Source organism: Dendrobates tinctorius, unplaced genomic scaffold, assembly GCF_039654945.1.
Source record: "Dendrobates tinctorius isolate UK_male_01 unplaced genomic scaffold, ASM3965494v1 ptg000030l, whole genome shotgun sequence".
Taxonomy (NCBI): domain Eukaryota; kingdom Metazoa; phylum Chordata; class Amphibia; order Anura; family Dendrobatidae; genus Dendrobates; species Dendrobates tinctorius.
In genome coordinates, this window is record NW_027361698.1 from 10570684 (window position 1) to 10642772 (window position 72089).

At 44.0% G+C, this 72089-nt stretch overlaps 1 long non-coding RNA gene across 1 annotated transcript; it reads left to right on the forward strand.

Annotated features, from left to right (window-relative positions):
• Positions 1–17567: 17567 nt before the first annotated feature.
• On the forward strand, positions 17568–41623 carry LOC141086120 (uncharacterized). The gene is made up of 2 exons (XR_012231512.1): positions 17568–17977; positions 40883–41623. It is a non-coding gene; the product is annotated as an uncharacterized lncRNA (long non-coding RNA).
• The last annotated feature ends 30466 nt before the right edge of the window (positions 41624–72089 follow it).

The following is a 72089-nucleotide window of genomic DNA, read 5'->3' on the forward strand; positions in this document are numbered from 1 at the left end:
ACATTAATCACGGCTGCTGGTTATCACTATATGTACATTAATCACGGCTGCTGGGTATCGCTATATGTACATTAATCACGGCTGCTGATTATCACTATATGTACAGTAATCACGGCTGCTGATTATCACTATATGTACATTAATCACGACTGCTGATTATCACTATATATACATTAATCACGGCTGCTGGTTATCACTATATGTACAGTAATCATGGCTGTTGATTATCACTATATGTACAGGAATCATGGCTGCTGATTATCACTATATGTACATTAATCACGGCTGCTGGTTATCACTATATGTACATTAATCACGGCTGCTGGTTATCGCTATATGTACATTAATCACGGCTGCTAATTATCACTATATGTACTGTAATCACGGCTGCTGATTATCACTATATGTACATTAATCACGGCTGCTGATTATCACTATATATACATTAATCAAGGCTGCTGGTTATCACTATATGTACAGTAATCACGGCTGCTGATTATCACTATATGTACATTAATCACGGCTGATGATTATCACTATATGTACATTAATCACGGCTGCTGATTATCACTATATGTACATTAATCATGCCTGCTGATTATCACTATATGTACAGTAATCACGGCTGCTGGTTATCATTATATGTACATTAATCACAGCTGCTGATTATCACTATATGTACAGTAATCATAGCTGCTGATTATCACTATATGTACAGTAATCACGGCTGCTGGGTATCACTATATGTACATTAATCATGGCTGCTGATTATCACTATATGTACAGTAATCACGGCTGCTGGGTATTACTATATGTACAGTAATCACGGCTGCTGATTATCACAATATGTACATTAATCACGACTGCTGATTATCACTATATATACATTAATCACGGCTGCTGGTTATCACTATATGTACAGTAATCATGGCTGTTGATTATCACTATATGTACAGTAATCATGGCTGCTGATTATCACTATATGTACATTAATCACGGCTGCTGGTTATCACTATATGTACATTAATCACGGCTGCTGGGTATCGCTATATGTACATTAATCACGGCTGCTGATTATCACTATATGTACAGTAATCACGGCTGCTGATTATCACTATATGTACATTAATCACGGCTGCTGATTATCACTATATATACATTAATCAAGGCTGCTGGTTATCACTGTATGTACAGTAATCATGCCTGCTGATTATCACTATATGTACATTAATCACGGCTGCTGGGTATCGCTATGTACATTAATCACGGCTGCTGATTATGACTATATGTACAGTAATCACGGCTGCTGATTATCACTATATGTACATTAATCACGACTGCTGATTATCACTATATATACATTAATCACGGCTGCTGGTTATCACTATATGTACAGTAATCATGGCTGCTGATTATCACTATATGTACATTAATCACGGCTGCTGATTATCACTATATGTACATTAATCACGGCTGCTGATTATCACTATATGTACATTAATCATGCCTGCTGATTATCACTATATGTACAGTAATCACGGCTGCTGGTTATCATTATATGTACATTAATCACGGCTGCTGATTATCACTATATGTACAGTAATCATGGCTGCTGATTATCACTATATGTACAGTAATCACGGCTGCTGGGTATCACTATATGTACAGTAATCATGGCTGCTGATTATCACTATATGTACAGTAATCACGGCTGCTGGGTATTACTATATGTACAGTAATCACGGCTGCTGATTATCACAATATGTACATTAATCACGACTGCTGATTAGCACTATATATACATTAAACACGGCTGCTGATTATCACTATATATAAATTAATCAAGGCTGCTGGTTATCACTATATGTACAGTAATCATGGCTGCTGATTATCACTATATGTACATTAATCACGGCTGCTGATTATCACTATATGTACATTAATCATGCCTACTGATTATCACTATATGTACAGTAATCACGGCTGCTGGTTATCACTATATGTACATTAATCACGGCTGCTGATTATCACTATATGTACAGTAATCACGGCTGCTGGGTATCACTATATGTACATTAATCATGGCTGCTGATTATCACTATATGTACAGTAATCATGGCTGCTGGTTATTACTATATGTACAGTAATTACGGCTGCTGGGTATTACTATATGTCCAATAATCACGGCTGCTGATTATCACTATATGTACAGTAATCATGGCTGCTGGTTATTACTATATGTACAGTAATCACGACTGCTGATTATCACTATATGTACATTAATCATGGCTGCTGATTATCACTATATGTACATTAATCATGGCTGCTGATTATCACTATATGTACAGTGATCACGGCCGCTGGGTATCACTATATGTACTTTAATCATGGCTGCTGATTATCACTATATGTACATTAATCACAGCTGCTGATTATCACTATATGTACATTAATCATGCCTGCTGATTATCACTATATGTACAGTAATCACGGCTGCTGGTTATCATTATATGTACATTAATCACGGCTGCTCATTATCACTATATGTACAGTAATCATGGCTGCAGATTATCACTATATGTACAGTAATCACGGCTGCTGGGTATCACTATATGTACATTAATCATGGCTGCTGATTATCACTATATGTACAGTAATCACAGCTGCTGGGTATTACTATATGTACAGTAATCACGGCTGCTGATTATCACTATATGTACATTAATCAAGGCTGCTGGGTATTACTATATGTACAGTAATCACGGCTGCTGATTATCACTATATGTACAATAATCACGACTGCTGATTATCACTATATGTACATTAATCACGGCTGCTGGTTATCACTATATGTACAGTAATCATGGCTGTTGATTATCACTATATGTACAGTAATCATGGCTGCTGATTATCACTATATGTACATTAATCACGGCTGCTGGTTATCACTATATATACATTAATCACGGCTGCTGGGTATCGCTATATGTACATTAATCACGGCTGCTGATTATCACAATATGTACAGTAATCACGGCTGCTGATTATCACTATATGTACATTAATCACGGCTCCTGATTATCACTATAAATACATTAATCAAGGCTGCTGGTTATCACTATATGTACAGTAATCATGGCTGCTGATTATCACTATATGTACATTAATCACGGCTGCTGATTATCACTATATGTACATTAATCACGGCTGCTGGTTATCATTATATGTACATTAATCACGGCTGCTGATTATCACTATATGTACAGTAATCACGGCTGCTGGGTATCACTATATGTACATTAATCATGGCTGCTGATTATCACTATATGTACAGTAATCACGGCTGCTGGGTATTACTATATGTACAGTAATCACGGCTGCTGATTATCACTATATGTACATTAATCACGGCTGCTGATTATCACTATATGTACAGTAATCATGGCTGCTGGTTATTACTATATGTACAGTAATCACGGCTGCTGATTATCACTATATGTACATTAATCACGGCTGCTGATTATCACTATATGTACATTAATCATGGCTGCTGATTATCACTATATGTACAGTGATCACGGCCGCTGGGTATCACTATATGTACTTTAATCAAGGCTGCTGATTACCACTATATGTACATTAATCATGGCTGCTGATTATCACTATATGTACATTAATCACGGCTGCTGATTATCACTATATGTACATTAATCACGGCTGCTGATTATCACTATATGTACAGTAATCATGGCTGCTGATTATCACTATATGTACATTAATCACGGCTACTGATTATCACTATATGTACATTAATCACAGCTGCTGATTATCACTATATGTACAGTAATCACGGCTGCTGGGTATCACTATATGTACATTAATCACGGCTGCTGATTATCACTATATATACATTAATCACGGCTGCTGGTTATCACTATATGTACAGTAATCATGGCTGCTGATTATCACAATATGTACAGTAATCACGGCTGCTGGTTATCACTATATGTACAGTAATCACGGCTGCTGATTATCACTATATGTACAGTAATCACGGCTGCTGGGTATCACTATATGTACAGTAATCACGGTTGTTGGTTATCACTATATGTACATTAATCACGGCTGCTGATTATCACTATATGTACAGTAATCACGGCTGCTTATTATTACTATATGTACAGTAATCACAGCTGCTGATTATCACTATATGTACAGTAATCATGGCTGTTGATTATCACTATATGTACATTAATCATGGCTGCTGATTATCACTATATGTACATTAATCACGGCTGCTGATTATCACTATATGTACATTAATCAAGGCTGCTGGGTATCACTATATGTACAGTAATCATGGCTGCTGGTTATTACTATATGTACAGTAATCACGGCTGCTGATTATCACTATATGTACATTAATCACGACTGCTGATAATCACTATATGTACATTAATCACGGCTGCTGATTATCACTATATGTACAGTAATCACGGCTGCTGATTATCACTATATGTACAGCAATCACGGCTGCTGGGTATCACTATATGTACATTAATCAAGGCTGCTGATTATCACTATATGTACAGTAATCACGGCTGCTGATTATCACTATATGTACAGTAATCACGGCTGCTGATTATTACTATATGTACAGTAATCACAGCTGCTGATTATCACTATATGTACAGTAATCACGGCTGCTGATTATCACTATATGTACAGTAATCACGGCTGCTGATTATTACTATATGTACAGTAATCACGGCTGCTGATTATCACTATATGTACAGTAATCACGGCTGCTGATTATCACTATATGTACATTAATCAAGGCTGCTGGGTATCACTATATGTACAGTAATCATGGCTGCTGGTTATTACTATATGTACATTAATCACGGCTGCTGATTATCGCTATATGTACATTAATCACGGCTGCTAATTATCACTATATGTACATTAATCACGGCTACTGATTTTCACTATCAGTAATCACAGCTGCTGGGTATCACTATATGTACAGTAATCACGGCTGCTGATTATCAGTATATGTACATTAATCGTGGCTGCTGATTATCACTATATGTACATTAATCGTGGCTGCTGATTATCACTATATGTACATTAATCACGGCTGCTGATTATCACTATATGTACAGTAATCATGGCTGCTGATTATCACTATATGTACAGTAATCACGGCTGCTGATTATCACTATATGTACATTAATCATGGTTGCTGATTATCACTATATGTACAGTAATCACGGCTGCTGATTATCACTATATGTACAGTAATCACGGCTGCTGATTATCACTATATGTACAGTAATCATGGCTGCTGATTATCACTATATGTACAGTAATCACGGCTGCTGGGTATCACTATATGTACAGTAATCACGGCTGCTGGGTATCACTATATGTACAGTAATCACGGCTGCTGATTATCACTATATGTACAGTAATCATGGCTGCTGGTTATCACTATATGTACAGTAATCACGTCTGCTGATTATTACTATATGTACAGTAATCACAGCTGCTGATTATCACTATATGTACAGTAATCACGGCTGCTGATTATCGCTATATGTACATTAATCACGGTTGCTGATTATCGCTATATGTACATTAATCAAGGCTGCTGGGTATCACTATATGTACAGTAATCATGGCTGCTGGTTATTACTATATGTACAGTAATCACGGCTGCTGATTATCACTATATGTACAGTAATCACGGCTGCTGATTATCCCTATATGTACAGTAATCACGGCTGCTGATTATCGCTATATGTACATTAATCACGGCTGCTGATTATCGCTATATGTACATTAATCACGACTGCTAATTATCACTATATGTACATTAATCACGGCTACTGATTTTCACTATCAGTAATCACGGCTGCTGGGTATCACTATATGTACAGTAATCACGGCTGCTGATTATCACTATATGTACATTAATCGTGGCTGCTGATTATCACTATATGTACAGTAATCACGGCTGCTGATTATCACTATATGTACAGTAATCACGGCTGCTGATTATCACAATATGTACATTAATCATGGCTGCTGATTATCACTATATGTACAGTAATCACGGCTGCTGATTATCACTATTTGTACAGTAATCACGGCTGCTGATTATCACTATATGTACAGTAATCATGGCTGCTGGTTATCACTATATGTACAGTAATCACGGCTGCTGGGTATCACTATATGTACAGTAATCACGGCTGCTGATTATCACTATATGTACAGTAATCACGGCTGTTGGTTATCACTATATGTACAGTAATCACGGCTGCTGATTATCACTATATGTACATTAATCACGGCTGCTGATTATCGCTATATGTACATTAATCACGGCTGCTAATTATCACTATATGTACATTAATCACGGCTGCTGATTATCACTATATGTACAGTAATCATGGCTGCTGATTATCACTATATGTACAGTAATCATGGCTGCTGGGTATCACTATATGTACATTAATCATGGCTGCTGATTATCACTATATGTACAGTAATCAAGGCTGCTGGGTATTACTATATGTACAGTAATCACGGCTGCTGATTATCACTATATGTACATTAATCAAGGCTGCTGGGTATTACTATATGTACAGTAATCACGGCTGCTGATTATCACTATATGTACATTAATCACGAGTGCTGATTATCACTATATATACATTAATCACGGCTGCTGGTTATCACTATATGTACAGTAATCATGGCTGTTGATTATCACTATATGTACAGTAATCATGGCTGCTGATTATCACTACATGTACATTAATCACGGCTGCTGGTTATCACTATATGTACATTAATCACGGCTGCTGGGTATCGCTATATGTACATTAATCACGGCTGCTGATTATCACTATATGTACAGTAATCACGGCTGCTGATTATCACTATATGTACATTAATCACGGCTGCTGATTATCACTATAAATACATTAATCAAGGCTGCTGGTTATCACTATATGTACAGTAATCATGGCTGCTGATTATCACTATATGTACATTAATCACGGCTGCTGATTATCACTATATGTACATTAATCACGGCTGCTGATTATCACTATATGTACAATAATCATGCCTGCTGATTATCACTATATGTACAGTAATCACGGCTGCTGGTTATCATTATATGTACATTAATCAAGGCTGCTGATTATCACTATATGTACAGTAATCACGGCTGCTGGGTATCACTATATGTACATTAACCCCTTCATGACCCAGCCTATTTTGACCTTAATGACCTGGCCATTTTTTGCAATTCTGACCAGTGTCCCTTTATGAGGTAATAACTCTGGAACGCTTCAACGCATCCTAGCGATTCTGAGATTGTTTTTTCGTGACATATTGGGCTTCATGTTAGTGGTAAATTTAGATCGATAATTTTTGCGTTTACTTGTGAAAAAATCAGAAATTTGGCGAAAATTTTGACAATTTCGCAATTTTCAAATTTTGAATTTTTATTCTGTTAAACTAGAGAGTTATGTGACACAAAATAGTTACTAAATAACATTTCCCACATGTCTACTTTACATCAGCACAATTTTGGAAGCAAAATATTTTTTTGTTAGGAAGTTATAAGGGTTAAAAGTTGACCAGTGATTTCTCATTTTTACAACAAAATTTACAAAACCATTTTTTTTAGGGACCACCTCACATTTGAAGTCACTTTGAGGGGTCTATATGGCAGAAAATACCCAAAAGTGACACCATTCTAAAAACTGCACCCCTCAAGCTACTCAAAACTACATTCAAGAAGATTATTAACCCTTTACGTGTTTCACAGGAACTAAAGCAACATGGAAGGAAAAAAAGGACATTTTAATTTTTCCAACCAAAATTTTCTTTCAGCATCAATTTCTTCATTTTCACATGGGCAACAGGATAAAATGGATCCTAAAATTTGTTGGGCAATTTCCCCTGAGTACACCGATACCTCATATGTGGTCAAAAACCACTGTTTGGGCGCACGGCAGGGCTCAGAAGGGAAGGAGTGCCATTTGACTTTTTGAATGGAAAATATGCTGGAATATTTAGCGCTTGCCATGTCGCGTTTGGAGAGTCGCTGTGTGCCTAAACACTGGAGCTCCCCCACAAGTGACCCCGTTTTGGAAACTAAACCCCCAAGGAACTTATCTAGATGCATAGTGATCACTTTGAACCCCCAGGTGCTTCTCATATTGATCCGTAAAAAAAAAAAAAAGTACTTTTTTTCACAAAAATTATCTTTTAGCCTCAGTTTTTTCATTTTCACATGGGCAACAGGATAAAATGGATCCTAAAATTTGTTGGGCAATTTCTCCTGAGTACACCGATACCTCATATGTGGTCATAAACCACTGTTTGGGTGCACGGCAGGGCCCGGAAGGGAAGGAGCGCCATTTGACTTTTTGAATGGAAAATTCGCTCCAATCGTTATCGGACACCATGTCGCGTTTGGAGAGCCCCTGTGTGCCTAAACATTGGAGCTCCCCCACAAGTGACACCATTTTGGAAACTAGACCCCTTAAGAAACTTATCTAGATGTGTAGTGAGCACTTTGAACCCCCAAGTGCTTCACAAAAGTTTATAACATAGAGCAGTGAAAATAAAAAATCATTTTTTTTCCTCAAAAATGATTTTTTAGCACGCTATTTTTTATTTTCACAAGGGTAACAGGAGAAATTGGACCCCAAAAGTTGTTGTCCAGTTTGTCCTGAGTATGCTGGTACCCCATATGTGGGGGGGGCACTGTTTGGGTGCACGGCAGGGCGCAGAAGGGAATGAGCGCCATTTGACTTTTTGAAATGAAAATTAGCTCCAATCGTTAGCGGACACCATGTCGTGTTTGGAGAGCCCCTGTGTGCCTAAACTTTGGAGCTCCCCCACAAATGACCCCATTTTGGAAACTAGACCCCCTAAGGAACTTATCTAGATGCATAGTGAGCACTTTGAACCCCCAGGTGATTCACAGAAGTTTATAATGCAGAGCAGTAAAAATAAAAAATCTTTTTTTTTCCTTAAAAAAAAATTTTTAGTTGGCAATTTTTTATTTTCACAAGGGTACTAGGATAAATTGGACCCCAAAAGTTGTTGTCCAGTTTGTCCTGAGTACGCTGGTACCCCATATGTGGGGGGAACCACTGTTTGGGCACACGTTGGGGCTCAGCAGGGAAGTAGTGACATTTTGAAATGCTGACTTTGATGGAATGGTCTGCGGGCGTCATGTTACATTTGCTGAGCCCCTGTGTGCCTAAACAGTAGAAACCCCCCACAAGTGACCCCATTTTGGAAACTAGACCCCCCAAGGAACTTATCTAGATGTGTGGTGAGCACCTTGAACCCCCAAGTGCTTCACAGAAGTTTATAATGCAGAGCCGTGAAAATAAAAAATCATTTTTTTCCTTCAAAAAAAATGAATTTTAGCACGCAATTTTTTTTTCACAAGGGTAACAGGAGAAATTGGACCCCAAAAGTTGTTGTCCAGTTTGTCCTGAGTACGATGATACCCCATATGTGGGGGGGAACCACTGTTTGGGCACACGTTGGGGCTCAGCAGGGAAGTAGTGACATTTTGAAATGCTGACTTTGATGGAATGGTCTGCGGGCGTCATGTTACATTTGCTGAGCCCCTGTGTGCCTAAACAGTAGAAACCCCCCACAAGTGACCCCATTTTGGAAACTAGACCCCCCAAGGAACTTATCTAGATGTGTGGTGAGCACCTTGAACCCCCAAGTGCTTCACAGAAGTTTATAATGCAGAGCCGTGAAAATAAAAAATCATTTTTTTCCTTAAAAAAAAATGAATTTTAGCACGCAATTTTTTTTTCACAAGGGTAACAGGAGAAATTGGACCCCAAAAGTTGTTGTCCAGTTTGTCCTGAGTACGATGATACCCCATATGTGGGGGATGACCACTGTATGGGCACACGTCAGGGCTCGGAAGGGAAGTAGTGACGTTTTGGTATGCAGACTTTGATGGAATGGTCTGCGGGCATCATGTTACATTTGCAGAGCCCTTGATGTACCTAAACTGTGGAAACCCCCCACAAGTGACCCCATTTTGGAAACTAGACCCCCCAAGGAACTTATCTAGATGTGTGGTGAGCACCTTGAACCCCGAAGTGCTTCACAGAAGATTGTAACGCAGAGCCATGAAAATAAAAAATCTTTTTTTTTCCTCAAAAAATGAATTTTTAGCTCGCAATTTTTTATTTTCACAAGGGTAACAGGAGAAATTGGACCCCAAAAGTTGTTGTCCAGTTTGTCCTGAGTATGCTGATACCCCATATGTGGGGAGGGACCATTGTTTGGGCACACGTCGGGGCTCGGAAGGGAAGTAGTGACGTTTTGAAATGCTGACTTTGATGGAATGGTCTGCGGGCATCATGTTACGTTTGCAGAGCCTCTGATGTGCCTAAACTGTGGAAACCCCCCACAAGTGACCCCATTTTGGAAACTAGATCACCAAGGAACTTATCTAGATGTGTGGTGAGCAGCACTTTGAACCCCCAAGTGCTTCACAGAAGTTTATAACGCAGAACCGTGAAAATAAAAAAACTTTTTTTCCCTCAAAAAATGATTTTTTAGCCCGCAATTTTTTATTTTCACAAGGGTAACAGGAGAAATTGGACCCCAAAAGTTGTTGTCCAGTTTGTCCTGAGTACGCTGGTACCCCATATGTGTGGGGGGGAACCATTGTTTGGGCACACGTCAAGGCTCAGAATGGAAGTAGTGACGTTTTGAAATGCAGACTTTGATGGAATAGTCTGCGGTCGTCATTACGTTTGCAGAGCCCCTGAAGTGCCTAAACAGTGGAAACCCCCCACAAGTGACCCCATTTTGGAAACTAGACCTTCCAAGGAACGTATGTAAGATGTGTTGTGAGCACTTTGAACCCCCCCAAGTGCTTCACAGAAGTTTATAATGCAGAGACGTGAAAATGAAAAAATCATTTTTTTCCACAAAAATAATTTTTTAGCCCACAATTTTTTATTTTCCCAAGGGTAACACGAGAAATTAGTCCCCAAAAGTTGTTGTGCAATTTTTCCTGAGTACGCTGATACCTCATATGTTGGGGTAAACCACTGTTTGGGCACACGTCAGGGCTTGGAAGGGAGGGAGCACCGTTTGACTTTTTGAACGCAAAATTGGCTGGAATTAATGGTTGCACCATGTCGCGTTTGGCGACCCCCTGATGTGCCTAAACAGTGGAAAGCCCTCAATTCTAACTCCAACCCTAACCGCAACACACCCCTAACCACAGCCCTAACCCCAACACATCCCTAACCACAAGCCTAACCCTAATTCCAACGCTAACCCTAATTCCAACCCTAACCCTAATTCTAACCCTAATTCCAACCCTAACCCTCTTTCCAATCCTAACCCTAACCCTCTTTCCAACCCTAACCCTAACCCTCTTTCCAACCCTAACCCTCTTTCCAACCCTAACCCTCTTTCCAACCCTAACCCTAACCCTCTTTCCAACCCTAACCCTAACCCTCTTTCCAACCCTAACCCTCTTTCCAACCCTAACCCTAACCCTAACCCTCTTTCCAACCCTAACCCTAACCCTCTTTTCAACCCTAACCCTAACCCTCTTTTCAACCCTAACCCTCTTTTCAACCCTAACCCTAACCCTCTTTTCAACCCTAACCCTAACCCTAATGGAAAAATAAAAATAAAAATATTTTCTTTATTTTATTAGTTCTGCCTACCTATGGGGGTGCTAATCGGGGGGTTTATTTACTTTTTCTTTCATTTTGATCACTGTGAGAGTGATCAAAATGAAAGAATGGAATCTGCAGCCGGCAGATTCGGGCGGGCGCACTGCGCATGCGCCCGCCATTTTCTAAGATGTCGGCGCCCATGAACCGGACCCGCCGGACACCGGGAGTGACAGGGGGACTTAGAAGGTGCCGGGGGAAGTGAGAGTGGGTGAGGGGGGGATCGGAAGCTGGCGGGGAGCGGAGGGAATGGGAGGGGGGGCAGATGATGACAGCGGCGGCAGATCGCCGCTGTCATTCAGTTGCGGGGGGGGCGATCGCCGGTGGGGGGGGGGTGGAATCGGTGTCTCCAGCCATGTCCGATGCTACAGCAGCATCGGCCATGGCTGGATTGTAATATTTCATCAATTTTCATTGATGAAATATTACTATCGCTCTGATTGGCTGTTTCACTTTTAACAGCCAATCAGAGCGATCGTAGCCACGTGGGGGCGAAGCCACGCCCCCTGTGGCGAAGAACAAAGTCCCCTGTATCTGCGGGTCGGGTGACTTTCAGTGACCTAGGTCACCCGACCCACAGGGGGGCTTTAAAGTCATGACGCCACATAGGCGTCATGGGTCGTTCTGACACGACTTTTCATGACGCCTACGTGGCGTCAAAGGTCGTGAAGGGGTTAATCATGGCTGCTGATTATCACTATATGTACAGTAATCATGGCTGCTGGGTATTACTATATGTACAGTAATCACGGCTGCTGATTATCACTATATGTACATTAATCACGGCTGCTGATTATCACTATATGTACAGTAATCATGGCTGCTGGTTATTACTATATGTACAGTAATCACGGCTGCTGATTATCACTATATGTACATTAATCACTGCTGCTGATTATCACTATATGTACATTAATCATGGCTGCTGATTATCACTATATGTACAGTGATCACGGCCGCTGGGTATCACTATATGTACTTTAATCAAGGCTGCTGATTACCACTATATGTACATTAATCATGGCTGCTGATTATCACTATATGTACATTAATCACGGCTGCTGGTTATCATTATATGTACATTAATCACGGCTGCTGATTATCACTATATGTACAGTAATCACGGCTGCTGGGTATCACTATATGTACATTAATCATGGCTGCTGATTATCACTATATGTACAGTAATCACGGCTGCTGGGTATTACTATATGTACAGTAATCACGGCTGCTGATTATCACTATATGTACATTAATCACGGCTGCTGATTATCACTATATGTACAGTAATCATGGCTGCTGGTTATTACTATATGTACAGTAATCATGGCTGCTGATTATCACTATGTGTACATTAATCACGGCTGCTGATTATCACTATATGTACATTAATCATGGCTGCTGATTATCACTATATGTACAGTGATCACGGCCGCTGGGTATCACTATATGTACTTTACTCAAGGCTGCTGATTACCACTATATGTACATTAATCATGGCTGCTGATTATCACTATATGTACATTAATCACAGCTGCTGATTATCACTATATGTACAGTAATCACGGCTGCTGATTATCACTATATGTACAGTAATCATGGCTGCTGATTATCACTATATGTACATTAATCACGGCTACTGATTATCACTATATGTACATTAATCACGGCTGCTGATTATCACTATATGTACAGTAATCACGGCTGCTGGGTATCACTATATGTACATTAATCACGGCTGCTGATTATCACTATATATACATTAATCACGGCTGCTGGTTATCACTATATGTACAGTAATCATGGCTGCTGATTATCACTATATGTACAGTAATCACGGCTGCTGGTTATCACTATATATACAGTAATCACGGCTGCTGATTATCACTATATGTTCAGTAATCATGGCTGCTGGGTATCACTATATGTACAGTAATCACGGTTGTTGGTTATCACTATATATACATTAATCATGGCTGCTGATTATCACTATATGCACATTAATCACGACTGCTGATTATCACTATATGTACAGTAATCATGGCTGTTGATTATCACTATATATACAGTAATCACGGCTGCTGATTATCACTATATGTTCAGTAATCATGGCTGCTGGGTATCACTATATGTACAGTAATCACGGTTGTTGGTTATCACTATATATACAGTAATCACGGCTGCTGATTATTACTATATGTACAGTAATCACAGCTGCTGATTATCACTATATGTACAGTAATCATGGCTGTTGATTATCACTATATGTACATTAATCATGGCTGCTGATTATCACCATATGTACATTAATCACGGCTGCTGATTATCACTATATGTACATTAATCAAGGCTGCTGGGTATCACTATATGTACAGTAATCATGGCTGCTGGTTATTACTATATGTACAGTAATCACGGCTGCTGATTATCACTATATGCACATTAATCACGACTGCTGATTATCACTATGTACATTAATCACAGCTGCTGATTATCACTATATGTACAGTAATCATGGCTGCTGATTATCACTATATGTACAGCAATCACGGCTGCTGGGTATCACTATATGTACAGTAATCATGACTGCTGGTTATTACTATATGTACAGTAATCACGGCTGCTGATTATCACTATATGCACATTAATCACGACTGCTGATTATCACTATGTACATTAATCACAGCTGCTGATTATCACTATATGTACAGTAATCATGGCTGCTGATTATCACTATATGTACAGCAATCACGGCTGCTGGGTATCACTATATGTACATTAATCAAGGCTGCTGATTATCACTATATGTACAGTAATCACGGCTGCTGGTTATCATTACATGTACATTAATCACGGCTGCTGGGTATCACTATATGTACATTAATCACGGCTGCTGGTTATTACTATATGTACAGTAATCATGGCTGCTGATTATCACTATATGTACAGTAATCACGGCTGCTGATTATTACTATATGTACAGTAATCACAGCTGCTAATTATCACTATATGTACAGTAATCACGGCTGCTGATTATCACTATATGTACAGTAATCACGGCTGCTGATTATTACTATATGTACAGTAATCTCGGCTGCTGATTATTACTATATGTACAGTAATCACGGCTGCTGATTATCACTATATGAACATTAATCAAGGCTGCTGGGTATCACTATATGTACAGTAATCATGGCTGCTGGTTATTACTATATGTACATTAATCACGGCTGCTGATTATCGCTATATGTACATTAATCACGGCTGCTAATTATCACTATATGTACATTAATCACGGCTACTGATTTTCACTATCAGTAATCACAGCTGCTGGGTATCACTATATGTACAGTAATCACGGCTGCTGATTATCAGTATATGTACATTAATCGTGGCTGCTGATTATCACTATATGTACATTAATCGTGGCTGCTGATTATCACTACATGTACAGTAATCATGGCTGCTGATTATCACTATATGTACAGTAATCATGGCTGCTGGTTATCACTATATGTACAGTAATCACGGCTGCTGGGTATCACTATATGTACAGTAATCACGGCTGCTGGGTATCACTATATGTACAGTAATCACGGCTGCTGATCACTATATGTACAGTAATCATGGCTGCTGGTTATCACTATATGTACAGTAATCACGTCTGCTGATTATTACTATATGTACAGTAATCACAGCTGCTGATTATCACTATATGTACAGTAATCACGGCTGCTGATTATCGCTATATGTACATTAATCACGGCTGCTGATTATCACTATATGTACATTAATCAAGGCTGCTGGGTATCACTACATGTACAGTAATCACGGCTGCTAGGTATCACTATATGTACAGTAATCACGGCTGCTGGTTATCACTAAATGTACAGTAATCACGGCTGCTGGGTATCACTATATGTACAGTAATCACGGCTGCTGGTTATCACTATATGTACAGTAATCACGGCTGCTGGGTATCACTATATGTACAGTAATCACGGCTGCTGGTTATCACTATATGTACAGTAATCACGGCTGCTGATTATCACTATATGTACAGTAATCATGGCTGCTGGTTATCACTATATGTACAGTAATCACGGCTGCTGGTTATCACTATATGTACATTAATCACGGCTGCTGATTATCACTATATGTACAGTAATCACGGCTGCTGGGTATCACTATATGTACAGTAATTACGGCTGCTGATTATCACTATATGTACAGTAATCATGGCTGCTGGTTATCACTATATGTACAGTAATCACGGCTGCTGATTATCACTATATGTACAGTAATCACGGCTGCTGATTATCACTATATGTACATTAATCACGGCTGCTGATTATCGCTATATGTACATTAATCACGGCTGCTAATTATCACTATGTGTACATTAATCACGGCTACTGATTTTCACTATCAGTAATCAAGGCTGCTGGGTATCACTATATGTACAGTAATCACGGCTGCTGGTTATCACTATATGTACAGTAATCACGGCTGCTGGGTATCACTATATGTACAGTAATCACGGCTGCTGGGTATCACTATATGTACAGTAATCACGGCTGCTGATTATCACTATATGTACAGTAATCACGGCTGCTGATTATCACTATATGTACAGTAATCACGGCTGCTGGTTATCACTATATGTACAGTAATCACGGCTGCTGATTATCACTATATGTACAGTAATCACGGCTGCTGATTATCACTATATGTACATTAATCACGGCTGCTGATTATCGCTATATGTACATTAATCACGGCTGCTAATTATCACTATGTGTACATTAATCACGGCTACTGATTTTCACTATCAGTAATCACGGCTGCTGGGTATCACTATATGTACAGTAATCATGGCTGCTGATTATCACTAAATGTACAGTAATCATGGCTGCTGGTTATCACTATATGTACAGTAATCATGGCTACTGGTTATCACTATATGTACAGTAATCACGGCTGCTGATTATCACTATATGTACAGTAATCACGGCTGCTGATTATCACTATATGTACATTAATCACGGCTGCTGATTATCACTATATGTACAGTAATCATGGCTGCTGATTATCACTAAATGTACAGTAATCATGGCTGCTGGTTATCACTATATGTACAGTAATCATGGCTACTGGTTATCACTATATGTACAGTAATCACGGCTGCTGATTATCACTATATGTACAGTAATCACGGCTGCTGATTATCACTATATGTACAGTAATCACGGCTGCTGATTATCACTATATGTACAGTAATCACGGCTGCTGGTTATCACTATATGTACAGTAATCACGGCTGCTGGGTATCACTATATGTACAGTAATCACGGCTGCTGATTATCACTATATGTACAGTAATCACGGCTGCTGGTTATCACTATATGTACAGTAATCACGGCTGCTGGGTATCACTATATGTACAGTAATCACGGCTGCTGGTTATCACTATATGTACAGTAATCACGGCTGCTGATTATCACTATATGTACAGTAATCACGGCTGCTGGGTATCACTATATGTACAGTAATCACGGCTGCTGGGTATCACTATATGTACAGTAATCACGGCTGCTGATTATCACTATATGTACAGTAATCACGGCTGCTGATTATCACTATATGTACAGTAATCACGGCTGCTGGGTATCACTATATGTACAGTAATCACGGCTGCTGGTTATCACTATATGTACAGTAATCACGGCTGCTGGGTATCGCGTTCTGGTAACATAAAGTGTCATAACAACCTCTGCATGCCTACAGCTTCCGGCCCAGCTGAACTCTTGGTGTCCATGGTGACAACACACATGGTCGCCTCCCTCCCTGAGGTGACGCCGCTCACAGCACCAACCCAACTCCCCGTGTTACCGTAGAGGTGACGTCACAGCTTCCTGTCATGTGACTGCTCTTGTACTTCCTGTCACATGACCAGCGCTCCCTGACCGCTCTCCTCGCTCAAGTACCGTGAGACACCGGCACTGTGCGCAGCATGGAAGCTAGGCAGCGGGCACAGCCGGAGGGCCACGGCGGAGCAGGAAAGGTGCCGGCAGAGCTGGCGGCGCGGAGGAGAGAGGCGCACGGCTGCCTGCAGACTCTGTCTCACCACTCCTACTGGTTCGATCTCTGGATCTTTTTCCTGTTTGACCTGGTGTTACTGGTGTTCATCTACCTGCTGCCCTGAGCCCGTGAGTATTGGCCCCAGCATACAGCACTACAGAGACTGGTGGAAGCACTGAGACCACCCATAAGATGAGGTGATCATGAGCTGGTGGTCTTGTGTGGAGATGCCCCTTCTGTATCATATACTGTGTAGACCTTTCCAGCCTCTCCCGAGCCCTGTGGCTATTGGGGCTCATACCTTGTCCCTGATTATTTCCTGAGGCCCTCTGTGGATATTGGGGCCCATACCTGGTCCCTCGTTGTGCCTGTGTCCATTCCTCATTATTTCCTGAGGCCCTCTGTGGATATTGGGGCCCATACCTGGTCCCTCGTTGTGCCTGTGTCCATTCCTCATTATTTCCTGAGGTCCTCTGTGGATATTGGGGCCCATACCTGGTCCCTCGTTGTGCTTGTGTCCATTCCTCATTATTTCCTGAGGTCCTCTGTGGATATTGGGTCCCATACCTGGTCCCTCGTTGTGCCTGTGTCCATTCCTCATTATTTCCTGAGGCCCTCTGTGGATATTGGGGCCCATACCTGGTCCCTCGTTGTGCCTGTGTCCATTCCTCATTATTTCCTGAGGCCCTCTGTGGATATTGGGGCCCATACCTGGTCCCTCGTTGTGCCTGTGTCCATTCCTCATTATTTCCTGAGGCCCTCTGTGGATATTGGGGCCCATACCTGGTCCCTCGTTGTGCCTGTGTCCATTCCTCATTATTTCCTGAGGTCCTCTGTAGATATTGGGGCCCATACCTGGTCCCTCGTTGTGCCTGTGTCCATTCCTCATTATTTCCTGAGGCCCTCTGTGGATATTGGGGCCCATACCTGGTCCCTCGTTGTGCCTGTGTCCATTCCTCATTATTTCCTGAGGCCCTCTGTGGATATTGGGGCCCATACCTGGTCCCTCATTGTGCCTGTGTCCATTCCTCATTTCCTGAGGTCCTCTGTGGATATTGGGGCCCATACCTGGTCCCTCGTTGTGCCTGTGTCCATTCCTCATTTCCTGATGCCCTCTGTGGATATTGGAGCCCATACCTGGTCCATCGTTGTGCCTGTGTCCTTTCCTCATTTCCTGAGGCCCTCTGTGGATATTGGGGGCCCTTACCTGGTCCCTCATTGTGCCTGTGTCCTTTCCTCATTTCCTGATGCCCTCTGTGGATATTGGGGCCCATACCTGATCCCTCATTGTGCCTGTGTCCATTCCTCATTATTTCCTGATGCCCTCTGTGGATATTGGGGCCCATACCTGGTCCCTCATTGTGCCTGTGTCCATTCCTCATTATTTCCTGATGCCCTCTGTGGATATTGGAGCCTATACCTGGTCCCTCATTGTGCCTGTGTCCTTTCCTCATTTCCTGATGCCCTCTGTGGATATTGGGGCCCATACCTGATCCCTCATTGTGCCTGTGTCCATTCCTCATTATTTCCTGATGCCCTCTGTGGATATTGGGGCCCATCCCTGGTCCCTCATTGTGCCTGTGTCCATTCCTCATTATTTCCTGATGCCCTCTGTGGATATTGGAGCCCATACCTGGTCCCTCGTTGTGCCTGTGTCTATTCCTCATTTCCTGATGCCCTCTGTGGATATTGGGGCCCATACCTGGTCCCTCATTGTGCCTGTGTCCATTCCTCATTATTTCCTGAGGCCCTCTGTGGATATGTGATTGGTGCGGAGCCCCTTTTGTCGCTGCTGTTCCCGATTCCTTTTCTTCTGTCTCCCTCTATTCTAACATTGCGCTTCCCAGTGAGGATGGTGCATGTTTTTTTTTTCTCTGACGCTAACTGCATCCGAAGGGACGTTCCATGGTACACGCGTAGTTGGTTGGAGGGAGAATTTGGGTCATAACTTCAGAACAGAGGGGTACAGAAAAATAACCCCTTCACCCCAAACACTGTTTTCACCTTCCTGACCAGGCCAATTTTTACAATTCTGACCACTGTCACTTTATGAGGTAATAACTCCGGAACGCTACCATGGATCCCACCGATTCTGAGATTTTCACCTGACATAAAATTTATTCGCTATAACGTGTTTTTTTTTTTTTTTTTTTTATACAAATAAATGGAAATTTGGTGATCATTTTAAAAACATTTCAATTTTCAAACTTTTATTTTTGATACCCTTTACCCCCAAGGGTGGTTTGCACGTTCATGACCGGGCCAATTTTTACAATTCTGACCACTGTCCCTTTATGAGGTAATAACTCTGAAACGCTTCCATGGATCCTGGTGATTCTGACATTGTTTTCTCGTGACATATTGTACTTCATGTTAGTGGTTGCGTTTATTTGTGAAAAAAACGGAAATTTGGCGAAAATTTTTTAAATTTCACAATTTTCCAACTTTGAGTTTTTATGCCCTTAAATCAGAGAATTTTTTTTTTTTATTTTACCAAGGGTAACAGGAGAAATTGGACTGCAAAAGTTATTGTGTAGTTTGTCCTGAGTACACTGATACCTGATATGTGGGGGGGAACCACTGTTTCGGCGCATGGCAGAGCTTAGAAGGGAAGGAGCGCCGTTTGACTTTCAGTGCAAAATTGGCTGGAATTCAGATCGGACGCCATGTCACGTTTGGAGAGCCCCTGATGTACCTAAACAGTGGAAACCCCCTACAAGTGACCCCGTTTTGGAAACTAGACCCCCCCCCAAGGAACTTGTCTAGATATGTGGTGAGAACTTTGAACCCACAAGGTCTTCACAGAAGTTTATAACATACAGCCGTACAATTAAAAAAAATCATATTTTTTCCACAAAAACGAGCTTTTCACCCTCAATTCTTATTTTTCCAAGGGTAACAGGGCCCTAAAAGTTATTGCGCAATTTGTCCTGAGTACGCTGATACCCCACATGTGGGGGTAAACCACTATTTGGGCGCATGGCAGAGCTCGGAAGGGAAGAAGCGTAATTTGACGTTTTTGGCTGGAATTGAGATCGGACACCATGTCGCGTTTGGAAAGCCCCTGATGTACCAAAACAGTGAACCCCCCCCCTCCAACAAATGACACCATTTTGGAAACTAAACCCCCCCCCCAAGGAATTTACCTAGATAAGTGTGAGCACTTTGAACCCCCCAGTGCTTCACAGAAGTTTATAACGCCCGGGCGTGAAAATAAAAAATTTTTTCCACAAAAATGATATTTTTGCCCCCAATTTTTTTATTTTCCTAAGGGTAACAGGAGAAATTGGACCCCAAAAGTTGTTTTGCAATTTGTCCTGAGAAGGCTGATATCCTATATGTGGGGGTAAAACACTGTTTGGGTGCATGGCAGAGCTTGGAAGGGAAGGAGCAGACCTTTTCAACGCAGAATTGGCTGGAATTGAGATCAGATGCCATGTTGCATTTGGAGAGCACCTGATGTGCCCAAACTGTGGAAACCCCCAATTCTAAGGCTGTGTGCACACGCTGCGGATTTTGCTGCGGTTCCGCAGCGGTTTCGGCCGCTGCGGGCCCGCAGCAGTTTCTGCTGCGGTGTACAGTACAATGATTCCCTATGGGAATCAAAAAACGCAATGCAGACGGTGCGGAATTTTCCACGCGGATTATCTGCAGTTTTCAATCCGCAGAAAGAATTGACATGTCAATTCTTTCTGCGGATTCTGCTGCGGTTTGCCATCTCCTCCATTTGAGGAGATGAAAAACCGCAGGGCAAAACCGCAGAGCAATCCGCAGGTAAAACCGCAGGCCTTTTGACCTGCGGTTTCACCTGCAGATTTTACAAAATCCGCGCGGATGAATCCGCAGCGTATGCACACAGCCTAACTCCAACCCTAACCCCAACACACCCATAACCCTAATAGGAAAATGGAAATAAGTACATTTTCTTTTAATTTTATTATTTTTCCCTAACTAAGGGGGTGATAACAGGGGGTTTGATTTACTATTTATGGCGGTTTTTATGTTTGGCAGCTGTCGCACGCTAAAAGACGCTTTTTATTGTAAAAATAGTTTTTGCATCACCACATATTGAGAGCTATAATTTTTCCATATTTTGACCCACCGAGTCATATTAGGTCTCATTTTTTGCGGGACGAGTTGACGTTTTTATTGGTATCATTTTCAGGCACATGACATCTTTTAATCGCTTTTTATTCCGATTTTTGGGACGCAGAATGAACAGCGTTTCATGAATTTCTTTTGGGGGGTGCGTTTACACCGTTCCGCCTGCAGTAAAATTGATAAAGCGGTTTTATTCTTCGGGTCAGTACGGTTACAGCGATACCTCATTTAGGTTGTTTTTTTATGTTTTGCCGCTTTTATGCAATGAAAACAACTTTATGTAAAAAATAATTATTTTCCAGGACGTCCACCTGACAGCACCATGGAGGACGTCCTCCTCCTCCTTACAGGGACAGGAAGCACACGAGAGGTTAAAGGTCACGTCCCACCTCCTCTCCCTCAGTGTTTTTCCTGTCCCTGCACGGAGGGACACACGAGAAGCTTACCGGAGGGGCTCAGGGGATCGTACGGCTAGTCCAAGCCTTCCCCTGTCAAGAGGTCCCGGGGCCGAAACTCTCCAGTGGGGAGTCCCTCTGCCCCAAAGGCCAGGAGCAGGACGACGCTCCTGGAGGGAGCCGTTCCTCCCTATGAGAGGCTCTCGGCTCCAAAAACTCACCGCCATGGCAGGTGATGGTCGGCTCCCCGCAGGCGGCTGGCCGGGCGGGCACCGACGGACGACTGGCGCAGCCGGCGCTGGGAGGCAGGAATGAGGCCTCCGCAGTCCGCCATAGCAGGCGAAGAGGCCGGAGTGGCAGTCCGCCGCATATGGATGGGGGTTGGCTCCCCACGGCGGCTGGCCGGAGGAGGCCGCCATAGTCACGCGCAGAGCAGGAAGTGGAGGAGGCGGCCTAGCGCGAGAGGCCGCGCGTCACATCCGGTGACGTCAGACACCGGCCTTTGAATCCCAGCGCTCGCTGCTGAGGCCAGACAGCGCTCGCTACGGAAGCCACAGCGCTCGCCACTGAAGCCACACAGCGCTCGCCTCCGGGGTCCACAGCGCGCGCTCCTAAGGCACAGAGCGCGCTTCTGGAGATCCAGGGAGCACGTTTCGGAGGTCCATAGCGCCCTGCGGACCGCGCCAGGATGGAAGGGGTCGCTCCAGCAGGCGGAGGGGTAAGTGCGCATAGCGCAGACCACCCTCTCCCACCCATTACCCCAACCCAGATCTGAGTAGGTGCCCCTTCTGTATTATTAGGAGAAGGGAGCCCCGACAGAATCCCCCTCGGGGGCGAAGGACCCGGCAAAGGCCACCTCCAAATCGGTCAGATGCCCAGTATGCAGGGTAAAGCTGACAAGACCCTATGCGGACCCTGTACCTCAAGGGTCGTAGGCGAGGAACAGCCATCCCTCCTAGCCGAAATGAGATCGCTGATAAGGGAGGAAGTTCGGGCCTCTACATCCAGCCTCGCACGGCGTCAGTCCCCCAGCCCAGGGCCGAGTCGCAAACGTCCAAGGTGGGAAGCGGACCCAGAGTCGGAAGAAAGCCCTAGTGAGGAGTCCGAATTCCGGGATTCGGATCAGGAAGAAGAAGGCGAGATCCGGGGGGATAGACAAGATCAGAGCAGGAAATACCTATTCAGACTGGAGGACACGGACGAGTTGGTCCAAGCAGTCAGAAATACTATGCAGATAGAGGAGGTCCCTAAACCACAGTCCAGGCAGGACTTAATGTTCGGAGGACTGGTGGCCCGGAGACAGGTAGTGTTCCCTGTAAGTGAACACATCAAAACGATGGTCCAGGAGGAGTGGAAGGAGGCAGAGCGTCGACTGACACTCTCCCGAGACTTTAGAAGCAGACTGCCTTTTGATCCTGAGGAAACCCGGGCATGGGAAGAAATTCCTAAAATAGATGTCCCAGTCGCTAAAGTTACCAAAAAGACGGCTATCCCATTCGAGGACTCATCAGGTCTTCGAGACCCGTTGGATAGAAAGTTAGACGTCTTATTAAAAAGAGCATGGGAGACGTCGGCGGCTCTTATTAGGGCCAACATAGCAGCCACCTCGGTGGCCAGGTCTATGTTTTTGTGGATGGGGCAGTTGGAAGAACACCTAACCAACAAGACCCCTAGATCAGACATCCTAGCATCCCTTCCGCTCATGAAATCGGCTACGGCGTTCCTATCAGATACGTCGGCCGAATCGGTAAGATTTGCAGCCAGAAACAGCTCCCTCTCCAACGCGGCCCGAAGAGCAGTCTGGCTCAAATCCTGGTCGGGGGACAACGCTTCAAAAACTAAGCTATGCGCCATCCCCTTCTCGGGCCTGAGTGTATTCGGGCCAGCCCTAGATAACATTCTAGAGCTGGTGTCCTATAAAAAGAAGGGATTCCCGGAGGAAAAACCCAGACAACCCCAGTCCTTTCGGAGAGGCTCCTTTTCTAGGAGGCAGACCGAGTTCAGGGGTCGGGCAAGGTCCAGTAGAGGCTCCTATAAGGGCTCCTTCAGCCAGACCGGGAGGGACAACCTCACATCAACCTCTAGATCGAGGAGGCAATGACGCCATAGGTATTGGGGGGAGACTTCGCCACTTCGCAGCAAACTGGTCCCGAGTCACCCACAATCAGTGGGTCCTCAGAACCATCGCGGAGGGATACAATATAGAGCTTTATTCACCTCCTCCCGAAAGATATATTACCCCCACTGTCGTCCTGGAGGACTCCGCAATGTGGACGGATCTACAGGACATGGTAAAATCAAAGGTCATAGTACCAGTTCCCCCGTCAGAAAGAGGGAAAGGGTACTATTCGTCCCTGTTCTCGATCACAAAACCATCTGGCGAGGCCCGTACCATCATAAACCTGAAACCACTAAATGCCTGGGTCAAGTACAAGAGATTCCGGATGGAATCGGTCCGATCCGCAACCCTCCTGATAGATCGGGACGCCGTCATGTGCACCCTAGACCTAAAGAAGGCCTACTACCAGGTCCCTATCCATCCCTCATCCCAGAGACTGCTAAGGTTTGCGGTCAGTTTACCAACCCGGACCTGCCACTTCCAGTTCCAGTGTCTTCCATTCGGGTTGGCCTCAGCTCCCAGAATCTTTACAAAGCTGGTGGGAGAAGTAGTGGCCTACCTGAGAGATCAGGGTATCGTGATCATACCCTATTTAGACGACTTCCTACTGGTGGCAAGATCCAGGGAAGCGCTCGTTCGCGACAGAAACCGAGCAACTACGGTAATGGAGTTCCTTGGATGGGTGATCAATTGGGAGAAGTCGAACATCAGGCCAGAAACCAGGAAAATATTTCTCGGGGTCCTCCTAGACTCAACCGACAGAATATCCTGGCTGTCCGAACAGAAGCAGAGGACTATTCAGACCAAAACCAGAGACCTGTTGAGACGTCAGTGCTCCATAAGAGAGGCAATGGAGGTCCTGGGCCTCATGACGGCCTGCATCCAGTGCGTCCGATGGGCCCAATTCTACTCAAGATCACTGCAGAAAGAGATCCTTGCGAGGTGGGACAGAAGTCGCTAGACAGACCCCTAAGGCTGCCAGAACGAGTAAGAGAGTCCCTTCGGTGGTGGACACGGTCCAGAAACCTTCAGGTGGGCGTATTTTGGACAGCCTCTCCATACGTGGTAGTCACCACGGACGCCAGTGTGTGGGGTTGGGGAGCCCACATAGAAGGGAAAATCTTCCAGGGGAGATGGCCAGTAGACATCAAGACCAGATCCTCCAATTTCAGAGAACTCTACGCGGTCTGGGAAGCGCTACGGCGGAACCAGTCGATACTAGAGAATCGTCATGTCCGTATACTATCCGACAATATGACGACAGTGGCATTCCTGAAGCACCAGGGAGGGCCCAGACATCAACCACTACAGGACCTAGCAGGAAAAATATTCGCTTGGGCAGAAAGAACAGTCCGATCAGTGACCGCAGTACACCTAGAGGGTTCCCAGAACGAAGTAGCAGACTACTTGAGCAGACAACGGATTCGCCCGACAGAATGGGAACTGAACGAAGAGATCTTCAACCATCTTTGTCAGCGTTGGGGGACCCCCAGTATAGATATCTTTGCAAGCCGAAAGAATTCGAAGGTCCCCAGATTCTATTCCCTGAATCCGACGGACCACCCAGAAGGCGTGGATGCCCTGAGTCAGACCTGGGGAGAATCCCTCTCCTACGCATTCCCGCCACTGGCCCTTATACCGGCAGTGCTCAGGAAAATACGCGAGGACCACGCACGAGTGATGTTGATCGCTCCATACTGGCCGAAGAGAAGCTAGTTTCCCCTTCTAGGAGCCATGGCAGTCGGAAATCCGGTCGAGCTACCCCTGTGGAAGGACATCATCCACCAGGGCCCGATCTACCATCCAAACCCAGCAAGACTTCATCTATCGGCCTGGATCCTGAGAGGGACATCCTGAAGACAAAGGGATTGTCGGACCAGGTCATATCCACCCTACTGGCCAGTAGGAAACCGGTGACATCCGCAATCTATAGGAAGATATGGAAAAGATTCTGTCTGGAGGGTGGCAGGTCCGATCTCGTGGCAGGCACCCCTGACCTCCCTAGCATACTAAGTTTTTTGCAGGCAGGTTTTAATAAAGGCCTTAAGCCTAGCACGCTAAAAGTCCAGGTTTCAGCCTTAAGCGCCTTCTTCGATTACCAGCTAGCTGCTCATCCCTGGGTAATAAGATTTATAAAGACCACGCAGCGCCTGCGTCCCACGATTAGGCAGCTCACCCCGCCGTGGGATCTGGGTCTGGTACTCAGGTCCCTCTGTACAGACCACTATGCTCTAGGGGAGAAAATAACCATCTCTGCCCTCACCCGTAGAACGGCCTTCCTAGTAGCCATTACCACGGCCAAAAGGATAGGGGAGATCCAGGCCCTGTCCACTAAGGACCCATATCTACAGATAAGAGGGGATAGTATAATCCTAAGGTTAGACCCGGCATTTACCCCGAAGGTAGTCTCCTCAAAGAATCTAAACCAGGAGGTAGTGTTACCATCGTTCTGCGACAATCCCCGTAATAAAAAAGAACAGCGTCTTCACTCGCTGGATGTGAGGCGCGCGGTGCTAGACTATCTAGAAGCCACCAATAGCTGGCGCATTGACCCAAACTTGTTCATCCTTTTTGGGGGTAAAAATAAGGGGAAGAAGGCCTCTAAGGCGTCTATCGCGCGCTGGATTACCTCAGTAATCTCTGACGCCTACCAAGCCGAAGGCGTTAGCCCGCCAGGGTCCATAAAAGCCCACTCTACGAGGGCGGTATCAGCCTCATGGGCCGAACGGGCGGGGGCATCGGTTGACCAAATCTGTAGAGCAGCAACCTGGGCCAATCTGAATACATTCTGCAAGCACTACAAGCTTGACGTGTTGGCTGGTCAGCAGACCGCATTCGGAAGAAAAGTTCTCCAGGCGGTAATCCCACCCTGAGGAGGTGCTTTGGTACTCTCCATGGTGCTGTCAGGTGGACGTCCTGGAAAATAGGTATTAGACCTACCGGTAATGATGTTTCCAGGAGTCCATCCTGACAGCACGGGTACTTCCCTCCCTGTTATGTTATGCTATGTTGTATTTTGATATGTCATATGCTGTAATATGATTGTTTCATTAAACTGTTACTAGCATCATCCACCTTGCGGTACTTGTTAAATCACTGAGGGAGAGGAGGTGGGACGTGACCTTTAACCTCTCGTGTGCTTCCTGTCCCTGTAAGGAGGAGGAGGACGTCCTCCATGGTGCTGTCAGGATGGACTCCTGGAAACATCATTACCGGTAGGTCTAATACCTATTTTTGCATCGCTTTATTCTGCGAGCTATAACTTTTTTTTATTTTTTTGCTGATGATGCTGTATGGCGACTTGTTTTTTGCGGGACAAGATGACGTTTTCAGCGGTACCATGGATATTTATATGCGTCTTTTTGATCGCGCGTTATTGCACTTTATGTTTGGCGGTATGATAAATCATTTTTTGTTTAGTTTTTTTATTTTTTAAGGGGTTCGCTAAAGGGGTTAACTAGTGGGACAGTTTTATAGAGCGGGTCGTTACGGACGCGGCGATACCAAATATGTGTACTTTTATTGATGAATTTATTAGGGAATATTTATTTTTTACACTTATTTAGCGGTTTTTTTTTTTATTTTTACACTTTTTTTTTTTTTACTTTATTACATTGTCCCAGGGGGACATACCTGTCATGAACAGATCACTGTGACAGATCAGCGGCACTCACCACGTGGGCGCCGCTGATCGCTGTGACGTACTATACCGTCCCTGGGAATTAAGTCCCAGGGCACATGAACGGGATAGTACGTCACATGACAGAAAGGGGGTTAAATCAGTTATATCATATTATATGACAATGTCAAAAAATGACACCATTCTAAGGCTATGTGCCCACGTAGCGTTTTAAAACGCTCACTAAAAACCGGACTCCTTCCCAGAAATCGCGCTGTTTTTTCCGCGCGATTTTACCGCGATTATGATCGCGATTTTGCCGCGATTTTCTCGTGCGATATTCAAGCACTTTCCAAGCGATTTGAAGCATCGCTTGGAAAGTGATTGACAGGTTGGTCACACTCGTCAAACATAGTGTTTGACAAGTGTGACCAGCTTTTTACTATTGAGGCCGCCTATGCGGCATCAATAGTAAAAGATAGGATGTTAAAATGCTAAAAAAAAAATAAAAAAATCGGGGTATATTTACCTTTCGGCGTCCCGCGCTGCATTCCCGGGCCACAGCGTTCCCAGTAATGCCTTGCGAGACCTGTGATGACGTAGTCTCGCGTTGCTATAGCGATCTCGCGAGACCACGTCATTACAGGGCCTTGCCGCAAGGCATTACTGGGAACGCTTAGGCCGGGAATGCAGCGCGGGACGCCGGAAGGTAAATATACCCCGATTTTTTTTATTCTTTGTTTACAGGGGTATGGTGCCCAGGGCCTGGAGGACAGTCTCCTCTCCTCCACACCGTGGGTACCAACCGCACATGAGACGCTTAACTTCCCGCATGGTGGGCATAGCCACATGCGGGAAGTAGGCGATTCTCATGCATTCCTATGGGTGCGGAATCGCGGCAATTCTTTGCGATTCCGCACAAAAGAATGAGCATGCTGCGATTTTTTTCCGCGATGCGATTCCGCCGCGCAGCATTAGCACAGCATGTGCGGAATGCCGTGGGAATGCATGGGGGGTGTTCTGTACACGATTTTTAAACGTTTTCGCGCCGAAAATCGCGGGAAAAACGCTTAAAAATCGCTACGTGGGCACACAGCCTACAAACTGCACCCCTCAAGGCGCTCAAAATTACATTCAAGAAGTTTATAAACCCTAGTTATCTACAAGTGTAGTGACGACTTTGACTCCATGGTTGTTTTCCAGAAACAAGCAGCAGTGACAAGTACGTCATGCCCAGCTCGTGCACCCATAAGTTAGGCGGGCAGTCATCAGTACAGAAATGCCAAACTTGTGGACACTAGCTGTGGTTTAGTCACACTGGGATTCAGAAGGGAGGAGGCATTTGGATTTAGGAGCACAGAATTTGCTGAATTTCTTCTGGGCGGTGAGGAGCCATTTCACTCTTCCAGAGCCTTTGTGCGACCAGTAATGTGAAAGTCCCCTATATTTCTGTTAACATGATGGACCTGAGTGGGGACTTTTTTTGTGGATTTAGTTGAAGCTTTTATTGGGAACATTTAACATAACAATTTGGACTATTTATCTGGTGCTCTATGCTGAGCACATGCATGGGGGTTTCCCTTTAAATCTCAGAGTGATGTAATTCAGATGAAACCCCCAAGGGATCCATTCACTATAACGAGGCAGCAGAGTTAGGGTCCCGTTACATTTAGCGATGCACCAGCGATCCTGAGTCCAACAAAGATACGACCCAGTCAGGATCGCTGGTGCATCGCTAAATGGTCGCTAGTGAGCTGCCACACAGGCAGATCTCACCAGCGACGCAGCAGCGATAAGAGATCCGTCAGCGATTGCTCTTACCTGTCACACCGCTGCGATGATGACTACTTCCGCCTGCGTCCATGCATCGCTAGTCAGCGCCAACGATGAAAAAATGGCCCAAGCCGTTCGAGCGCGATCAGCGATATCCAGCGGGGGGGCCAGTCGCAGGTACGTGTCATACAAAGTGAGATCGCTAGCGATATCGCTGTTGCGTCACAAAATTGGTGACGCTTTAGCGATATCGCTATGTGTAAAAGACCCTTTAGTCTGGACTTTGTCTGGCCTTTGTTCAGCTGTGTCCTTTTTTTCAGAGGTGCACAAAACTGTGGCCAACCACGCTTTTGCACACTCCTAATAAGAAGATGGACACCGGCCAATCACAGGTCAGTCGGCATCCAGTATGAGAACCTCAAAAAGAGGAAAAAATCCTCCACAAAATTCAGGAAAAAACCAGACTGGCCTAAATGCATCTGCACTAATACAGGGTGTAGCGGACCCAAGTAAAATGGCAGCTGCACAGGTGCAATAATACCTAATGAAACAGCCAGCCTACAATCAGGGATTGGCCGTGTGGTACACCAGTGCAGAAAAAATAATCCGCATGTGGCAGTGTTCACACAGGGAATGCAGGGCTTCTGGCTCACAACCTCTTAGTAACACCATATAGGGGGGCTGCCCAGTGCCAACTAGAATGCATCCCGTGTGAACAGAGGCCACAGTTTACAGAACCATTTGGGCCCAACTACACCCTGAAAGAAATATAAAGTGCACAAAAACATATCAATATATGTAAGGTATTGGTTGATATTAAGGCCTTAATACGGAAGCTGGCAAACTGCGTCAAAGGTCATTTCACTTGCCAGTCCTACTCTAACAAAAAGAGGGAAAAATCCTCCACAAAATTCAGGAAAAAACCAGACGTGTGAACACTGCCACATGCGGATTATTTTTTCTGCACTGGTATGCCACACGGCCAATCCCTGATTGTAGGCTGGCTGATTAATTTGGTATTATTGCACCCGTGCACCTGCCATTTTACTTGGGTCCGCTGCACCCTGTATTAGTGCAGATGCATTTAGGCCTGTCTGGTTCAATCGGCATCCAGTGGCTCCATCTTCTTCATTATAGAGGATCTTCTGCTGTAGGGTCCGTCTGAATCACCTATTTCAGAGATTTACACGGAAACCCCGGTGTAAACACTCAGCGTAGAGCGCAGGATAAATGTGCCGAGCCTTAGGACTCATTCCCTCTTGCGATGCAATCAGACGAGTGCAAGCAGATAAATCGGCTTGCACTCGCCCCGTTATTTCTCAATGGTGCAGCTCACACCTGCGATTTTCTCATGCGGATTCGGCATGCAAAAACAATTGCAGCATTCTGCAAGTGCATCTGAAAATCGGATCGCATGCCCCCATATAAATCTATGGGTCCGTGAAGCATCACATTGCACTCGGATATCACCTGAGTGCAGTGCAATTCCTGCCGACTTTGTCAGCAGAGGAGATGGAGAAACTACTTTCTCCGTCTCCTCTGCAGCTGTGCTGCAATCCTCTCATGTGAGATGATTAGGGCCAGGGCTGTGGAGTCGGAGTCGTGGAGTCGGAGTCGGTGCTCATTTTGGTGGAGTCGGAGTTGGAGTCGGTATAAAATGGACCGACTCCGACTCCTAAAATATATAATAAATTGGTTATAGTAATTCAATGCAGGATGTGCTGAATATTTTTTTATAGGAGTTTGGGAAAGTTATGAAATGTCCTAGAAATGACTGTTCTATTCCTGATCTAAGGCTACATTCACGCACAGAGTTTTTCCTGTGTTTTTTGAGGATACGTTTTTCAGCTGCAAAAGCTGATCATCTTTTTAAAAAACTGCATCACCTGAAAGGTTTTTGAGCTCATAGATAATGTTTTCAATAGCAAAAGCAGATTAGAAATCTGCTCTATCTATATATCCATTTATCCATATCTGTCTATCCATATCGTATCTGTACCAAAAAGAATGAAAACCGGGTAGTACACCAATATATATTCTGTTTTATCTAAATATCTTGATTATTGGATCATAAAAATGATTAAATGTCTGAGGTTCACATTGTACTACAATAAATTTTTCACTTAAATATAAGCAATATGTGTGGGAGTCGGAGTCGTGGAGTCGGAGTCGGTGTAAGGGAAATTGAGGAGTCTGAGTCGCAGGTTTGGCTTACCGACTCCACAGCCCTGATTAGGGCACATAGCACTGACACTCGTCTCCCACTTGGAGTAGGGCAGGAGCCCAGTTTCATTATTATATCGCATCCGATACTCTCGCATGAGAGAATCATAGGATGCCATATGCTAATGGGACCCCAACCTTACTGCGATCTTGGGGAGGCAGAATGGAAAAAAAAAAATCAACAGCAGGTGAAGAATTGTTTTATTTTTTTACGCCGTTCCTCGTGAGGTATGTGATTAGGTGACTTTATTCTTCGAGTCGGTGCAAATAAAGCGATCCATGATTTATATTGGGTTCTTATGTTTGTTTGCTGTCACACACTTGAGAGCTATAATAATGTATTTCTGCCGACAGTCATGTGAGGGCTTGTTTTTTGTGGGACGAGTTGACGTTTTTATTGGTACCATTTTCGCGCTCATCACTATATATATATATATATATATATATATATATATATATATATATATATATATATATATATATATATATTTTTTTATCCCTTTCTATTCTGAATTTTGGGAGGCAGAATAAACAAACCAGCAATTGAGAATTATTTTTTTTTTTATGCCTCTCTGCAGGTGGTAAAATTTAGTCAGCTTTATTCTTTGGGTCAGTATGATTACAGCGACGCCACATGTATAAATTTTTATTGTTTTTGTGCTTTTGCACAATAAAAACTATTTTACAGAAAAAATAATTTTTGCATCACTTTATTTTGAGATCTATAGCTTTTTTTTTTTTCCTCTGGTGTTGGAGCTGTGTCAGCTTTATAATAATTTTTTTTTTTTTTTTGCGGGAGAAGACGTTTTCTGCGATACCACTTTTATTTACATTTGTCTTTTGTTTGTGTTTTATTCTATTTTTTGTTCTGCGGTGTGATGATAAAGCTTTGTGTGGGTTTTTTTTGTTTGTTTTTTAGAGTGTTCACTAAAGGGGTTAACTAGTGGGACAGTTTTATAGGTTGGGTTGTTACAGATGCGGTGTTACCAAATATGTGCACTTTTATTGTTTTTGTTCTTTTTATAATATTTGTGTACAGCTCCTGTGTGCGCAAAATGGCCAGGATGTATCTATATGCCAAAGGTAAGTATCAGCCGACCTGGACGTATGGATACGTCTAAGTTCATGAAGGTGTTAAAGGGGTATTGTTATCTCTAATTTACTACATGTAGTAGGTGTAGTAATAAAAATATTAGCAAATACCTCCAATTAGAAATATATATTTCTCCTGATAAGCTACATAGAATCATAGAGTTGGAAGGGACCTCCTGGGCCATCTGGTCCAACCCCCTGCTCAAAGCAGGATTCGCTAAATCATCCCAGTCAGATGTCTGTCCAGCCTCTGTTTTAAGACTTTCACCACTTCTCAAGGTGAAAGGAGAACTCACCACTTCTCGTGGCAGCCTGTTCCACTCATTGATCACTCTAACTGTCAAAAAGTTTTTTCTAATATCTAATCTGTGTCTCCTCCCATTCAGTTTCATCCCATTGCTTCTAGTCTTTCCTTGTGCAAATGAGAATAAAGTTGATCCTTCTACAATGTGACAGCCCTTTAGATATTTGTAGACAGCTATTAAGTCTCCTCTCAGTCTTCTCTTTTGCAAACTAAACATTCCCAAATCCTGCAACCTTTCCTCATAAGACAGGGTTTGCAGACCGGTCACCATTCTGTTCGCTCTTTTCTGAACTTGCTCCAGTTTGTTGATGTCTTTTTTAAAATGTGGTGCCCAAAACTGGACACAATATTCCAGATGAGGTCTGACCAAAGAGGAGTAGAGGGAAATAATGACTTCATGTGATCTAGACTGTATTCTTCTGTTAATACATCCTAGAATTGCATTTGCCTTTTTTGCTGCTGCATCACACTGTTGACTCATATTCAGTCTGTGATCTATTAGTATACCCAAATCTTTTTCACATGTGCTGTTGCTTAGGCCTATTCCTCCCATTCTGTATATGCTTTTTTCATTTTTATTGCCCAGATGTAGTACTTTGCATTTCTCCCTGTTAAAAACCATTCTGTTAGTTGCTGCCCACTTCTCCAGTTTATATCTTTTTGAATCCTCTCTCTCTCTTCTCTAGTATTAGCTATCCCTCCTAGCTTTGTGTCATCAGCAAATTTAATCAGTTTACCCTCAATTCCTTCATCTAAATCGTTGATAAAGATGTTGAACAATACAGGGCCCAGGACAGAGCCCTGTGGTACCCCACTTGAGACATTCTTCCAACTGGATGTGCAGCCATTTACGACCACTCTTTGGGTCCGATCACTAAGCCAGTTATGAATCCACCTAACAGTTGCCTTGCCAATCCATACTTAGTCATTTTTTCAATAAGGATTGTATGAGAGACTTTGTCAAATGCTTTGCTGAAGTCAAGATATATTATATCTACAGCATTTCCTTGATCCACCCAATCAGTGATTCCGTCATAGAAGGAAATTAAGTTAGTCTGACATGACTTATTAGTTACAAACCCATGCTGACTATTTAATCACTTCATTCTTATCCAGGTACTGACATACATGTTTAATAATTTGTTCAAAGATCTTTCCTGGTATAGAAGTCAGACTCACCGGCCTATAGTTGCCTGGGTCCACCTTCTTCCCCTTTTTGAGGACAGGAACAACATTTGCTCTTCTCCAGTCTTCTGGCACTTCTCCTGTTCTCCAAGAATTTTCAAAAATTATGGAGAGGGGTTCAAAAATTTCTTCTGCTATCTCCTTCAGTACTCTGGGGTGTAATTCATCTGGACCTGGAGACTTATCTCATGTGCAGGCATTATAGTACTTTGGTTGTACCATATACAGTCATGGCCAAAAGTTTAGAGAATGACACAAATATTAATTTTTACAAAGTCTACTGCTTCATTTTTTTCTAATGGCAATTTGCATATACTCCAGAATGTTATAAAGAGTGATCAGCTTAACAGCAATTACTTGCAAAGCCAATATTTGCCTAGAAAATTAACTTTATCCCCCAAAACACATTTCAACATCATTGCAGCCCTGGCTTAAAAGGACCAGCTAACATCGTTTCAGTGATTGCTCCAGTAACACAGGTGTGGGTGTTGATGAGGACAGGGCTGGAGATCAATCTGTCATGATTAAGTAAGAATGACACCACTGGACACTTTAAAAGGAGGCTGGTGCTTGGCATCATTGTTTCTCTTCTGTTAACCATGGTTATCTCTAAAGAAAAATGTGCAGTCATCATTGCACTGCACAAAAATGGCCTAACAGGGAAGAGTATCGCAGCTAGAAAGATTGCACCTCAGTCAGCAATCTATCGCATCATCAAGAACTTCAAGGAGAGAGGTTCCCTTGTTGGCAAAAAGGCTCCAGGGCGCCCAAGAAAGACCAGCAAGCGCCAGGACCGTCTCTTAAAAATGTTTCACCTGCGGGATCGGGCTACCAGCAGTGCAGAGCTTGCTCAGGAATGGCAGCAGGCAGGTGTGAGGCGGAGACTCTTGGAGCAAGGCCTGGTCTCAAGGAGGGCAGCAAAGAAGCCACTTCTCTCCAGAAAAAACATCATGGACAGACTGATATTCTGCAAGAGGTACAGGGAGTGGACTGCTGAGGACTGGGGTAAAGTCATTTTCTCTGATGAATCCCCTTTTCGATTGTTTGGGACATCTGGAAAACGGCTTATTCGGAGAAGACCAGGTGAGTGCTACCACCAGTCTTGTCTCATGCCAACTGTCAAGCATCCTGAAACCATTCATGTGTGGGGTTGCTTCTCAGCCAAGGGAATGGGCTCTCTCTGTCTTGCCTAAAAACACAGCCATGAATAAAGAATGGTACCAGAATGTCCTCCAAGAGCAGTTTGGCGATCAACAATGCCTTTTTCAACATGATGGAGCACCTTGCCATAAAGCAAAGGTGATAACTAAATGGTTCAGGGAACAAAACATAGAGATTTTGGGACCATGGCCTGGAAACTCCCCAGATCTTAATCCCATTGAGAACTTGTGGTCAATCATCAAGAGACGGGTGGACAAACAAAAACCTTCAAATTCAGACAAAATAAAAGCATTGATTTTGCAAGAATGGACTGCTATCAGTCAGGATTTGATCCAGAAGTTGATTGAGAGCATGCCAGGGAGAATTGATGAAGTCCTGAAGAAGGGTCAACACTGCAAATATTGACTTGCTGCATTAACTCATTCTAACTGTCAATATAACCTTTTGTTACTCATAATATGATTGAAATTATATTTCTGTATGTGATAAAAACATCTGACAAACACACATAAAAACCAGAGGGCAGCAGATCATGTGAAAATATAATATTTGTGTCATTCTCTAAACTTTTGGCCATGACTGTATACCGATCTTAGTGACAATTGGCTGTTAGTGGTCGTAACCATGGATACCTCAGCTACTGTAATGCCCTGCACATTGGATAAGTGTCATAACAAAGCAAAAGAACTATACTATATTTCTAATTGAAGGGATTTGCTGTTATTATTACTACTATTCCTAATACATATTGGGATAGGTTCTTGGATATGGTAATACCCCTTTTAACGTACAAAATGAATGAGTTCTTTGTTGGCATGGGTATAAAGGTAATGTGGCCAGGAATCCTGTGTGACCTAGCCATATAGCTGATCTTTAGTCTTGGATATGTTCAAACAGCTAACTCATATACAGTACAGACCAAAAGTTTGGACACACCTTCTCATTCAAAGAGTTTTCTTTATTTTCATGACTATGAAAATTGTAGATAAACTCTGACGGCATCAAAACTATGAATTTACACATGTGGAATTATATGATTAACAAAAACGTGTGAAACTGAAAATACGGTGTGTCTTATATTCTAGGTTCTTCAAAGTAGCCACCTTTTGCTGTGATTACTGCTTAGCACACTCTTGGCATTCTCTTGATGAGCTTCAAAAGGTAGTCACCGGAAATGGTTTTCACTTCACAGGTGTGTCCTTTCAGGTTTAATAAGTGGGATTTCTTGCCTTATAAATGGGGTTGGGACCATCAGTTGTGCAGAAGTCTGGTGGATACACAGCTGATAGTCCTACTAAATAGACTGTTAGCTGCTTTTTTCTTGCCATAATACAAATTCTAAGTAAAGAAAAACGAGTGGCCATCATTACTTTAAGAAATGAAGGTCAGTCTGTCCGAAAAATTGGGAAAACCTTGCAAGTGTCCCCAAGTGCAGTGGCAAAAACCATCAAGCGCTACAAAGAAACTGGCCCACATGAGGACCGCCCCAGGAAAGGAAGACCAAGAGTCACCTCTGCTGCGGAGGATAAGTTCATCCGAGTCACCAGCCTCAGAAATCACAGGATAACAGCAGCTCAGATTAGAGACCAGTTCAATGCCACACAGAGTTCTAGCAGCAGACACATCTCTACAACAACTGTTAAGAAGAGACTTTGTGCAGCAGGCCTTCATGGTAAAATAGCTGCTAGGAAACCTCTGCTAAGGACAGGCAACAAGCAGAAGAGACTTGTTTGGGCTAAAGAACACAAGGAATGGACATTAGACCAGTGGAAATCCGTGAAGCATGGAGGAGGCGGTGTGGGGGTGCTTTGCTGGTGACACTGTGGGGGATTTATTCAAAATTGGAGGCATACTGAACCAGTATGGATACCACAGCATCTTGCAGCGGCATGCTATTCCATCCGGTTTGCATTTAGTTGGACCATCATTTATTTTTTTTCAACAGGAAAATGACCCCAAACACACCTCCAGGCTGTGTAAGGGCTATTTGACCAAGAAGGAGAATTGATGGGGTGCTTCGCCAGATGACCTGGCCTCCACAGTCACCAGACCTGAACCCAATCGAGATGGTTTGGGGTGAGCTGGACCACAGAGTAAAGGCAAAAGGGCCAACAAGTGCTAAGCATCTCTGGGAACTCCTTCAAGACTGTTGGAAGACCATTTCCCGTGACTACCTCTTGACGCTCATCAAGAGTGTGCAAAGCGGTAATCAAAGCAAAAGGTGGCTAATTTGAAGAACCTAGAATATAAGACATATTTTCAGGTGTCACACTTTTTTGCTAATTATATAATTCCACATGTGTTAATTCATAATTTTGATGCCTTCAGAGTGTATCTACAATTTTCATAGTCATGAAAATAAAGAAAACTCTTTGAATGAGACGGTGTGTCCAAACTTTTGGTCTGTACTGTAGTTAAAGGGAACAAAGTTTTATTATACTCACTGGCGGGGCGGTCCGGTCCGATGGGTGCCACTGGTCTTGGTCCGGCGCCTCCCATCTTCTTATGATCGCCGTCCTCATGCTTGCTTCTTGTGGATGACACAACCCTGCATCATCCACACAGTCTCCCTGGCATCACGCTCCTGCGCAAGCGTACTTATCTGTCCTGTTGAGGGCAGAGCAAAGTACTGCAGTGCGCAGGTGCCGGAAAAGGTCATAGAGCACCTGCGCGCTGCAGTACTTTGCTCTTCCCTCAACAGGGCAGATAAGTATGCCTGCGCAGAAGCACAGTTTGTATTCAGTATGGATGCCGAACTTTACTGTAAAGGTTCGCCCATCTGTAATTGACACCTGTTCTGTGTTTTGGAGATCCTTCTGGTATTGGCATACAAACACTGATGAAATACTGATCATAAATTCTGATGTGTGAATAAATCCTTATACTGTTTACTGTCTTGTCCATGGAGTCATAATGCAATCACCCATGACTTAAGCCTCTGCACATGCTGCATAGCTGGAGTGGGTGGAGACTATATTTATAACCTTTTTTTAAGTCCTGTTCACACTTGTTTTATCCTAGGTTTATCCTGACTAGTGATATGTGAACCAGTGGTTGTTCGGGTTCTGCCAAACATTTAAAAAAAAAAAAAAAAAAAAAACTTGGTTCGTGAACCAAAACGGTAATATATCCCGGACCCCTTTTGAGATGAATGTAGAGCCTAAATATTCATTGTTTCTCATCCTGTCATCTGCATGACAGAGCAGGAAACAGCGCTGCGGATCCCACTCTGTCAGATGACAGCATGTGAGCCAGCAGCTGTGACTGGTGGTAAAAAGGTTACCACCGGTCACAGGTATCGGCTGATGAGTACTACTTTCATCCTACATTTGCTCTCGTTCATGATGAGAGCATTCATCAGCCGATGCCTGTGCAATAAATAACTAAAAAAAATTATAATTGTTTTTGATAACCAGCGCAGGTAAAGCTCACAGCTGCTGTCTGCAACCCCCAGCTCTTGGCTTTATATTGGCTGGTTATCAAAAATAGGAGTCCCCGAACTATATTTTTAAATGAAAAAAAACTGCCTCCCCCCTTTTATTTTTGACAAGCAGCCGAGCTAGAGCTGGGAGCTGGTATTCTCAGACTAGGAAGGGGCCATTGATATTGGCCCTCCCCAGCATAAACATAGCCTGCAGGCACCCCAGAAAAGGCTTATCTGTAAGGGTATGTTTCCACAGGCTGTAACAGGCAGCGCTTTGGACTCAGCACATGTCCGCTCCATGTGGAATCACCATATCCTATACATTGCACTGTGATATTTATCTTGCAGAGACTGAGCACTTGGTGCGGTCTAGATAGACTTGACGCATGTGCGTATACGCAGAGAAGCCGTAGGCATCCCTGCACGCATAGTGGAGATGGGATTTCATAAAATCCCATCCACTATGCTGTAACAACTGACTGCTGCAAATTGGACACTGCGGCTGTACGTTTACTGACCGTGGTGACATACCCTTAGATGCGCCAATTCTGATGCTTTGCTTCTCTCTTCCCACTTGTGCTGGTTCATTCGCAAGTGGAGTAATATTTGTGGGGTTGGTTAGCTTTGTAATGTCAGCTGACGTCAAGCCCACATGTTAATGGAGAAGCGTCTATAAAACACCCACATCACTGACGCCATAGTCACATTGTAAAAAATACACAGCCAGAATAAAGTCCTTTTTGATTGAAATAAAGACAGACTCCTTTATCTGAGATAAAACTCCCCACCCTTTTACCCATTTATTCACAAAAAATTATGCTTACCTTTCCGCCTATAATCCATTGATGTCCATATCTCACTGTAATAGCCAAAAAATAATTAAACACCATATTCCTGTCCAATGATAACCTGTCAAATAAAAGTCTGTTTCTTTCCATTAAAGAACTTTATTCTGGCTGTGTATTTTTCGTAATATGACTATCCATTACTAACTTGTAGGCTTCATGTCGGCTCATATTACAAAGCTAACAGCAACCCCACAAATATTACCCCACTTGCCATCGCAAGTGGGAAGAGCCGGGCAAAGTCTAATAGATGGGTCTTTTCTGGGGAGGTTGCGGACTGCTATTTTTAGGCTGAGGAGGGCCAATATCCATGCCCTGTCCCAGTTTGAGAATGCCCCCAGCTGTTTGCTTTATCTTGGCTGGTTGTCAAAAATGGGGGGGTTCCCCCACACTAATCTTAATTTAAAAAATATGACATGGGGACCCCTGTATTTTTGATAACCAGCCAATATAAAGCAGACAGCTGAGGTTTGCAGCCCACAGCTGTCAGCTTTACATGCTCTGGTTATCAAAAACAGATGGGATCCAACGCCTTTTTATTTCTTTATTGCACAGGTGTCGGCTGGTGAATACTCTCATCAGCCTCGTCTGCTCTTGATGCTGTCAGCAAGAGCAGGTGTTGAATGATGAGTAGTGCTCTCATCAGCTAACGCCTGAGTCCTGAGAAACAAGCTAAACTGATTTTGCAGCTGAAAATGGAAGTTCATTTAGGCTGGCTCCTTAATTTGGATTCCTAATGTGGCGATGTAGGTAATTTCTTACTGATGGGTTTGTATTATTGTGTTTGTGCAGGATGCTCAGGAACTCTCCTAGATGGGTGGACTTCTGGTTTGCTGCCGCTCTGAGAAGAACATGAACTGTCAGAAGTTCCTATGATCCTGATTTCTACAAGATTCGCATAACTGAAAATGCAGACTTTGGGAAACTGGCTTCTCCATCCAAGAATTGCTTATTTTTCCAAATTTTTTATGTATTTATTTTCTTAAGTCATATTTTGTAATCTAATTGTACTAAATCACAACATCAAGAAATCTGTGATTCACGCTTCCCTTCAAATCCTATTGATGTCGTCATTTTTCTTGAAATCTTGTGGTTGTGAAGAGCGTGAATTCACAAGTGATGGTGAAGGCAAACGAATCAAGTGTAGAGAGGATCCTGATCCTGGGCCTTTCTCAGTAAAATGGACAGGTTTCTTAGTTCAGTGTGTTTAAAGGTTGACATGACTTAAGGACTGTTCAAGCAACCAGGACCAAATTATCACATAATGTAAACCAAAACCTGGCACAACTTATTGTAATAGCAACATAATAAAACACTTGCACAGCATATTATAGGCCCTTTCCTAAGTCAAGTGTTACACAATGTACACAATGTACTCTTACTATAAGTTAACTAGCCTCAAAAATGATGTGCCCACCAGACTTCTGACTAATGGCTCGTGTTTGTTTTTTAGCCTCGCACTGTTAAATGACCAAAGATGTTTGAATCTGATGTATGGATGGCTCTTTATGAAAATATAGCAATATTCTGTTATATGGCGTGTCAGTGAATGTCTTCAAGTGTATAAAGGTTTACTTTGCAGATCATGGACCTCATACATTAACATATTACAGGTCTCCCATCCTAAAAGTTGTACCTAAGTCTATAGACCTGATTTTACATCACAATTCTGGCCTAAAACATCTGAATAATTTTGGTGTTTTCACTTCTTCAATAGTGATATGCTTTGCCTAAATAGGTGGAGCACAGGCAGGACAAGTCCTGGCTAAGCCTGCCCATCCAATTCATACGTGGAGTACATTTTTGGCAGAAAAGCTGCACTTGTAAGATGCACTTAATACACTACGTGAATTAGATGCATGTTACTCCCTTTACCAAGACTGACTTGCACAATGCCGGTTTTAATGAATCTGCCCCTATGGGTGCCTTCCTTATTTCTATATACCCATATTTTCACTCTTGTGCCATGCCGCATTACAGATCTATGCTCCAGTGCAGCTAGAGAAGAATGTACTACGGAGGGACCATACAGCGGCACATTGAGCACTTGTATCACTGTAGTGTGGAGCCCCAGGGACCTTGTATGCTTCAGTATTTGAAAATAATACATGTACTGCAACAAAGTGGTTTACTTTTCATCATCACCACATTTTGGCTGCAGGTTCATTCACACTGGCATGTTTGCCACCAGCCTTTTTTTTTCTAAAGATCTCTGGCGTTGCTGTCACGTATGTACAAGAGTCGCTGCTGGTAAGTCAAACCCTAATTACTGACCCTTATTTATTTGACCGTGAATAGCCATGGCAACCATCAGAACCACACAATCATGACCTCAGGTTGCTGATGGATCCCCAACCCTCTGTTAACCATCTACATGCCATAGTCACTGTTGACAGCAATGTTTTGTCCAACATCATCACTTTTGCCTTGTGAGATGGTCTCCATCACGCTGGAAAAAGCCTTGTTCATGACCAAATTGCTCCTAGATCATTGGTGCTCTTGGTGGATTTATTAAGTAGATATAATTCATGGCAATGTTCTTAGGCAAAGTCGTTAGTGAGCCCACCTATGAAGACTGGTCTCAGGATGCATTACTTTTGGCATGAAACAGAATTCATGGTAGAGCTCTAACCTTTTTTTCCAGGACGTCCACCTGACAGCACCATGGAGGACCTCCTCCTCCTTACAGGGACAGGAAGCACACGAGAGGTTAAAGGTCACGTCCCACCCCCTCTCCCTCAGTGTTTTTCCTGTCCCTGCATGGAGGGACACACGAGAAGCTTACCGGAGGGGCTCGGGATCGTACGGCTAGTCCAAGCCTTCCCCTGTCAAGAGGTCCCGGGGCCGAAACTCTCCAGTGGGGAGTCCCTCTGCCCCAAAGGCCAGGAGCAGGACGACGCTCCTGGAGGGAGCCGTTCCTCCCTATGGGAGGCTCTCGCAGGCGGCTGGCTGGGCGGGCACCGACGGATGACTGGCGCAGCCGGCGCTGGGAGGCAGGAATGAGGCCTCCGCAGTCCGCCATAGCAGGCGAAGAGGCCAGAGTGGCAGCCCGCCGCAGATGGATGGGGGTTGGCTCCCCACGGCGGCAGGCCGGAGGAGCACCGATCGGGGCGCCAGGATGCGACGACTCCAGCAGGCCGCCATAGTCGCGCGCAGAGCAGGAAGTGGAGGAGGCGGCCTAGCGCGAGAGGCCGCGCGTCATCTGGTGACGTCAGACGCCAGCCTTTGAATCCCAGCGCGCGCTACTGAAGCCAGACAGCGCTCGCTACTGAAGCCACACAGCGCTCGCTTCTGGGGTCCACAGGGCGTGCTTCTGAAGATCCAGGGAGCACGCTTCGGAGGTCCATAGCGCCCTGCGGACCGCGCCAGGATGGAAGGGGTTGCTCCAGCAGGCGGAGGGGTAAGTGCGCATAGCGCAGACCACCCTCCCCCACCCATTACCCCAACCCAGATCTGAGTAGGTGCTCCTGTATTATTAGGAGAAGGGAGCCCCGGCAGAATCCCCCTCGGGGGCGAAGGACCCAGCAAAAGCCACCTCCAAATCGGTCCGATGCCCAGTATGCAGGGTAAAGCTGCCAGACGCATATAACAAGACCCTATGCGGACCCTGTACCTCAAGGGTCATAGGCGAGGAACAGCCATCCCTCCTAGCTGAAATGAGATCGCTGATAAGGGAGGAAGTTCGGGCCTCTACAACCAGCCTCGTACGGCGTCAGTCCCCCAGCCCAGGGCCGAGTCGCAAACGTCCAAGGTGGGAAGCGGACCCAGAGTCGGAAGAAAGGAGGACACGGACGAGTTGGTCCAAGCAGTCAGAAATACTATGCAGATAGAGGAGGTCCCTAAACCACAGTCCAGACAGGACTTAATGTTCGGAGGACTGGTGGCCCGGAGACAGGTAGTGTTCCCTGTAAGTGAACACATCAAAACGATGGTCCAGGAGGAGTGGAAGGAGGCAGAGCGTCGACTGACACTCTCCCGAGACTTTAGAAGCAGACTGCCTTTTGATCCTGAGGAAACCCGGGCATGGGAGGAAATTCCTAAAATAGATGTCCCAGTCGCTAAGGTTACCAAAAAGACGGCTATCCCATTCGAGGACTCATCAGGTCTTCGAGACCCGATGGAAAGGAAGGCAGACGTCTTATTAAAAAGAGCATGGGAGACGTCGGCGGCTCTTATTAGGGCCAACATAGCAGCCACCTCGGTGGCCAGGTCTATGTTTTTGTGGATGGGGCAGTTGGAAGAACACCTAACCAACAAGACCCCTAGATCAGACATCCTAGCATCCCTTCCGCTCATAAAATCGGCCACGGCGTTCCTATCAGATACATCAGCCGAATCGGTAAGGTTTGCAGCCAGAAACAGCTCCCTCTCCAACACGGCCCGAAGAGCAGTCTGGCTCAAATCCTGGTCGGGGGACAACGCTTCAAAAACTAAGCTATGCGCCATCCCCTTCTCGGGCCTGAGGGTATTCGGGCCAGCCCTAGATAACATTCTAGAGCTGGTGTCCGATAAAAAGAAGGGATTCCCGGAGGAAAAACCCAGACGACCCCAGTCCTTTCGGAGAGGCTCCTTTTCTAGGAGACAGACCGAGTTCAGGGGTCGGGCAAGGTCCAGTAGAGGCTCCTATAAGGGCTCCTTCAGCCAGACCGGGAGGGACAGAGGTCCTCCATTCACATCAACCTCTAGATCGAGGAGGCAATGATGCCATAGGTATTGGAGGGAGACTTCGCAACAAGCTGGTCCCGAGTCACCCACAATCAGTGGGTCCTCAGAACCATCGCGGAGGGCTACAATATAGAGCTTTATTCACCTCCCCCCGAAAGATATATTACCCCCACTGCCGTCCTGGAGGACTCCGCAATGTGGACGGATCTACAGGACATGGTAAAATCAAAGGTCATAGTACCAGTTCCCCCGTCAGAAAGAGGGAAAGGGCACTATTCGTCCCTGTTCTCGATCACAAAACCGTCTGGCGAGGCCCGTACCATCATAAACCTGAAACCACTAAATGCCTGGGTCAAGTACAAGAGATTCCGGATGGAATCGGTCCGATCCGCAACCCTCCTGATAGATCGGGACGCCGTCAGGTGCACCCTAGACCTAAAAAAGGCCTACTACCAGGTCTCTATCCATAATAATAATAATAATCTTTATTTTTATATAGCGCTAACATATTCCACAGCGCTTTACAGTTTTGCACATATTATCATCACTGTCCCCGATGGGGCTCACAATCTAAATTCCCTATCGGTATGTCTTTAGAATCCCTCATCCCAGAGACTGTTAAGGTTTGCGGTCAGTTTACCAGCCCGGACCTGCCACTTCCAGTGTCTTCCATTCGGGTTGGCCTCAGCTCCCAGAATCTTTACAAAGCTGGTGGGAGTAGTGGCCTACCTGAGAGATCAGGGTATTGTGATCATACCCTATTTAGACGACTTCCTACTGGTGGCAAGATCCAGGGAAGCGCTCGTTCGCGACAGAAACCGAGCAACTGCGGTAATGGAGTTCCTTGGATGGGTGATCAATTGGGAGAAGTCGAACCTCAGGCCAGAAACCAGGAAAATATTTCTCGGAGTCCTCCTAGACTCAACCGACAGAATATCCTGGCTACCCGAACAGAAGCAGAGGACTATTCAGACCAGAACCAGAGACCTGTTGAGACGTCAGTGCTCCATAAGAGAGGCAATGGAGGTCCTGGGCCTCATGACGGCCTGCATCCAGTGTGTCCGATGGGCCCAATTCCATTCAAGATCACTGCAGAAAGAGATCCTTGCGAGGTGGGACAGAAGTCAGGCGTCGCTAGACAGACCCCTAAGGCTGCCAGAACGAGTAAGAGAGTCCCTTCGGTGGTGGACACAGTCCAGAAACCTTCAGGTGGGCGTATTTTGGACAGCCTCTCCATACGTGGTAGTCACCACGGACGCCAGTGTGTGGGGTTGGGGAACCCACATAGAAGGGAAAATCTTCCAGGGGAGATGGCCAGTAGACATCAAGACCAGATCCTCCAATTTCAGAGAGCTCTACGCGGTCTGGGAAGCGCTACGGCGGAACCAGTCGATACTAGAGAATCGTCATGTCCGTATACTATCCGACAATATGACGACAGTGACATCCTGAAGACAAAGGGATTGTCGGACCAGGTCATATCCACCCTATTGGCCAGTAGGAAACCAATGACATCCGCAATCTATAGGAAGATTTGGAAAAGATTCTGTCTGGAGGGTGGCAGGTCCGATCTCGTGGCAGGCACCCCTGACCTCCCTAGCATACTAAGTTTTTTGCAGGCAGGTTTTAATAAAGGCCTTAAGCCTAGTACGCTAAAGGTCCAGATTTCAGCCTTAAGCGCCTTCTTCGATTACCAGCTAGCTGCTCATCCCTGGGTAATAAGATTTATAAAAGCCACGCAGCGCCTGCGCCCCACGATTAGGCAGCTCACCCCGCCGTGGGATCTGGGTCTGGTACTCAGGTCCCTCTGTACAGACCACTATGCTCTAGGGGAGAAAATAACCATCTCTGCCCTCACCCGTAAAACGGCCTTCCTAGTAGCCATTACCACGGCCAAAAGAATAGGGGAGATCCAGGCCCTGTCCACTAAGGACCCATATCTACAGATAAGAGAGGATAGTATAATCCTAAGGGTAGACCCGGCATTTACCCCGAAGGTAGCCTCCTCAAAGAATCTAAACCAAGAGGTAGTGTTACCATCGTTCTGCGACAATCCCCGTAATAAAAAAGAACAGCGTCTTCACTCGCTGGATGTGAGGTGCGCAGTTCTAGACTATCTAGAAGCCACCAATAGCTGGCGCATTGACCCAAACTTGTTCATCCTTTTTGGGGGTAAAAATAAGGGGAAGAAAGCCTCTAAGTCGTCTATCGCGCGCTGGATTACCTCAGTAATCTCTGACGCCTACCAAGCCGAAGGCGTTGGCCCGCCAGGGTCCATAAAAGCCCACTCTACGAGGGCGGTATCAGCCTTATTGGCTGAACGGGCGGGAGCCTCGGTTGACCAAATCTGTAGAGCAGCAACCTGGGCCAATCTGAATACATTCTGCAAGCACTACAAGCTTGACGTGTTGGCTGGTCAGCAGACCGAATTCAGGAGAAAAGTTCTCCAGGCGGTAATCCCACCCTGAGGAGGTGCTTTGGTACTCTCCATGGTGCTGTCAGGTGGACGTCCTGGAAAATAGGTATTAGACCTACCGGTAATGATGTTTCCAGGAGTCCATCCTGACAGCACGGGTACTTCCCTCCCTGTTATGTTATGCTATGTTGTATTTTGATATGTCATATGCTGTAATATGATTGTTTCATTAAACTGTTACTAGCATCATCCACCTTGCGGTACTTGTTAAATCACTGAGGGAGAGGGGGTGGGACGTGACCTTTAACCTCTCGTGTGCTTCCTGTCCCTGTAAGGAGGAGGAGGACGTCCTCCATGGTGCTGTCAGGATGGACTCCTGGAATCATCATTACCGGTAGGTCTAATACCTATTTTTTTTTTTTTTCTTCTCTATACAATCACTCTTACATTGTTATATGTCTGTATATGCAGTGCACTGGGTGAAGTATATATTGAACATGTCACTAATGTTCTAAGTAAACATATTTCTGAAGGTGCTATTGACCTGAAATTCTCACCAAATTTTACCCATCCATTTCCATACAGACAATTAAATCAAACCATAAATGTCCATAAATTAAGTTGTGTAATAATGAGAAATGACAGAGGGAAAAAAAAGCTTTAAAAAGCTTACTTAAATGTATTTAATGCTTTGTACAAAAGCCTTTGTTGGTGATGACAGCTTCAAGATGTCTCCTGTAAAGAGAAACTAGTTTCACACATTGCTTGGTGTGATTTTGGCCCATTCTTTTAACATTCTTCAAATCCTGACGCTTCCGTGGGCTCCTTCTATGAACTTTGAGCTGTGGTTCATCCTATACATTTTCAGTTGGATCCAGGTCTAGTGATTGGTTGGGCCATTGTAGCAGCTCTGTTTCTTTTTCTGAATCCAATTGAGTTTCTTTGACTGTGTTTGGAATCATTGCTGAAATTTCCTGGTACACGGTAGTAGATTTTTATCAAGAATGGTCAACTGTACCGAGGCATTCTTCCTTCAATCATGAAGTTTGGCAGTGCTGTTTTCTGAAAAACAGCCCCTTATCATGATGATCCCACCCCAAAATTCACTGTTGGTATTGTGTTTTTGGGTGATATGCAATGCGTTTTGGTCTCCATCCATGGTGTGTATTATGTAAGCCAAATAGTTCAATTTTGGTCTCATTTGACCAAGCTATATTCTCACAAGTATTTCACAGACTTGTCAATCAAACTTTAAATGCACTTGAATAAGCTTTTTGTTCAGCAATGCAGTCTTGTATGTTGAGCGTGCATACACTCCATGGAGGTTTAGTGCATTACATACTGATTTTTTTTTTATTTATTTTTTTTTTTACCGACATAGCCACAAAAAAAAGATGATTAAAAGGCTTTTTTTACTAATATGAAAAAGACTTTATTTTTAGAACCATAGATAAAATACTACACATCACCAATTAGAGGAATAATGGGAAGTAGACATACACATATGTATATTGTGATTACACACCTAAAAAAGACGCACACATCCAGCACATGGAGAATATAAGCTGCTATGTGTCTCCAATAATATGGCTATCTAAATATGGCAGTTTATTCAAAATAGTAGATCAACCTCAAAGGGAATCAACAATTGACAATAACATTACAATTACCATATACCAATATTCATTATCCCAGATTTCACCACTGAGGTTGTATACTATATCCTCACATACTGCAACATAATATAGAGAGCCCATATTATAGATGTCTATTATATTTAGCATCCACCGCTAAAAAATAGTAATTTTTAGTAAATAGTAAATAATTAGTAGACATTGTCACTTCATAACAGTAAACATTTATGGGGTGATGCATCAATGCAGCTACACATCCTGACTGATCACCTGTTGTACTACCTATATTACCGCCAAAAAATGGCCGCTATATTTACAGGGAACAACGTCCATTCTATAATAATTACCGGCAGTGGCGGTCAGGAGGTTCTCCAGTGTCTGGAAAGCGCGTCCTCCCCGACGCACGTTTCGGACCCGCCTTCTTCAAGGGGCCTAGCCAGTATGTAAACCGGCATCCTTATATAGTGTGCCCGGACGCCGCAAATAGCGGCGTTACCGGAAGTCGTGCCCGTGGCCCGGAAATGACGCGCTCCGTCACCGAGGCAACCACAACGCCGGTCTGTACTGGCGTCACACAGTGGGAGGGGCTGGGGTGGGCCTCCCCCACCATGTAGAGATGCCACATGCAGACAGGGGCAGCGGTGACAGGAAGGCGCATACTGAGCCGGTGGCACCGACTTACAAATACATAGAGCACACATGCATTGTGAACATACCAAACGAAATATGCCAACCAATAATATATACATAGATACAAATTACATATGAAATCAGCAACCATCTATCGGGACAATATCATATATATTTAAATACAAAACTTATTTCACTATAGATAATAATTATTACATATCAATATTGGCCTAAGAATATGTATAATAAATATAATCATTGCTGACTTCTTCATTTCTTGGCAATAATTATTCACCCACAATGGGCTGGATTATATATGATGTCCATGGATATATAGTTCACTTTATCCATCCTTATAGCTCCCAACACTAAAGTTATAAAAAAATATGTGTATGTCTACTTCCCCTTCTTCCTCTAATTGGTGATGTGTAGTATTTTATCTATGGTTCTAAAAATAAAGTCTTTTTCATATTAGTAAAAAAAAGCCTTTTAATCATCTTTTTCTTTGTGGATATGTTATGTATTTGATGATAGGCGTTATTAATCCGAGTGGATACATGGGGACTATAATTAATTACATATAATAATTGATACCATGTGTCCTAGTCATACTTGGCATATTTTTTTTTTTACCTGGTAGTTCTTCACAGTAGGTCCTTCGCTCTTGGATAATTCTTTTCACTTCTTTATCTGAAATCTTGCAAGGAGCACCTGGTCATGGATGGTTTATAGTAAAATGATGTTCTTTCCATGTCCGAATTATGAACTCAACAGTGCTCATTGAAAATTTCAGTAGTTTAGAGTTCTTCTATAAACAATGGCATCAGTATGTTTTGCAACAATAATGTGGTGAAAGTCTTGAGATGGCTCTCTGGTTTTACCCACAACGAGATATTTCTTGTGAAGCACCTTGGTAATGAGACCCTTTTTTTTATATGCCATCAGTTGTGGAATCGGTAAGCTAAATCTCCGATTCCATCATACATGACTCATGTTTAAGCAATACATTTACTGTAGTAAAATAACATCAGACTTTTCATCATCGTTATCATACAATAATCAAGCTATTTAGATACATTTATCCTTACCTCCAAGAGTGGAGTTAAGAGCTAAAACAGTGCTTCTAATGTAGTTCGGGCAGTCTTCCCCACTAGCCATGAGTGACCAGGAGCATCCACAGGTGCAGGTTCAGTCACCTCAGTAGCAGCAGCAAAAAAAAGGGGAAATGAACAGTTTGAGACTCTTCCCAGTGCTAGAAATGGGGTAACACTGGAAGTGGGCACTCAGGATCCGAGCGCATCAAGGTCTCCAGTAAGGTGTTGAGCACAAGAGAGTATCCAACTATAAAAATGGTTCCTCCTCCAAACTCGGTACCCTTCCTTCTGTCAAGATGGTAAGTGATCTACGTGAAAGTCCACTTTGTAATTAGGGTCCCCTTGTTCTCTTTTTAGGGAAGGAAAAGCACGGGCAAAATTAAGCATAGGATCTGTGCATTCTGTATGGAAGAGTTACCCACTACGTGGGAAAAAAGACTGGGAAGAGACCCCGATGTTTGCTTCAGATGTTAGGTCTTTAATTAAAATGCAGGTAGAAAACACCTTCAGGTTCCTTCAGGGTGTGGGGAAGAAACAGTGCAAAACCAGACACAGGTCCCTTGAACCCTGGTCTAGTGGTACGGGGAGGGGGGCTCTGATACATCCAGTTGATCATCATCATCATCATCCTCTGGGAGTAGAAGTGGACGCAGCTGTTTCCCTTTAGAGGAAACAGCCTTGTCAAGGCAGTCACAGCCACCATGGGACTGGTAAGGGCCCGTTACACGTAGCGATATCGCTAGCAATATCGCTGTAACGTCACTGATTTTGTGACGTAGCAGCGATATTGCTAGCGATATCGCTACATGTGACACCTCCAACCAGCTCACCCGCGATGATCGCTGATCGCGCGAGAACGGCCTGGGCCATTTCTTGTCGGCCGATTCCTGCTGGGCTTCCTGTGGCGCCGACGAGCGACGCGTGGACGCGGGCGGGAGGACGTCAGGATCTCCTCGTCTGACAGGTAAGTAGCGACCCCCAACCACTGCTATGTCGCTGGTGAGATCTGCCTGTGTGGCAGCTCACTAGCGACCACTTAGCGATGCACCAGCGATCCATATCATCGGGATCGCTGGTGCACCGCTACGTGTAACGGTACCCATAGACCCTCACCCCAAAAAATCATTACAAGACATTGTTTGGTTAGCTAGAGCAAAAAAAAAAGGAGGTCGTTTCCACTAAATGAGAAAATCCAATCGCTGATTAAAAGGGAGTGGAAAATGACAGGAAGGAAGGGCCTTCTTACCCTGAAAAGGAAATATGCATTTGAGGACCCTGCGTGTTCTTTCTGGGAAAAGGCACCAAAACTAGATGTCGCAATTGCCAAAGCCTCCAAAAGGTTTGCCCTTCCCTTTGATGATATGGGGATGTTAAAGGATCCCATGGACAAAAAAGCAGTTGCATTCCTGAAGGGTTCATGGGAGGCCGCCGACGGAGTGCTAAAACCAGCAGTAGCTGTCACCTGTACGGCCAGGTTTCTAATGGTCTGGTTGGACAAGCTGGAATCAAAGCTGAGGGGAAAAACCTAGAGATGCTATATTCGATTCTATACATGTAATGAAGGAGGGCTGCTGCCTTTCTGGCACACGCATCAGCGGACTCGGTCAGGCTAGCTGTTAGATCGGCATCAGTCTCCAACCCATCCCGGCGAGCCCTCTGACTTAAAGGGAATCTGTCACCGGAAGTTGGCGGGCTATTTAAATGACCTGTGTCCGGTCCGATGGGCGGTGTTTTTCCTTTATTTTTTTCCTCCACCCCATCAGTAGCCCCCATCCGCGATCTTTTCCGGAATTAGAGTTGTTCTCCATAGTTCGCGTGTGTGCAAAGCAATCTTGCCTCGCGCACGCGCAGTATGCTTTGCCCAACTGCGGGCAAAACTGAAAATCATTACTGCGCATGCTCAGTAATGATTTTTGGCTTTTCCCGCAGTTGGGCAAAACATACTGCGCGTGTGCACAAACTATGGAGGAGAACAACTCTAATTCTGCTAAAAATCGCGGACGGGGGCCACAGATGGGGTGGAGAAAAAAAGATGAAACACCGCCCATCGGACCAGACACAGGTCATTTAAATAGCCCGCCAACTTCTGGTGACAGATTCCCTTTAAGTGTTGGCTGGAAGATCTCCAGACGAGGTCAAAGTTGTGCTCCATCCCCTGCGAGGGCGAGTTCTTGTTCGGCCCCAAGCTGGATGAGTTTCTAGAGAAAGCGGGGCCAAAAAGAAACTCTTCCCTATCCTCTCCAATCCATCTTACAAACGGCCCTTTTGGAGTAGGAAATTTTATTCAGAGCAAGCCCTCAAGAACCCAGGATAAGTGGGAAGATAGGAGTAAAAAAAACAAGGGTTTCATGTTCAACAGGGGCCCCAATGACTAAAATGCCATCCTAATGACGATTTGCCCCAGGCCAAGGAAAGGAAAGTTTTCTCCGTGCCTGGGAAAAAATATCCAACAGCTCTTGAATGTTGAACCTGAAAAAAATCAGGTCTAAGACTTTGTTTCCCCGCTTCTCCCCATCCATCTTTCATATTGACAACTTAGAGCGCCTCAAACGAGGAACAGCTAGCCTTAGTAAAGGAGATTCTGGGTCTGGTAGGAAAGGCAGTTGTTCAAGAGGTCCCTTGCCAAGAAAGAGACAAAGGATTCTTCTCTCCCCTTTTCCTGAGGAGAAAAATGGAACGTTCAGGACGATTATAAACTTAAGGAAACTGAGCAAGTTTCCGAAGGTTCAAACCTTCAAGATGGAAACAATAGACATCAGTGAAAATGCTGTTTCATGACTGATCTGACCTAAAAGACACATACTATCATTTCCCCATCCACAAAGACCATCGGAAATTCCTCAGGGTGTCGGTCCCAATACAGGGGGTTATAAGACACTAACAGTTCACAGCCCTTCCATTTGGTCTACCCACAGCTCCATGGGTATTCACCAAGGTAATGGCGAAGGGGATGGCACATTTAATTGAACAAGATATCCTGATCATCCCGTATCTAAATGACTTCCTGATAATAGGCAACTCCCCCTGACATTGCAAAAAACGATTAGAGAGAGTCATGAGTTCCTTGACCAACTTAGGCTGGCTTTTGAAACTAGGGAAACCCAGAATTGTGCCGAGCCATGTACAGGAATACCTGGGTATAATACTAGATTCAAGCAAACAGGAGTGTCTCCTGATAGAGAAGGTGCAAATAATTGTAAGGCTCAAAAAAATGGTAGGGCTGGTATCTCGAGCAAGGGACCTCCCCTCCACAACTTTGTGGAAGGCAATGTCCCTCCTAGGGTCCATGACATCTTGTATTCCGGCCGTTCAGTGGGCTCAGGCACACGCCAGAGCGTTACAGTGGCAAATATTGTCAGCAGAAAACTCTAGAAGGAAATTTAGAAGGGCAGTTAATCATATCATCAAAAACAGCACTCTCGCTAGAATGTCTGTAATTCTCTCCATCGTGCCGTCATGGGGGAACGAGAAAGACGTAGTTACTTACCGATAAATGGATTTCTCAGAACCCATGAAGGCACCAGTACATTCCCTCCCTTCACGTGTGGGTGTGCATACTTAGTTTTGTTAATGTTATTACTTAGAGGTAGTCACAGGGTGGCTCTGTTAAGCTTCATAGTAATGTTAAATATTTGTTTATAATCTGAAGGTCCTCCCATGCTCTGTAAATAACTGATGCGGGAGAGAGGTACCGCCTTTTTAGCTGTAGGCTTCCTGTCCTTGATGGGCAGATCCCCTCTCTCCGTAGTGCAATCATGGGCTCTGAGAAATCCCGTTATTTGGTAAGTAACTAAGTCTTGTATGTTCTATTTATAGGAATACAACTTTAGAACACAAAAACTTTAATAAATTGTAAATATGCAATACACTATGCAGTAAGTGGGGGGGGGAGTTTTCTACAAAAACTTACTGAATAACATTTGTGCAGCCTATGAATTTGATCTGAGAAATAGTATTAGCTTCATCAGATCCTCCTTCATAGATGACCTCAAATCTGATCTAAATATTTTAAGGCTAAAGAATAACCCCTACCCTATTTTGGGTTGGTGCCAAAATGGTAACCACATGTACAACATCTCAACAATTTCAGGGTATAAAGGAACTGCTTCATGCACAATCATTTTTGATGAAACGGTTGAACGCTTCTACTTCTTTGAGATCAAGTGAAAAATTTTGCTGAAACATGGTCAATCTGCCATGGGGATCTTTTTTTCCTGTGGCAAAGCTTTGCCTGCATCATGTTGTCCAAATACTATTCAAAATTAATCTTCTTATCTGATGAGGCTGAAGATTTTGTAGCAAGACCCAAATCATCTTGCTCTTTGCAATCCTGTAGCTTACTCATCCTAACTGCTACTTTATTCAGATCTTTAGTAAGTTCCTTTAGTAAGCTGTTGATCAGCCAGCAATATACGATGACTTGGGTTCACATAAACGGTGGCCAGAAGAATTTTATGTTCTAACAGTGTCTCTCCGTTTCATACAAGCAGGAATGCCATCTGCGGTTAAACCTCCTCTTTGGGCAAAGAGCAAAACAGCAAGTTCTTCCACTCCTTTATGAAAATGCCAGGCTTTAAATCCTCAGATTCTTTTAATTCCTGCAATAATAGGGAATTGTGTATAATTTTGGATAGAAAGAAAACAAACTTTGCATAAATCGATAGTACAATGACAGAAAGCTTGTAATATACAGATGCTTCTCACAAAATTAGAATATCATCAAAAAGTTAATTTATTTCAGTTCTTCAATACAAAAAGTGAAACTCTCATTATATAGAGTCATTACAAACAGAGTGATCTATTTCATGTTTATTTCTGTTAATGTTGATGATTATGGCTTACAGCAAATGAAAACACAAAAGTCATTCTCAGTAAATTAGAATACTTTAACACCGGCTTGAAAAATGATTTTAAAATCTGAAATGTTTGCCTACTGAAATGTATGTTCAGTAAATGCGCTCAATACTTGGTCGGGGCATTGCATGGAGGCGATCAGACTGTGGCATTGCCGAGGTGTTGTGGAAGCCCAGGTTGCTTTAATAGCAGCCTTCAGGTTGTCTGCATCATTGCGTCTGTTGTCTCTCCTCCTCTCTTCCTCTTGACCATACCCCATAGATTCTCTATGGGGTTAAGCAGGGCCGGACTGGGACTAAAATTCAGCCCTGGCATTTGAAGTTACACAGGCCACAAGTCACATGGTGACTATATAACATCTTTGTACACTTGTAGGTTACAAGAAGTGAGAGGAGATTAACACGACTATATAACATGTAGTCACAGCTGTGCCCAGTATTTCAGCTCAGTCCTATTTATTGCTTTTAGTTGCAGTACTCCTCCCAAAGCTCTGTCCCCTTTTGTACGCATGGTGACAGAATTCCTGGCAGAACTGCTATCCATTGGGCAACCAGACCCCCTGATCATAGCTTCCCCTATCATACCTCAGGCCACGCCCCGGCCACATCCATTTCGCAACTAGTCACACCCATGTCCACACCCAACCGCACCCATTTAGCACTGCTGATCACACTGACTGATACTGAGGGCACACTGACTGGTACTAAGGAAGACAGAGAGAGAAAAAAGAAAACAGAGAGAGAGAAATAAACAAAGGAGAGCGAGAAAGAACAGAGAGAGAAAGAAGAAAGAACAGAAAGAATGAAGTAAAGAAAAGAAAGAACAGAGAGAAAGAAAGAGAGGAAAGAAAGAGGGGAAAGAAAGAACAGAGACAAATAAAGAAGTAAAGAAAAGAAAACAGAGAGAAAGAGAGGAAAAAGAAAGAAAGAGAGAGAATGAGAAAGAAAGATACTATAGCAGCCCGGCTCCCATTGTAGTGCCCACCTGAGCCTCCCGATGCAGGACATATCATGATCCGCTCACATGGCCGGCATCCCCGATTCCAAGGCGATCCTGTGCTGTCGGAGGAGGACATGGTGATGGATCTGAAGCATTCCTAGTTCCGTCACAATTTCCTCATGAAATTATCTCATTTCCGGTCAGCTTCCAGCACATCACTTCCGGTGGAATGTCATGTGTGAGTTTTAAAATGCTCCTCGGGGCTCCGCCGTGTACTCCTGTGTCCGTGGGAAAAGCCCACTTTGTATGCTTTGTACACACTTGGCTCTGCTCCGTACATCCCGTACACATATGGCTCCACTCCGTACACACACGGCTCCTCTCGGTATACCTTGTACACGTGCGGCTCCGCTCCATACACCTCGTACACACGGCTCCGTTCCGTACACCTCGTACACACACGGCTCCTCTCCGTACACCTCGTACACATCCGGCTCCGCTCCGTACACCTCATACACATCCGGCTCCGCTCCGTACACCTCATACACGCGGCTCCGTTCTGTACACCTCGTACATGCGGCTCCGTTCCATACACCTCATACACACACAGCTCCTCTCCGTACACCTCATAAACGGCTCCTCTCTGTACACCTCTTACACATCCGACTCCGCTCCGTACACCTCTTACATACACGGCTCTGCTCCGTACACCTCGTACTCGCAGCTCTGCTCCGTACACCTCGTACACACACGGCTCCTCTCTGTACACCTCGTACACATCCGGCTCCGCTCCGTACACCTCGTCCACACACAGCTCCGCTCCGTACACCTCGTACATGCGCGGCTCCGCTCCGCACACCTCATACATGCGCGGCTCCACTCCGTACACCTCGTACACACGCGGCTCCGCTCCGTACACCTCGTACACACGCGGCTCCGTTCCGTACACTTCGTACACACACGGCTCTGCTTCCTCATTCAGCACCATGACAACCAGCACAGCAGAGTCCTGCAGACACCAAGAGGCAGGGCTGTGCGCACAGGACCTGTGATGAGGTCACAGGAGGGGCGGAGTCAGCGGGTCTGGACAAAGACTCCTGATCATGTGACCCCCTGACTTCTCTCCTCCTGTGACCTCATCACAGGTCCTGTGTACAGAGAGAGCAGGCAAGCAACGCTGTGAGTGGTTGCAGGCGGGGGGTCTCATGCTAGGGCGAGGATGGGGTGCGTTGGGGGGGGTGGCGGCTTATCTCCCTGCAGTAAGGGATAGAAAAATCCCAGGAGGGTCGGAAACTATAACCGCCGTGCCCGCAGAGAGGGCCGGCGGCAGGAACAACAGACAGGCCAGTGGCCGCATCAGCTGGCAAGTGGCCAGATGAGCGGGCGCTGCCGCCCATGGCCCACATGACAGCGGCCCAGCGGGAAAATGCCCGGTTGGGCATATTACCAATCCGGGCCTGGGGTTAAGGTCACATGAGTTTGCTGGCCAATCAAGCACAGTGATACTGTTGTTTTTAAACCAGGTATTGGTACTTTTGGCAGTGTGGAGAGGTGCCAAGTCCTGCTGGGGAATGAAATTTCCATCTCCAAACAGCTTGTTGGCAGAGGGAAGTATGAGGTGATCTAAAATTTCCTGGTTGACAGCTGCGCTGACTTTGGTATTGATAAATCCACAGTGTACCTATACCAGCAGATGACATGGCTCCCCAAACCATCACTGATTGTAGGAACTTCACACTAGACCTCAAGCAGCTTAGATTGTCTATCTCTCCACTTTTCCTTCAGACTCTGGGACCTTGATTTCCAAATGAAATGTAAACTTTACTTTCATCTGAAAACAACACTTTGGACCACTGAGCAACAGTCCAGTTCTTTTCTCCTTGCTTCACGTAAGACGCTTCCGGCGTAGTCTATTGGTCATGAGTGGCTTGACACAATAAATGTGACACTTGTAGCACATGTTCTGGATACGTCTGTGTGTGGTGACTCTTGAAGCAATGACTCCAGCAGCAGTCCACTCCTTGTGAATCTCCCCCAAAATTTTTGAATGGCCTTTTCTTAACAATCCTTTCAAGGCTGCGGTTATCTCGGTTGCTTGTGCACCTTTTTCTACCACACTTTTCTCCTTCCACTCAACTTTCCATTAATATGTTGTTCTCAGGGTACAGCTGAATATACACTCACTGGCCACTTTATTAGGTACACCTGTCCAACTGTGTGTTAAGACTTAATTTCTAATCAGCCAATCACATGGCGGCAACTCAGTGCATTTAGGCATGTAGACATGGTCAAGACAATCTCCTGCAGTTCAAACCGAGCATCAGTATGGGGAAGAAAGGTGATTTGAGTGCCTTTGAACGTGGCATGATTGTTGGTGCCAGAAGGGCTGGTCTGAGTATTTCAGAAACTGCTGATCTACTGGGATTTTCACGCACAACCATCTCTAGGGTTTACAGAGAATGGTCCGAAAAAGAAAAAAAATCCAGTGAGCGGCAGTTCTGTGGCCGGAAATGCCATGTTGATGCCAGAGGTCAGAGGAGAATGGGCAGACTGGTTCGAGCTGATAGAAAGGCAACAGTGACTCAAATTGCCACCCGTTACAACCAAGGTAGGCAGAAGAGCATCTCTGAATGCACAGTGCGTCGAACTTTGAGGCAGATGGGCTACAGCAGCAGAAGACCACACTGGGTACCACTCCTCTCAGCTAAGAACAGGAAACTGAGGCTACAATTTGCACAAGCTCATCGAAATTGGACAGTAGAAGATTGGAAAAACGTTGCCTGGTCTGATGAGTCTCGATTTCTGCTGCGACATTCGGATGGTAGGGTCAGAATTTGGCGTAAACAACATGAAAGCATGGATCCATCCTGCCTTGTATCAACGGTTCAGGCTGGTGGTGGTGGTGTCATGGTGTGGGGAATTTTTTCTGGGCACTCTTTGGGCCCCTTGGTACCAATTGAGCATCGTTGCAACGCCACAGCCTACCTGAGTATTGTTGCTGACCATGTCCATCCCTTTATGACCACAATGTACCCAACATCTGATGGCTACTTTCAGCAGGATAATGCGCCATGTCATAAAGCTCGAATCATCTCAGATTGGTTTCTTGAACATGACAATGAGTTTACTGTACTCAAATGGCCTCCTCAGTCACCAGATCTCAATCCAATAGAGCATCTTTGGGATGTGGTGGAACGGGAGATTCGCATCAGGGATGTGCAGCCGACAAATCTGCGCCAACTGTGTGATGCCATCATGTCAATATGGTCCAAAATCTCTGAGGAATGCTTCCAGCACCTTGTTGAATCTCTGCCACGAAGAATTGAGGCAGTTCTGAAGGCAAAAGGGGGTCCAACCCCTTACTAGCATGGTGTACCTAATAAAGTGGCCAGTGAGTGTATGTTTCACATGTCTGTGATGAATCATAGCACCCCACCCATACCCCTCCCCAAAAGAAACTGACACTGCTAGCAGAGGTAATAACATGAAGAGCATCAGCTCAACTATCCTGAGCTTAGAGTAAAGGCAAACTAAAACATGAAGAATACAGAGAAGACCTACGCTGGACTATTGATTTATGCACTGTTTTTGAAAGTTTAGCTATGCTTTAAGAAACACTTGACTTAATTCTTTCTTCCTGTTCTTGAGATGAGTGCAGGGCTGCAGGCATTCCTTATCAGTGCCTTTTTGCTGTTATCTGCAGAAGAGGAACTGTACTACTGAGCATGTACATCAAGAGCAGCACAGATTCATCTCAACTAAAAGCCGAGATCCTTAGATCAGGGGTAGAACAGACATTTATAGGACATTTCACAACTTCCCCAAACTCTTATTAAAAATATTCAGCACATACTGCATTTAAATACTGTACCCAAATTATTATATATTTTAAGCCCCTTTCACATCAGTTTTTTGCCATCAGTCGCAATCCGTCGTTTTTTGAAAAAAAAATGGATCCGGCAACTGATGCCGCTGGATCCGTTTGTTATCATAGACTTGTATTAGCAACGGATGGCCTCATGTTTAATCTGTTGTTCGCCGGATCCGTCGGAACTTTTTTGCCCTGCGGCCGGACATGACATACAAAGCAATCATTTTTTGTGTCCGTCGAAAAAATCGGACACCGACAGATACGTCGCTGTCAGTCGTTTGCTAGAATGAAAGCCTATGGGCGCAGGATCCGGATGCCGGCAACGGATCCGTTTTTTTTTTAACTGAGCACGCTCCTGACAGGTTAAAACACCAGAGAAAGAAAATATACAGTATACACATAGAGAATATAAAACAAAAACCTACAAAAAATGGAAGCATACGCCAAGTAATAATAAATCATTATCCATCTTTATTCAAACAAATAATTAAAATCACATAATGGAGATACATATGCAAAAGCGACTGCTAATCACAGATCATATATGGGTACAATTTAACCTGTATTTATGATGTTGCAAAGAGTTAATACAGGGACAAAAAAGAGAATTTTTTTCTCTATTAAGATAGATACAGTATATGTGGCAGAATATTCAGCCTACTAAATATTAATGTTCCCTCAATCTCATTACGCATACAAATATCCACACAAAAAATATATACAGGAGAAAAATGTCTCACAAAATCTCTTTTGCACTTATGCAGCAGCGTATATCATCATAATTCACATAAGCAATTCTTATCTTTGCAAAGTGTAATAGTGCATAGCAACATAATTTTTAGAAAGAATATTTGCAAATGCCAGATAATAGACCCATCTGCAAAGTGCAACAATGCATACCCATTAAATATGCCTGCAAAGTGCATAGCGGCTTTTAGATCAATGGAGATTTTGTCCAATCAAAACATTATTGTGCAGAGAAATATTACAGGGAAAATTGTACCTGACCAGAATGCTGTCCTAATGCCCCGACGCGCGTTTCGCGTGTAGCTTCTTCTATGGGGGGATAGTGTTGGTTGCAGGGTATCCTTAGGATCTATTTATAGTCCTGTCTACATTGGTGGCAGCGGCATGTAATGGCGCTCGCTTTGCTGTGAAGAGGAGCGACGTCAGGCAGGTCAGCATCCCACGTGACTGATACACCCACTGCTCGACGCGTCAGGGCAGGGGGCGGAGTCAGCCACACTACGGATGCGTCACCACAGTGACTCACTGCCCGACAGCAAGAGAGAGCGCACACCGCAATAAGAGCAAACCACAGAAGTGAGCCAGACAAGTATAATGTCAGTGAGATAGCAGATCTTTGACTACAAATCTCTCAAAAAGAAAATGCATAATATCAAAAAAAAGAGATAGAGAATTTAGATGAGAAAATCTCCACAAATCTTAACCACCATAACACAACTAAAAAAATAATAATAAAAATAAAAAAAACTGAATCATTCACAGAATGAAGATTATAAATACGGGTGATTCTACATGTTTCACCAAACCAGTTTTTATATGCCAAGACTAATGTCTCAAACTAGACTGAGATAAAGGATGTGTTACCTTTCAGGCAGACACTGGCATAATGGCGCTGGAATTCCAAGAACGGTGTTTAGCAGACATGGAATCAGAAGGTCCTTCTCATGAAAATTCCACAGTGAGATAAAATTAACAATCTTGGATCAAAGGTGAGCAAGGTGTTGAAAGAAGACGTAGTCCCGGCCGGTGACTATCGTCTATCTGTGGATCTGTAACAGCCGTCTGCATAGAGTACAGACGCCGGGTTAGGAAAGCCTGCAAGGTGCAGAGATGCTGCAGGACCTTGCGTGACATCACAGACATGTGATTAATCATGTGACAGGCTAGGGAGCACTACAGAGCGCTCAGTGGGCTAGATTGCTAATCCTTGGATTCCTTCCTAAGGGAATCCCAATCCGGCTTTCCCCTTCTGGCGCAGAAAATTGCGCGGGAGCCCATGCCATTTTTTTTAAAATATATATGGCTATATATCTGTGGATATATCTATAGATACATCTATGTATACATCTTGGAGTCCCCCAAGGCTCTGTTCTAGGACCCCTACTATTCTCAATTTATATCCTTGGCCTGGGTCAACTCATAAAGTCCCATGGATTTCAGTACCACCTTTATGCTGACGACACTCAGATCTACCTCTCTGGCCCTGATGTCACCTCTCTGCTACCCAGAATCCCGGAGTGTGTATCAGCCATATCCTCCTTCTTCTCCTCGCTTCCTCAAGCTCAATGTGGACAAATCTGAACTCATCATCTATCCTCCATCTCACAGATCTTCCTTACCTGACTTATCTCACAATTAATGACATCATGCTTTCCCCAGTACCGGAAGTCTGCTGCCTCGGAGTAACCCTTGACTCTGCCCTGTCCTTCAAACCGCACATCCAAGCTCTTTCTACCTCCTGTCGCCTTCAGCTCAAAAATATTTCCAGAATCCGTCCTTTCCTCAACCCTCAATCTACTAAAATGCTTGTGCATGCCCTCATCTTCTCCCGCCTCAACTACTGCAACATCCTTTTCTGTGGTCTCCCTGCTAACACCCTCGCACCTCTCCAGTCCATCCTTAACTCTGCTGCCCGACTAATTCATCTCTCTCCTCGCTACTCCTCCGCTTCTCCCCTCTGCAAATCTCTTCACTGACTTCCATTCCCTCAGCGCATCCAGTTCAAATTACTAATACTGACCTACAAGGCCATCTATAGCCTGTCTCCTCCATATGTCTCTGAACTAATCTCCTGATACTTTCCCTCACGTAATCTCCGGTCATCCCAAGACGACCTTCTCTCCTCCACACTTATTTGTTCCTCACCCAACCACCTCCAAGACTTCTCTCGAATAGCCCCCATCCTCTGGAATTCCCTGCCCCAACACCTCCGGCTATCAACCACACTCAGATCCTTCAGACGGAACCTGAGAACCCACCTCTTCAAGAAGGCAGCTTGCAATGACCCCGCTGCCTCCTCACCACTATCGGAAATTTCACTCAACCAACACTGGAACTGCTGCAACCCAACAACCTACTGTCTCCTTCACCACCATCCTGTAGTATGTAAGCCCGCAAGGGCAGGGTCCTCTCCCCTCTGTATCAGTCTGTCATTGTAAGTTTGTTTACTATAAGTGATATCTGTAATCTGTATGTAACCCCTTCTTATGTACAGCACCATGGAATCAATGGTGCTATATAAATAAATAATAATAATCTATGGATATATCTACAGTATGTATTCTATCCCATATCTATCTATCTATAGATCTGTCTGTCTGTGGGTGTTTTTAAGAACGGATCCGTCAAGAAATGGATTAAAAAATGGATGCGACGGATCCGACGGAAAAATATTCGCCTCTTCAGTTTTTCACAATCTGCAGCCTTAGGGTATATGCACACGACGCAGATTCTGCTGCGGATTTTCTGCACAGATTTGGCTAAATCCGCAGGTCAAATGACCTGCGTTTTACCTGCGGATTTAGTGCGGATTAGGCTACTTTCACACTTGCGTTTTTTTGCGGTGCGTTTTTTGCGCACACAAACGTATGAAAAAAAACGCATCATGCGTTTGTGTGCGTTTTTTTGCGGTTTTGGTTCGTTTTTTAAAAAAAACGCATGCGTTTTTTGCGCATACCTGCGCATTACAATGCGCAGGAATGCGCACCCATAGACTATAATGGGTGTTTTGCAGTGCGCATGCGTTTTTTGGGGGCAAGTCGGACGCACAAAAAATGCAACAGGATGCATTTTGTGCGCCCGAGCGCACACTACAAAAAAACGCGTGCTCATACAAACGCGTACAAGCGCATGTGTATGCGCACCCCTGCGTTTTGACACTTGGTAATGGAGCAGGTGTCAAACCCCTGCGGATTCCACACAAAGAAGTGACATGCTATGGATTTAAAACCGCAGCAAATCCGCAGCATGAGCAGTGTGTTTTTCATTTTCCATTGAATATAAAGGTACTGTATAACACAGCAGAGACTGCTGCGAAACGCAGGGCCTAATCCCCTGCGGATCCGCAGTAGAATCCGCAACGTGTGCACACACCCTTAGGTGTCAGTGTCGGTTCATTTTATACCGACTCCACCAACACACTTGACTCTATGCCTCAGACTCCACAGCCCTGAGTTGAACCAGCTGATATTTTTCACTAAGTGGCAGGATTGCTTTATAATTACTGATAGATTTCAGGTGGTGGTGGTGTCATGACTTTCCATGGCTTTTTGCACCTTCCTGTCCATGTATTTAATGCTTTTTCCTCCTGTTATTTCTCATTATTTCACGTAATTTTGGACATCTATAATTTGATTTCTTTGCCTTTGTGGATTACACCGATTGTTATCGCTATCTGCTAAGAATTTCATGTCAATAGTAGAGAGGCGCGAACCGAACCACTAAAGTTTGGCATCTGAAGGGCCGCCATCAGGGAATTACTGCATTACTTACTGTATGGGGCCCGATGAACAGTAGCAAAAAGGAAGGCCCAGATTCTCTAGCAGCCCGGGCCCTCCTCTCTTGCTACTGTTGTTTGGGCCCCAGGCGCAATAGTTCATGGCCTTTGAAAGCCAGATACTTAACAACACAGTGATTTAACCCCTTCACACCCAAGGGTGGTTTGCACGTTCATGACCGGGCCAATTTTTACAATTCTGACCACTGTACCTTTATGAGGTCATAACTCTGGAACACTTCCATGGATCCCGGTTATTCTGACATTGTTTTCTCGTGACATATTGTACTTCATGTTAGTGGTAACATTTCATTCAAATAACTTGCGTTTATTTGTGAAAAAAATGGAAATTTGGCGAAAATTTTGAAAATTTCGCAATTTTCCAACTTTGAATTTTTATGCCCTTAAATCACAGAGATACAGCACACAAAAAACTTGATAACTAACATTTCCCACATGTTTACTTTACATCAGTACAATTTTGGAACCAAAATTTTTTTTGGTTTGGAAGTTATAAGGGTTAAAAGTTGACCAGCGATTTCTCATTTTTACAACACCATTTTATTTTTAGGACCACATCACATTTGAAGCCACTTTGAGGGGTCTATATGATAGAAAATACCCAAAAGTGACACCATTCTAAAAACTGCACCCCTTAAGGTGGTCAAAACCACATTGAAGAAGTTTATTAACCCTTTAGGTGCGTCACAGTAATGTTTTTGAATATTTAAAAAAAAATGAACATCTAACTTTTTTTCACAAAAAAAATACTTCAGGTTCAATTTTTTTTATTTTACCAAGGGTAACAGGAGAAATTGGACTGCAAAAGTTATTGTGCAATTTGTCCTGAGTACGCGGATACCTGATTTGTGGGGGGAATGACTGTTTCGGCGCATGGCAGAGCTCAGAATGGAAGGAGCGCCGTTTGACTTTTTCAATGCAAAATTGGCTGGAATTCAGATCGGACGCCATGTCACGTTTGGAGAGTCCCTGATGTGCCTAAACAGTGGAAACCCCCTACAAGTGACCCCATTTTGGAAACTAGACCCCCCAAGGAACTTATCTAGATATGTGGTGAGAACTTTGAACTCACAAGGGCTTTGCAGAAGTTTATAACATACAGCCGTACAATTAAAAAAATCATATTTTTTCCACAAAAATGATCTTTTCACCCTCAATTCTTATTTTTCCAAGGGTAACAGGACACTAAAAGTTATTGTGCAATTTGTCCTGAGTACGCTGATACCCCACATGTGGGGGTAAACCACTATTTGGGCGCATGGCAGAGCTCGGAAGGGAAGCAGCGCCATTTGACGCTTTTGGCTGGAATTGAGATCGGACACCATGTCGCGATTGGAAAACCCCTGATGTACCTAAACAGTGGAAACCCCCAACAAATGACACCATTTTGTAAACTAGACCCCCCAAGGAACTTATCTAGATGTGTGGTGAGCACTTTGAACCCCCCCAGTGCTTCACAGAAGTTTATAACGCCCCGGGCGTGAAAATAAAAAATTCGTATTTTTTCCACAAACATGATCTTTTAGTCACCATTTTTTTATTTTCCCAATGGTAACAGGAGAAATTGGACCCCAAAAGTTGTTGTCCAATTTGTCCTGAGTATGCTGATACCCCATATGTGGGAGAAAACTACTGTATGGGCACACGTCGGGGCTCGGAAGGGAAGTAGTGACGTTTTGGAATGCAGACATTGATGGAATGGTCTGCGGGTGTCATGTTGCCTTTGGAGAGCCCCTAATGTACCTAAACAGTGGAAACCCCCCACAAATGACCCCATGTTGAAAACTAGACCCCCTGAGGAACTTATCTAGATGTGAGGTGAGCACTTTGAACCCCCAAGGGCTTCACAGAAGTTTATAATGCCAGGGCATGAAAATAAAAAAATCGTATTTTTTCCACAAACATGATCTTTTAGTCCCCAAATTTTTATTTTCCCAAGGGTAACAGGAGAAATTGAACCCCAAAAGTTGTTGTCCAATTTGTCCTGAGTACGCTGAGGCCCCACATGTGGGAGAAAACTACTGTATGGACACACGTCGGGGCTCGGAAGGGAAGCAGTGACGTTTTGGAATGCAGACTTTGATGGAATGGTCTGCGGGTGTCATGTGCGTTTGGAGAGCCCCTGATGTACCTAAACTATTGAAACTCCCCACAAGTGACCCCATTTTGGAAACGAGACCCCCCACGGAACTTATCTAGATGTGTGGTGAGCACTTTGAACCCCCAAGTGCTTCACAGAAATTTATAACGCTCGGACGTGAAAATAAAAAAATCATTTTTTTCCACAAAAATGATATTTTTGCCCCCAATTTTTTATTTTCTTAAGGGTAACAGGAGAAATTGGACCCCAAAAATTGTTTTGCAATTTGTCCTGAGTAGGCTGATACCCTACATGTGGGGGTAAAACACTGTTTGGGCGCATGGCAGAGCTTGGAAGGGAAGGAGCACCATTTGACTTTTTCAACTCAGAATTGGCTGGAATTGATATCAGATGCAATGTTGCATTTGGAGAGCCCCTGATGTGCCCAAACAGTGGAAACCCCCAATTCTAACTCCAACCCGAACCCCAACACACCCCTAACCCTAATCTCAGCCCTAACCCTAACCCTAGCCCTAACCCTAACCCTAACCCTAGCCCTAACCCTAACCCTAACCCTACCCTAACCCTAACCGTAACCCTAATGGAAAAATGGAAATAAATACATTTTTTTAATTTTATTTTTTTTTTTCCCTAACTAAGGGGGTGATAACGGGGGGTTTGATTTACTATTTATGGCGGTTTTTATGTTTGTCAGCTGTCGCACGCTAAAAGACGCTTTTTATTGTAAAAATAGTTTTTGCATCACCACATATTGAGAGCTATAATTTTTCAGTATTTTGACCCACCGAGTCATGTGAGGTCTTATTTTTTGCGGGACGAGTTGCCGTTTTTATTGATACCATTTTCAGGCACGTGACATTTTTTGATCGCTTTTTATTCCGATTTTTGGGACGCAGAATGAACAAAAACCAGCGTTTCATGAATTTCTTTTGGGGGAGTGCGTTTACACCGTTCCGCGTGCGGTAAAATTGATAAAGAGGTTTTATTCTTCGGGTCAGTATGGTTACATCGATACCTCATTTAGGTCATTTTTTTATGTTTTGTCAGTTTTATGCAATGAAAACTATTTTATATAAAAAATAATTATTTTTGCATCGCTTTATTCTGCGAGCTATAACTTTTTTATTTTTTCACTGATGATGCTGTGTGGTGGCTCATTTTTTGCGGGACAAGATGACGTTTCCAGCGGTACAATGGATATTTATATGCGTCTTTTTGATCGCGCGTTATTACACTTTTTGTTTGGCGGTATGATAATAAATAATTATTTTTTGCTTTGTTTTTTATTTTTATTTTTTAAGGGGTTCGCTAAAGGGGTTAACTAATGGGACAGTTTTATAGGGTGGGTCGTTACGGACGCGGCGATACCTAATATGTGTACTTTTATTGTTTTTTTTTATTTTCAAAAAATGGATTTATTGGGGGGAATATTTTTTTTTTTTTTTCTAATTTATTTGGCGATTTTTTTTTAATTATTTTAACACTTTTTTTTTTTTTTTTTAAACTTTATTAAATAGTCCCAGGTGAGACATCACTGTCCTGTGACAGATCGCTGATCTGTCACATCACAGATCACTGTGACAGATCAGCAATCCGTCACAGGCATTGAAGAAGACTTCCTCTTGCCTGCGCTTTGCAGGCACTGAGGAAGCCAGCTTCCTGCAGGCCCCGAAGGCCATCTTGGATTCAGGGGCCTGCAGGAAAGGAGCCCCCCGCAGCAGCGCTGCACATTGCGCTGCCGTGGGGGGCTCAGGGAAGCACGGAGGGAGCCCCCTCCCTGCCGATGCTTCCCTTTAACCCCCGGTACACCGCGATCGTGTTTGATCGCGGTGTGCAATGGGTTAACGTGTCGGGGGCGGTCCGTGACCGCCCCTGACACATTGTGTCGGGTGTCAGCTGTGATAATCAGCTGACACCCGGCTGCGATCAGCGGCGCTCACCACGTGGGCGCCGCTGATCGCGGTAGACGTACTATCCCGTCCAAGGGCATAAAGATACACCTACAGTGCTGTTAGTGCATCTGGCGGCCAGAAATCGGTGCTGTACCTTTGAGCAGCAGCAGGCCCGAGTGCATCATGGTCCTGACGCCGGTCATGTGACAAGCTGCGAGCTCATCATTCTGGAGCAGAGCAGCATGTCACGTTTCTGGGAGACGGGAGATACTGAAGTCGGCGGCGAGGATGCGGGCAGTGTGTGAGGACTCAGGGGAGGCGTAAGAGGGGAGTGAGGTGAGTGAGATGGGAATCTGCTGATGTGAGTGAGATGGGAATCTGCTGAGGTGAGGAGATGGGAGGCTGCTGGGGTGAGGAGATGGGAGGCTGCTGAAACGACCAAAAATAATTGTAGAATTCCACTTTTTGTATGCAAATTCACCGCACTTAGAATTTTTTTCCCCCATTTTCCAGTGCACTGTTTGGTAAAGCCAATCATGTCATTCAAAGCTACAACTCGTCCTGCAGAAAACAAGCCCTCACATATCCATATTGATGGAAAAATAAAAAGTGGGTATATAACATCTTTATTTGGGAAATTGTTCTGCCCTCGCACTGCAGTGCATGGACTGCTAGAGATGGGGTGCACCTTACGAAGACTGGAAAAAATGTATTTGGAAGTCGCCTTGCTACACTTGTAAGGAGAGCTTTAAACTAGAACAATGTGGGAAGGAAAGCAAAAGGCCAGAAAAAGCCATACACCTGACAAATGCTATTGAGAACTCTGCTATTAGAAGTGGGAGGAAAGAACAAAGGCAAAATAATCTAAATAATAAAAATATTGGAGAAAGAGAAACCAATCACAAACTAAAATGTTTCTATACTAATGCACAGAGCATGGGCAACATACAAGGAGAATTGGAACTACTAACGCAGGAAAAGAAATATGACGTCATTGGAATCACTGAAACTTGGTGGGACAATACACATGATTGGAATACAAGGCTAGAAGGATACAACTTATTTGCAAGAAACAGACTTGATAAACGAGGAGGAGGTGTCACATTGTATGTTAGAAATGCGTATATCTGCACAGAGATTGAAGCTTCAGAGACTTGGAGTTCTGTGGAAACTTTTTGGGTAAGAATACAAGGACAGAACAATGGAAAGGACACCATTGTAGGCATTTACTACAGGCCGCCTGTGCAAGCTGAAGATATGGATGAACTCTTTATGCATCAAATGGCCAAGTTCTCCAAAAAATATGACATAGTTGTCATGGGAGATTTCAACTATCCAGACATTTATTGGGAATCTCAGGCAAAACTAACAGGTCAAGGAAATTCTTATCCTCTCTTGCTGACAACTTTATCTTCCAAAAGGTAGGGGAGAAAACAAGGGGAACTACTACCTTGGATCTAATCCTTATGAACAGGGAGGAAATGGTTGAGGAGGTAAAAGTGGCTGGGACCCTAGGAGGTAGCGACCATGCTATTTTAGAATTTTGGATAACTAGAGGAGGAAGACCTGTGAAGACTCAGACGTCAAGGTTAGATTTCAGAAAGGCAGATTTGAAGGGATTCAGAAAGAGAATTGGAGGGATCCAATGGCTGGATATCCTTAAAGACAAAAATGTCCAGGAAGGATGGGAAATCTTGAAAAATGAAATTCTCAAAGCACAATTGTTAACAATTCCGAAAAGAGGGAAGAATAGGAAGCATTTAAGGAAACCAGGATGGATGAACACAGAACTTAAGCACATGCTAAAAAGGAAGAAAGAAATGTTTATACAATGGAAAGAGGGAGGCATATCTAAAGAAGAATATAATGCTGTCTGCAGAACCTGCAGGGCACGAATCAGATTACTAAAGCTGACAATGAATTGAGGCTTGCAAGAGACGTCAAAAGCAATTATAAAGGATTTTGGGGATATGTCAGAAGTAAAAGAAAAGTCAAAGATGCTATAGGATTTTTACAGGATGAAAATGATGAAATGGTAAGTCAGGTTGTTGAGAAGGGCAAACTTTTAAATTCCTATTTTGCATCTGTTTTCCCTCAGAAAGGAAATGTAACATCAACTATTCTTCACTACCCTATTAAGGGAATAGAGGAATCCAGGATATCTATAAACAGAAAGCTAGTGAGGTAACACTTAGCTAACCTAAATGAATTCAAGTCTCCAGGTCCAGATGAATTACACCTCAGAGTACTGAAGGAGATAGCAGAAGAAATTTTTGAATCCCTCTCCATAATCTTTGAAAATTCGTGGAGAACATGAGAAGTCCCAGAAGACTGGAGAAGAGCAAATGTTGTTCCTATCTTCAAAAAGGGAAAGAAGGTGGACCAAGGTAACTATAGGCCGGTGAGTCTTACTTCTATACCAGGAAAGATCTTTGAACAAATTATTAAACAACATGTATGTCAGTACCTGGATAAGAATGAAGTGATTAAACAGAGTCAGCATGGGTCTGTAACTAATAAGTCATGTCAGACTAACTTAATTTCTTTCTATGACAGAATCACTGATTGGGTGGATCAGGGAAATGCTGTAGATATAGTATATCTTGACTTCAGCAAAGCATTTGACAAAGTATCTCACACAATATTTATTGAAAAAATGACTTAGTATGGAATGGACAAGGCAACTGTTAGGTGGATTTATAACTGGCTTAGTGATCGGACCCAAAGAGTGGTCGTAAATGGCTGCACATCTAGTTGGAAGAATGTCTCAAGTGGGGTACCACAGGGCTCTGTCCTGGGCCCTGCATTGTTCAACATCTTTATCAACGAATTAGATGAAGGAATTGAGGGTAAACTGATTAAATTTGCTGATGACACAAAGCTAGGAGGGATAGCTAATACTAGAGAAGAGAGAGAGAGGATTCAAAAAGATATCAATAAATTGGAGCAGTGGGCAACAACTAACAGAATGGTTTTCAACAGGGAAAAATGCAAACTACTACATCTGGGCAATAAAAATGAAAAAAGCATATACAGAATGAGAAGAATAGGGCTAAGCAACAGCACATGTGAAAAAGACTTGGGTATACTAATAGAACACAGACTGAATATGAGTCAACAGTGTGATGTGACTCGCCCCCAGAGGCCGTGGGGTACTCGGTGCCGGACCCGTTGACTTCAATGGGAGATGTCACAGTGGCAGTGACCCGGTCCGTGGCCTCAGGCGGTCAATGTAAAAGGGGTAGAGTGATGGGGATAAAGTTGTTGAGATGATTCGTGATGCCACCTGTGGTTTCTGGTCAGTTTGACCAGCGCTGCAGGGTTGCTTCTCTGGGACAGATGGTGTGGTGCAGCAATGAT